The sequence below is a fragment of the Ovis aries genome, chromosome 14 (genome assembly GCF_016772045.2).
Source record: "Ovis aries strain OAR_USU_Benz2616 breed Rambouillet chromosome 14, ARS-UI_Ramb_v3.0, whole genome shotgun sequence".
In the NCBI taxonomy this organism is placed as follows: Eukaryota; Metazoa; Chordata; class Mammalia; order Artiodactyla; family Bovidae; genus Ovis; species Ovis aries.
In genome coordinates, this window is record NC_056067.1 from 48,476,924 (window position 1) to 48,543,703 (window position 66,780).

The window sequence follows — 66,780 nt, forward strand, 5'->3', positions numbered from 1 at the left end:
TCTGGTTTTAACAATCAGTTAACAGCAAAAAATGCTGTTACTGAGTTTTAAACTACATACCACAGGCGTTAGTCACTATTTCAGCTCATTCCCTTTGAGTCCTCAATATCCCTAACAGGCAAGTGAGGATCTGTAATCCCCACTTGAGAGATGAGGAAACTCAGGCAGAGAGGATACTTGCCCAGTCACGTGAGTGGGAAGGCTCAGAGATGGGATTCAACCACACAGCCAAGTCTGAGTCAGCACTCTTGACTGTCTTTGTCAGGTGCTGCTATTGCCACTGGGGGTACAACAGGGAACAACTCCTTGCCCACAAGAGGCTTGAAGCCTGGTACTCCAAAGTCCCTAAGTAATTACTGATCATTAGCTAGATAAAGTGAACAAGGCCTGGCTCAGTAAATGTTAGCTGCTGGCTTCCATTCAGTTATTTATTGAGTGGGTACGATGCCATACACCAGGGCATAGGCTGATTCTGGCTCCTTGGCCTGGACCTGCTCCACTGCAGCCTCCCAAAGGTCAGGACTGAGGCTGGCCCTCCCCGCTTCCGCCCCCAGCTGCACATTCCCAGCTTGAGGAAAGTTCCCAGCCTGGCCCAGGCTCCCAGCGGCGCCGGAATTCTCGGTATTTGAGGAGGCGGCAGCAGGGAGGGCGAAGGGGGCTGTCTACGCCAAGGCCTGGAGCGAGGAAGGAGGCGAGCCCCCTTCGCCACTTCCAGATGTGTCCCAGCTGTGCCTCTGGGAAGGAGCCAGGAGCCTCAAAATAAGGGGGGTCTCTGGGCCCTGTGGGAAAACCCTGGGCACTAGGCCTGCCTTGGCCCCTCCTGGTCCCTGCCCCCAAACCCCATCCCTCCTGCCTGCCCAGCTCCTACCTCTGCCTCACAGCCCCAGCTCCAACGCCTCCTCATGAATACCTTTCTTGCTGGTCTACTACAGCCTGCCTTTTGTAAGCTCTAATTAGGACAGGCTTAAAGAGGGAAAGTAAGGTCGGCTGGCTGCCGCATGCCTTGGGACAGTGCTGCCCTCCTGGGGATGTTTAGGTTAACGCCAGTCAAACCCAGTCAGGCTGTTAGTAACTCCAGCTTCAATGCAAAACTTCGTGAGGTGGTTATTTTGCCACTACACTAACTTTCTCAGCAGCTACGGTGAAGATACCTGCCTGCCACCCACCTCACAGAGATGGTGTGAAGACAATCCAACAATACTTAGCCTGGCACCTAGTGGAGCTCCACCAACCATACCTCTGTGTGTAATATCTATTTTCTACACCTGAGTACCATCCCACAAGGTTGTCCTGTCAGTAAACAACATTCTCATCAGTGCAGCCCAGCTTCACGGCCACATGTGGCTCCTGTTTCATCAGTAGGGCAAACATACAGTAAATCCCAAGTTCCTTTCCCGGTTTTTGAGAGTGCCGAGTCTTCGTTGCTGCACAGGTTTTCTCTAGTTGCAGAGCAGGGCTGCTCTCTAGCTGTAGTGCACGGGCTCCAGAGCACAAGTTCCATAGCTGTGGCACACAATGTGGCTACTCCACCCCGTGTGAGATCTTCAGGGCAGCAAAACCCGTGTCTCCTGCATTGGCAGGTGGATTCTTTACCAGAGCTGCCAGGGAAGCCCTCCCAAGTTCCCTTTATAAAGAAAATTGGTGAAACTACTCCTTGATCAAGTGGGTAATGATGTTCTTAACAGTTTGCTCAGCAGGAAGTAGTGAGGAAGCCCACTTGGGGGCAGATTGCTGGCTGCAAAGGCTGTTATAGGACAGATGCCCTTCCCACCCCAATAATGCTCACTGCTGCTGCTGCTAAATCACTTCAGTCATGTCCGACTCTATGCAACCCCATAGACGGCAGCCCACCAGGCTCCCCCTCCCTGGGATTCTCCAGGCAAGAACACTGGAGTGGGTTGCCATTTCCTTCTCCAATGCATCAAAGTGAAAAGTGAAAGTGAAGTCGCTCAGTCATGTCAGACTCTTAGCGACCCCATGGACTGTAGCCCACCAGTCTCCTCCATCCATGGGATTTTCCAGGTAAGAGTACTGGAGTAGGGTGCCATCGCCTTCTCCAAATGATGCTCACTAGCTTCCTTTAAATATGGGGAAAGAAACTGAGGGCAACTTAATTCACAAACAACAATTTACTTCCCTATACATATACCCGCACCATCCCCCAGAACTTTCTTCCATGACGGAAGTGCTGTAACATCTCTCTGGCCCAGGGGCAGCAACTGAGTTCACCTACATCAGCTCTTATCATCACATGGCAGACACAAGAGATGAACATGTCCTCAGATCTACGTATTCCCAGGCCCATAACGACAGTCACCTTGAGCGTAACTGGGACTTGCTTTAAGCAGGCCATGGGGAGTGGGGATTACCATCGACATCCTGAAGGATGAAACCAGTCAGGGGAAATCACGCACCTACCCACAACGGGGATTACAGACCCCTACCCAACCTCAATCCTATCTACACTACAGGTTGGCATTAAAAAATTTCCTTTCCCAATACATGCATGTATGGCCCTTAGCTGCTGACTTAAAAGACCTCTCCTCACTTTGTATTAAAGATTACTGATCTTACACATTTCCCCTGCTCTTCTCTGATATGCCATTAAAACAGCAGAAGGACTGAAGGAGGTAAAACCCACAAGGACACTCACACAACCAATGACCAGGAACCAAGCCCACCTGAGCTGTGTTCACACACTGGACTCAAAGTTCAGAGAAACTGAGACCAGGCCTGGTCCTACCCGTCTCTCCTACCCACGTCCTAATCAGAGTGGTAGCTTCTAGAAAGGCTTCTGGGGGTGTTTCTTGCATTCCTTTTAGACAAAGTCCCACCACAGAAGACCACAGCATAGTTCCTAAAACCTTAAATCCCACAACATTTATTATAAAGGTGCTATAAAGAGAAACCCTGATCTTCATGATGGGCTTATCGGTAGGATTTCTGGTAGCGGGCACGGGCACCAGGACCTCCAAACTTCTTGGACTCGCAGCGACGGGGATCGGCTACCAGCAGGGTCCGGTCGTACTGGATGAGGATGTCTTTGATCTCCTTCTTGGAAGCCTCATCCACATCTGGGGGTGAAAGGACGTGAGATTTAGACGCCAGCAAGTGTCCTCCCACTCTTTGTAGCCCTTCACACGCCCCCACCCACCTGCTGGGAAGGACCCACCCTCACTCACATTTCTGGTAATAGGCCACCAAGGCTTTGGAGATGGACTGGCGGATGGCTGTGAGGAAGACACAGACAAAAGGTACATCAGCTTTATGAACATCCAGGGATGGGACCCTGCCCTCAGACCCACCTATGTGCCCAGTGTCCGGGACTCACCGTAAATCTGGGCTACGTGACCACCACCCTTCACTCGGACGCGGATGTCCACACCAGCAAATCGCTCCTTGCCCAGGAGCAGAACAGGTTCCAGTAGCTAGGGTAACAGGAGACGTTACAGGATTTTAGATCACAACCTCACGGAACATTCCTCCACAGCTCTCTACAAGTAGCTCTTGCCACTGCTGGCCTCAAAGTATTAGTGGAAGATGGCTGGGCTGTTACTCAAAGCCCCCTATACACAGCCAGTAGAGCAGGGAGGTTTCTAAGAAAGAAGAGTTTGTTGAAGTCAAATTGAATCCTGCCTGAGCAGGTCCTCCTCCTGCGTTGCTCTTTGGACATCAGGTCACCTGTTTTTTAAACCTGATCCTTAGAATGTAGGCACCTTAGCCCAATAGTAAGGAAAACCTTTGCAGCCACTAAGCCTGCCCCAAATGGTGAAAAAAACCATTCCTGGGCTCTGTCAGGTGCTCTCCCCACCTGAGCTCTCTGCCCTCCCTTTGCACCGCACAGATTTCCAGAAAAATAATGATGCTATAACCCTACTTTGATTTACCTATTTTAGGCCTCAGCTCACAAGTCCCCTCCACCCCTGCTCTGACCCTTCCACCCAAGTTTGAGTCAGAAACCTTCTCTGGGAACCTCTACCCCAGTTCTGACTGTCTGGGAGCAGTGTTTGGCATTGGGTCCACTCTGTGTCCCCCACTGGATTCGAAGCTCTAGGAGGGCAGGCCCTGAAACCATCCAGGTCACTGCTTTGTTGCCAGCACTCAATACAGGATGCACACACAAAGCCTTTGAGTAAACTGTCAGTGACAATAAGCCACAATACTCATCTACCTGCTCTACGAAGGTCTAACTAACCCTGCAATGTAAACAGTTCTTCACTTTCTCACACATCACACACACCAACAACCTCACAGGGAGAATCCAATTTACCCTCACAACAGCCTTCAAGGAACAACCTATTTCCATTTTACAGAGAAGGGAAGTTACTGCCCCAAATAACACAGCTAGAAGAGGCAGAAATCAAACTCAGACATCTTTCCAGTCTGAGCCAAAGAAACTGAGGCCTTCCAATAAAACTTTATTCAGAAAAAAAAAAAGAAAGAAACAAACTGAGGCTTAAACGGGGACGGTAGAGGAACTCCTTTCACAACCAAGCACTACAAACCCGACTTCTGTTCCTGTTCTTCTAATGCTTATTGAGTACCTACAATATTCAAAACCTTATTTTAGTCACAATGTTTTGAGGAACAAAACATTGATTCCTGTCCTCAGAGTGCTCAAACTACTGTAAAAGGTCCCCCAGTAACTTACTGCAAGTCATCAGGCCCCATAAACTTTGGGAGCCCCCATGCCACCTCGTCCCAAATGAGTGACTTTCCAAACAACCCAGTTAAGCACCTGCTTAATCTCCAACATCCACGTTTCCACTCTCAATTCAAGCTTTCATAATATCGCCTGAACCCCCAACACCAGCTGCATCGTCAAATATCCCATTTTTCTATTCCCTACTCAGCCTCTAAACGTCCCCTGTTGACACAAGACCTTTCAGTTTCCAAGATCGACGAACTCCAGGAACCCAATTATTTCAACATCTCCGTCTCCAGAGCCCTCCACTCAACCCAAACGCCCGTCTTCAATCCCAGCACCTTGTATTGCAGCGTGCGCGGTTCGATCATCTCCAGGGGTCGTCCGTTCACCTTGATGAGGCCGTTACCTCGTTTGCAGTGCGCCACGGCCGTGGCCGTCTTCTGTGGAAAGCGAGGGGGAGAGAGCGGAGCCACGTGAGCGCTGGGCCTCGGCTCCCAAGTAGACCCCAGATGCCTTCCCACAGGCCTCTCCGACACGGGCCTCCCCTCGTTCCTACCAACGGGCGCCCGTCTCACCTTGCGTCCGAAGACTTGCACCGACTGCAGAGGGCCCTTAGACGGCATGATTGCAGGCGTAGAGACGAGATCTTCACCGCGCGGCGCCGCAACCGGAAAAGGAAAGCGCGGGGCCACCCTGGCCGCTTTTCAGGGTCTGCGCAGGCGCGTTGTGCTCAGCGTTGCGACGGGAGAGAGCTTTACGGCTTGTGGGCGGGACTTTGGATTGGCGGCAGGAAGGTGGGCCCGGGGAGCGGAGGGGGCGGGACCTGGGAGTGGAAGGGACTGGCCTGAGCGGTGTCGGGGGCCGGCCCGAAACGGCGAGTTGTTCAGTCACTCAGTCATGTCCGACTCTTTGGGACCCCGTGGACTGCAGCCCGCCAGGCTTCCAAGTCTTTCACTATCTCCCGGAGTTTGCTTAAACTCATGTTCGTTGAGGCGATGATCCATCCAACCATCTCATCCTCTGTCGCACCCTTCTCCTGCCTTCAGTCTTTCCCAGTATCAGGGTCTTCTCTAATGAGCCCGCTCTTCGCATCAGGTGGCCACAGAATTGGAGCTTCAGCTACAGCATGAGTCTTTCCAATGAATCTTCAGGCTTGATTTCCTTTAGGATTGACTGGTTTGATCTCCTTGCTGTTCCAGGGACTCTCAAGAGTCTTCTCCAGCACCACAATTCCAACGGATCAATTATTCAATGTTCAGCCTTCTTTATGGTTGAACTCTCACATCCCTACATGACCAGTGGAAAAACTAGCTTTGACTATACGGACCTTCGTCGTCAAAGTGATGTCTCTGCTTTTAATACGCTGTCTAGGCTTGTCACAGGTTTTCTTCCAAGGAGAGAGGAGGGTGAAGACAGGCCATAATTCACATCCTCAGTTCTCACTGGCCACTGCCAGCTCACATTTGTGTTTGGACTCTTCATTTATCTCCCTTCACTCCCATCCTCAATAGATTCTCATACATGCACACTCACCCCCTGCCCACCCTGGTCTTTCCCAGGGGGAAAGCAACCGCCAGGAGGTTGCTTCACAGTTGGCAGTCTTCCTATCTTCTAGAATTTCTCCTCAAGAATCCAGGTAGGATTCAGAATACCCCTCCTCCTAGAATCCATCTTCTTAAAGCATCCTCCCCAGAATCCTTTTCCTCTTAGAGCCCCTTCCCCAGAACCTTTCACCAAAACTCCCTTCATTTTAGGAACTTACCTGGTGGTCCAGTGGCCAAGACTCTGAGCTCCCAATACAGGGGCCCAGTTTCTATCCCTGATCAAGGAACTAGATCCCACATGCCCCAGTTAAGACCTGGTGCAGTCAAATAAGTAAATAAAAAAATATTAAAGGACTTTCTTCCTTTTAGAGTCTCCTCCCAAAATTCTCTCAGAGCCCTCATCTTAGACTCCCTCTTTGCCTAAATCTCCCTCCACTCAGGGTCCTCTTACCCCTCTTTTCCCCCAGAATCTTCCTTTCTTCAGAATCCACAATGCCTAGAATCCCCCTCCCTCAGAAGCTTTCTCTCCCCTAATCCACTTTTCCCAGAACTGCTGCCCCCTCCGAACCCGTTTTCACAAAATCTTCATCCCGGGACTTCCCTGGTGGCTAAGACTCCTTGCTCCCCACTCAGGGGGCCCAGGTTCCATCCCTTGTCTTGGAACTAGAACTCACATACTGCAACTCATGCACAAAGAAAATCAAAGATCTCCATGTAACTAAGACCTGGCACAGCCAAATAAATTATTTTAAAACAAAACAAAAACCAAAATCTATATCCTTCTCAGAGCCCTCTCTCAAAATCTACCTTTCCCCAAAATCCCCAGTCCTTCCACCCCCATCTGAGGAACCTCAGGATGGGGTAGCTCCTTGCTCCCCACTGCTCAGGATGCTCCCTTCCCAGCCAGGAGCTTCCTTTCAGGTGCAGGAGACAGTCAGCTGCCTCAGTTTCTCTAGGTCTGGGGTCCAAGGTTCAAAGGGGCGTGGTGGCTCACGGATGCCTGGAGGACGGAAACAGAGTGACGATTGGTGGGCGGGTCTGGGCCAAAGGGAGGAACCGGCAGCTCAGAGTCCAGCTCCAAAAGAGTGACAGAGGGAGAGGGCGAGGGGCCGGGGAGACAGGCAGCAAGGACCCAGAAGCTGACCTGGAGGGACCCACAGACCTACAGACACACAACACCAGAGAGAGAGGTGCACGTGGAGGAGAAGGCAAAGGCTGGACCAACGGAGGAGAGGAAAACGAAGAGAGACATCGGGTCAATCAGAGATGGACCCAGAAGTCACAAGTGACAGAGGCAGAGGCCAACGCTCAGAGAAAGAAGTCAGCAGGTACAGGCAGGCGTGAAAATCCAAGACACTTGTGGCAGAAATAGGAGAAAGGACAGCTGCTGCTGCTAAGTCGCTTCAGTCCTGTCCGACTCTGTGCGACCCCATAGATGGCAGCCCACCAGGCTCCCCTGTCCCTGGGATTCTCCAGGCAAGAACACTGGAGTGGGTTGCCATTTCCTTCTCCAATGCATGAAAGTGAAAAGTGAAAGTGAATTTGCTCAGTCGTGTCCGACTCTTAGCGACCCCATGGACTGCAGCCTACCAGGCTCTTCCACCCATGGGATTTTCCAGGCAAGAGTAGTGGAGTGAGGTGCCATTGCCTTCTCCAGAAAGGACAGCAAAGACTCCCAAATAAGCACCTGCAGGATTAAAGCTAACTGGTGTTTTCCAGTGGGAAGATAAACAGGCCACAGAATGCTCAGGCTGGACACACTCTGGACTGCCTCATGGGGCTGTTTGGGGGACAGGGGACGCTTCTAAACTCTCCGGTCTCTCCAGGATGATCCTAATAACCTTGCTGAGTCTGGTATCTTGATTGGGGGAAAGGAAGGGAAGAGAGTTCTCTGAACCACGACCTCCCTACTCTAGGCTCACCATCTCCCCCAGCCTCTGGGAGTACACTTCCAGGTATCTATGGATTGAGTAGAGATGGAAAGGCAGGGACGGGGCATTTCCTCTCCCCTGTTTTCCAGCTTGCTCCCTCTCTCTGTACCTCTTGTTTCCAGGAAACCAGGCTGGAACCAGAGAAAGTGTGGGGATGGGCAAGGTGTCTATGTGGCTTCTGTGGACCACCCTCCTGCTGGTGCTGCCCTTGGGAGGCCTAGGACCACCCCTCTGCCCGAGGGAGCCTTTCTACTTCCTCGTTGCCATCACGAAGATGCTGGTGAGGAGGGAGGGAAGAGCCAGCAGGCAAGGGCAGGCTAGTTAAGGAGTGGGGTGGGTGGCATGTTTGCGCAAGGGTCAGTCTCTCCCTCTCCAAGATCTGATTTTCCTTCCTACCCCACAATTACAGGAAAGCAAAAATGATGGCAGTCTCTACACCCCAGATAATCTATTGGTGAGTATCATATTCCCTCCTTACTGAGGTTGGACGTTTAGGGAGAATCCACTAGCTCAGGACACACTAGGAGGCCAGGAGGCAGGCAGGCTGGTATTCTGGCTGTCCGATTCTTGATCCACCCCCAGTCCTGACAAATGTATTTTGTTCACAGCTGTCTGTAACACCTAGTACAGTGATTGGCATATAATAGCAACAAAGGATGCTAATGACTAGAGCTATTATTTTAAATATATATATGTATATATATTTATTTGTTTGGCTGCATTGGGTCTTAGTTGTGGCACCTGGAATCTTTCATTGTGGCACACGGGCTCAGTAGTTGCTTCTCCGCATGTGGGATCTTAGTTCTCAGACCAGGGATCAAACCCCCATCCTCTGCATAGGAAGGTGGGTACTTAACCACTGGACCGCCAGTGAAGCCCCAATAACAGCTATTCTTACATAGTTCCTTACTTGGTGCCTGGTGCTGGTCTAAATGCTTTAAGTGTATTGGCCTTTTTTTGGAGGGGTGCAATCTTAGTTCCCTGACCAGCGATCGAACCCTGAGCCCCCAGCAGTGAAAGCGCCAGCGCGGAGTCCTAACCCCTGGACCACCAGGGAAGTCCTAAGCATGTTAGCTTAATTACTCTTCACACTGACCCTACAAGGTAAACAGAGTTGTCACGTATCGATGTGAAGGCTGTACATTGCACAAGGGTCCCACACCTACAAGGGCAGCATTCTCATTCTGGGTGTATTTGTCAGTTTCCAGCAGACGGCAGTAAAGTATCTTGTTCTAACAAAATCAGAACGTGGAAGTATTTAGGAAGGAACATCTTTTTGCACTTCTAGTAAAGGTAGGGATTATTCACAACTCCATTTACCGCTGAGGAAACAGGCTTAGATTGGTGAAGGGGCTTGTTTCAGGCTACAAGTCAGAAACTGTGGGGGTGAGGACTTGGGATCAGCCCTTGCCCAGAGACACCAGATCACTCTCTCTCTACAGGTGTGTCCTGCTGAGACTCTCCGTTGCTTCCGGCTGGAGCTGTCTGTGATTGGGTTTGAGGAGGGCCCATCCGTGGGGATTGTTGTGTTCCGCCTACAGCGCCTACTGGATACCCTGGGGTCCCGGCTGTGGGTGACTGGTCAGGGCCCTTGTCCACCCTGTGAAGGACACCCTCAGAGACCAGTCCCTCTTTTTCTGGCCAAACTCTTGGAGTTATTACAGGGGACTTGTGCTCAGGACCTGCCCTCAGCATAAACTTCAGAGGAAGTCTCCCTGGTGCTCCCAAAGAGGCCAGGTGGGGAGGGAGAGGAGACTTGATTTCCAGCCCTAGTTCTTAAACCCTAAGCCTTCTCCTTCTAGGCCAGAAGACCTTACCTGTAGCCCCAAGAGCCAGGGGAAGAGGTAAGAAGGAGGAAAATAAGGTGAGATGTGAAGCCTGAAATCTCTGACCTACTGGGGCAGGAGGTTGGATAAATGACCCCACCTTACCCCATTGTTCTCCCTCTCTTTCAGATGCTTCCTCTTCTCTCTGCTTCCAGGAAGAGACAATGCACACTTGTCCTCTAACCTCATCCCCATCCCTTGAGGAGAGGAAGTCTTGTGGCTCATATCCCTGGCTACAAATAATCACCACTTTGGAGAACTTGACAACTGGTCTCTGGTGAATCCTGAACATCTGTATTTTAAAAGTCAATTTTGTTGAGGAATAATTTACATACAGTAAAAGGAGAAGGAAAGGCAGAGAGAAGGAAATGGCAGCCCGCTCCAGTACTCTTGCCTGGAAAAATCCCTTGGATGGAGGAGCCTGGTAGGCTACCATCCCTGGGGTCACAAAGAGTCAGACACGACTGAGTGAGTTCACTTTCATTTTCTTTCACTTTCAAAAGATACCCGTTTTTTTAAAAAACTATTTATTTCGTTGTGCCGTGTCTTAGTTGTGGCATGTGGGATCTAGTTCCCTGACTGGGGATCGAACCCTTGCCCCTTGCATTTGGAGCATGGAGTCTCAGCCACTGGACCACCAGGGAAGCCCCAAAGGTACGCATTTTAAGTGTACATTTCAAAGGGTTCTGACAAATATATATGTATATAGCCACATTTCAATGACCCCAAAGCAATTCTTTTATGCCTCTTCCCTATCAGTCTCCATCTCTAGTCCTAGAGACTGACTAATCTGACTTCTGTTTGTACAGATTGGTTTTACCTGCTCTAGAATCTCATATGAATGGAATAATGCTGTACACATCCTAGTATCTGGCTTCTTTCACTCAGCGAATGTTTTTGATATTCATTCATGTGCATTATCAGTGGATTGTTATCATTCCAGGGCATGTATGCGCTGCAACTTGTTTATTCCTTCTCATGATAGACATTAGGTTGTTTCCTGCTTGGGGCTACTATGCATATCTCTTATCTTCTCAACTGTTCTCATGTGCTGCCAGATGGAGAGTTGAGAACCACTGATACATCAAGAAAGAGTTTTCCGCAGGGAGAAAATGATGGTTCCCTCTCTTTCCTGGAGTAAATGTCTTCCTGCAGAAGTGTCAATAGGCATTTTTATGTGGAATCCCATTCTAAAGAACTGCTGTTTAAAGGAACCAAGCTTAGGAACTTCAATGGTGGTCCAGTGGCTAAGACTCAATGCTCCTAGTGCAGGGGGCCTGGGCTCCTCCTTGGTCAGGGAACTAGATCCCACAAGCTTCAGCTAAGAGTTCACAGGCCAGGACTAAATATCCCACATGCTACAACAAAGATTAAGACCCCAAGTGCAGCAAGTAAGAACCCCGTGGCCAAATAAATAAATAAATACATATTTAAAGAAGAAAAAATTTAAAAAGGAAGCAAACTTATAGAAAAAGAAACTTTTTTGTGTGTGCCACTTCAGCCCATCAGTAACTCATTCCCCTGTAACTAACTAGGTATATATTAAATTTCTGTAAACTGAATCCAGATTTCTCATCGCTTACATGGGAATTTTAGCAATATGTTCTAAAAGCTCCCGATTTTTTTTTCCCCCTGCATCAGGTTAATTTTTATCTCTCCCTGATGCCTGTTCTCTTTGCCGTCTCTCTGACAAATAATTCAGTTCAGTTCAGTCACTCAGTCGTATCCAACTCCTTGCAACCCCATGGACTTCAGCACACCAGGCCTCTCTGTCCATCACTAACTCCTGGAGTTTACTCAAACTCATGGTCCATTGAGTCGGTGATGCCATCCAACAATCTCATCCTCTGTCGTCCCCTTCTCCTCCCGCCTTCAATCTTGCCCAGCATCAGGGTCTTTTCAAATGAGTCAGTTCTTCGCATCAGGTGGCCCATCCAGTTACATACATAATTTTTCTGAGCTTAGGTTACCTCATCTGAGACATAGGGGTATCTACCTCCCAGGAATGTTTCAGAGGCTGTGAGATAGAATCTGATTTATTTGCAAATTTGTTACTATTTGCTAATTCCCTGCCTCCTCGCGGCTTAGCACACCGCGTTAGGCATCTGGACTAAATTACTTCTGGCTGATGCTGAGGCTGGAACTCCAATTCTTTGGCCACCTCATGCGAAGAGTTGACTCATTGGAAAAGACTCTGATGCTAGAAGGGATTGGGGGCAGGAGGAGAAGGGGACGACAGAGGATGAGATGGCTGGATGGCATCCCCGACTCGATGCACATGAGTTTGGGTGAATTCCGGGAGTTGGTGATGGACAGAGAGGCCTGGCATGCTGCGATTCATAGGGTCGCAAAAAGTCGGACACGACTGAGCGACTGAACTGAAATGAACTAAGAAAAGGCCGATCAGAAGGGAGTTAACACACGCCCATTTGACCCTCCGAAAATGTCGGCTCCACGCCCTACTTTAAGAACTCTCTGCCACTCTCAATATGGCGTCCTGAAGTACGTCATCGGGGACGAGTCTCGGGAGTCTCGCGTTAGGCGGGCGGGGCGAAGGGGTAGATTCTCGCGAGAGAGCACGTCAATCCCAGTTAGGCGTCGTGTGAACAGCAGCTGGTAGCGAAGGCTAAAGAGTCGCTAGAGCGGTGAGCCAGTGGGTTGGAGGCCGGGGTTTCAGGCCAGGGGGTTGTTGGAGGCCAGGGAGGCGTAGAGACTGTATTAGGAGCTCAGGAGGTATGGCAGGTGGCGTGGGGGAGGGGGTTCTCTTTCGGGTTCACGGTTACCAGACAAGGCTGCCGGAAGTGCGTTTAGGGATTTTTCTTCCTGGAACCCTAGGGGAAACTGAGGCTCGGGGTGGGATTCCGAACTGGGGGTTGCGCTGAGGCCGCTGTCTTTCCCTGCGAGCAGAAGATGTCGGACAGCGAGGACAGCAACTTCTCCGAGGAGGAGGACAGCGAGCGCAGCAGTGACGGCGAGGAGGCCGAGGTCTGTGGCCGGGACGCTGGGGGAGATATGGGGCCTGGGGACAGGACCAAGGCACAACGGTTCCTATGGGAGCCTAGAGAGGATCAGGACGAGCTCTGGTCTCTGGGGACTTAGAGATTGTCGGGAGGTAGAGAGAGAGAAATAGGCAAGCCCAAGTCAAGCAGAAGCACAGGTGCTGGGCTTGGATATTCCAGGTACAATGAGATAGCAAGTGATGTTTTTGAAGGACTTGACTATAGTAAGAAATATTAGTTTTTATTTTTAGGTATGCTCAGTCATTGGAGAAATATACTTTTAGTGTTTACTACATGCTAGACACAATTCTTAACCCTTGGGCTAAACCAGTAAACAAAGCAGGTTTTTAAAAAAATCTTTCTTTGCTCTGGTGAAGGTAAACAAACATAGCTGATCAGTTAGTCATTTATTAAGCTAGAAGACACTGGAGAAACGTAGAGAAGAGAAGGGGACTAGGGAGTCCTGGTTGAACTTTCAGTAGGACCACGGTGCACCTGGGAGGGTGACGTTTGATGGTGATGGAGTGAGTCATGTCATATGCAGGAAGAGTGTTCCCATAAAGGGGAAGAGCAAGTGCAAAGTTGGGAGCATGTCTGCGGTGTTCAGAAATTAACGAGTCCAGTTTGCCTGTATCAGAGCAGAGTAGCTGTAACAGGAGCCAGATCATGTCAGATCTTGAAGGCTGTGGTGAGGAATTTATCCTTAACCGAGTGAGGTGAAGCCATGTGAAGTTTTTGAGCAAAGGAGGCATATGATCTAGTATTTTGAAAAGATCACTGTGCTTTGGGTCTGTTGAATGTCAGTCTTTAGGAACCAAATACAGACATTTCCTGGGACATATCTGATTGTAGATATTCTTTTATTCTATTAGCCTCATTTATTTTTGATTTATTCATTTGTTGAACAAATGAATATTTGAGCACCTTCTGCTGTGTTCCAGAGACTTCCTAGGTGTTAGGGAGAGTGGAGCAAGGGAAATTTTTGCTTTCACAGAGTTTGCATTTAGTAGGCAATGATTACAGACTGACAAAGAGATGATACTGTGATTACAGAAATGCCAGTTTATTGTTAAAGTCAGTTGCAACACTTGTAAAAAGTTTTATGTAAAAATCAGGTGAGGTCCACAGCAGTTCTTTGCTCAAAAAGTGGCACCCCGCCCCCGCACCTTTTTTTTTCACTGTACATGGCTAAGTGAAACTTAGCCATACAACTAAGATGTATAGGATCTTAGTTCCCTGCCCACAGATCAAACCCGTGCCCCCTGCAGTGGAAGCTCGAAGTCTTAACCACGGGACCATAAGGGAAATCCTGACACCCACCTTTAAAACTGGGAATTTCTCTACTTCCCAGAGTATATTAATTGCCATTTGTCATCATGCAAATTTAAGAAAAGGAAAATTTCATAACCTGGGTTCTGGAAAACATCAGATGGATGGAGAGAGCCATAGGCTTCCCTTGAACTGCCACATTTTCTTACGTTTCCTGTTTGCCCACTTGCAGGCATTTGATTGTCAATCCTTGTCATGCTCTTTGAGGAGTCCTTAGCTTGCCAGAATAGGAATGGGGCAAATGGGAAGATGACAAGAAAGGCCGTTCCTTCAAGCTGTCTCACTGGGTCCTTGGTCCTCTGACTCATGGCTTCAAGACACTGAGCTTGTGGTTAACGCCGGGTGGTAATGAGACCAGGATCCCCAGTTCCTTTGCCTGGCTGAGGCAGTGTGGTTTGTACTGTGCAGGTCTCACTTCCCTAACACCACGTCGGGCTTTTTTTTCTCCACATCAGTCTTTTAACTCACCTGCTGGCTCACCTGCTCTCACCAGGAAAGGCAGGAGGCTTTCCTCACCTCCAGAGATAGGTCTGACTGGGCTTTATATTTTTATTTTAGTTGTGCTGGGTTTTCGTTGTGGCACAGGCTTTCTCTAGTTGTGGCTCGCGGGGGCTTCTCGTTGCAGAGCGTGGACTCTCTAGTTGTGGCACATAGGGTCCGGCGCATGCAGGCTCAGGAGTTGCTGCACTTGGGCTCAGTTGCTCCCTGGCATGTGGCATCTCGGTTCCCTGACCAGGATCAAACCTGCATGCCCTGCTTTGTGAGGCTGATTCGTTTTTGTGGTTTTTGTTTTTTTTTTTTTGAGGCTGATTCTTAACCATTGGACCACCAGGGAAGTTCCCTGGCTGGGCTTTATAGACAGCCAAGTGTTGACATGGTCCTTAAAGGACTGGCTCCTGTGAATACACAGGTGTGTGTGTGTGTGCTAAGTCTCTTCAGTCATGTCTGACTCAGCGACCCCATGGACTGTGTGTAGCCCACTAGGCTCCTCTGTCCTTCTCCAGGCAAGAATCCTAGAGAGGGGTTGCCATGCCCTCCTCCAGGGAGTCTTCCTGACCCAGGGATCAAACCCAGGTCTCCTGCATTGCAGGCAGTTTCTATACTATCTGAGCCACCAGGGAAGCCCTAGATAGACAGCTAGAGATGGCAAATAATGAGCCACCGTTGAGGCAGTTATCTGGTTTATTATTCAGCGTAATTCCATCACCAGGGATTAAACCAGTACCCCTTGCAGTGGAAGCACAGAGTCTTAACCAGGGAAGTCCCTGAGTGATCATCTTATTCATCCATTCAGCAAGTGTTCTTTGAGTTCCTGTTATGTTAGGATCAGTCTCCCTCCCGAGCCCTGTGTTGAGGTTGAGATAGTTTATAAGCCGATGGTTACTCTAGGGCATGCTGAGGATGGGCTGTGTCAGAGCACGTTCAAGCCCTGAGGTAACAGAGATGATAGTGAGAACTGTCTCCTCAGAGAATGGGGAGCCAGGGTTAGCAAGAACACTGCTGGAGCTGACCCAGGGCGATGATGCAGAGTTCCTGGAAATCAGGCTGTGGTCCTGATTTGAGTTAAAATAAGGGATATTATGGGCTAGTCAGAATTCTGTTTTGAACAAATACAATTGACCCTTGAACAAATGGGTTTGGATTGCTTGGGTCCAATTATATGTGGTCTTTTTTTTCAATAGTATATTATACCCCAGGTCCAAAATGGGTTAAATCCTGAGATTTATAATGGTGGATACTGAGACACCCTGTAGTTGGAGGGTTGCCAATAAGTTATGTGTATATTTTTGACTGCATAGAGGGTCAGAGTCCCAACCCCCATGTTATCTGAGGGTCAGCTGTATTTTTAAAGCCGTCTTCTGTTCCCAGCCCTGGGCTGGGTGGTGTTGAGGACCTAAGAGTGTCTGAGCTATCTTGGGCCTTTCACTCAGGGAGCTAGCTCACATGGTCAGGGCTGTGATGGTGGAAGCCCAGAGGATTGTGAGCCTAGAGAATGTGCCTGACTCTCCCTGGTGGGGAGAGGGCAAGCATCACTTCCTGAAAGAGTATTTTGATAGAAGTATGAGTGAGAGGCAGAGGAAGATGGCTTTTTATGCTGAGGACGGATGGTGGACAGTGCTAGGAGAGCGTGCTGTAAGAGCCTCCGTGGGTTTGGACCCAGCGTTTAGGAGGCTCCAGGCCGCCTGGGGAGGTGGCACAGAGGGAGGGGCGGTGGGCCCAATGTGCACTTACACACCAGGCAGCTGGGCCTTCGCCTGAGGGCAGTGGGGAGCCCTGGCTGTTTTAAGCAAGGGACTAAATGATCAGATTCATGTTTTAGATCGTAGTTTCCCAAGACTGTAGATGCTTTCCAGGTGGGGAGTAATGAGAAGTGCTTTTAGGTGGAATAAAAATAAGACCTGAAACCACACTGAATCATTTAGTAAGACAGTTAATTTCCTTTTTATTTGCATATCTTATCTTTTAACTGGGTCATGGAGAAAGTTTCACTTTAGTGCTACTGTGTCTTGAACACCTTTCTGAAATTTGCTAGTCTCTGTGTTTGGCAGGGAGAACAGGCTTTAGGCTTAGCCTGCAGGAGGCAACAGGCAAGTTCCAATCATGTTGGAACTTAGTTAACATTGTTTTCCTTTTAATTTTATGGTTACTTTCTATTTATAACAAGTGAAGTGAAAGTTGCTCAGTCCTGTCTACTCTTTACAACCCCATGGATAGTCCATGGAATTCTCTAGGCCAGAATACTGGAGTGGGTAGCCGTTTCCTTTCTCCAGGGGATCTTCCCTACCCAGGGGTCGAACGCAGGTCTCCCACATTGCAGGTGGATTCTTTACCAGCTAAGCCACAAGGGAAGCCCTATTTATAACAAGCTAACATTTAGTTTTAACTTCTGAAATGTTTAAAAGCAAAAGAAGTGTCTCTTCAGTAAAATTTCCAGTGAATTTAAAGAAAAATACCAAATCGGTTGTTCTGATTTGGAGATGGTGAGAAGTCATGAAGTTAATGAGGGAAAGGTTAATGTTTGGGGACACTGTTTGGTATGAATCATGTCCTTTTGTGATTTGTATGAAAAGAGGGGATTGGAGGTCAAGAGACAGGAAAGGAGGCTGGGGCAAAGATTCAACTTTAGAGGGCAGTGTTCTGGCACAGGCTAGGGGGCTCTGGGAAGGGAAAGGGATAGATTGAAGAGATAATGTTCAGAAAGTAGAAAGATCAAGAGTTTGGTGCCTAGTGGGAGCTAGAGGAGGCTAGCATGGGACTAGGGAAAGACCCTGAGGCCAGTTCGTGACATGGTGGATGTGAAGGGCTCAGAGGACATCAGGGGAAGGTATCCAGGAGGCTGTTGGCACATGAGGGTGTCTAGTTCTGGGAGAAGAGTTGGGGACTGGAGACAGATGGGGTTGTCATCTACAGAGACAGGAAGTGAGATCGTGGAAGATAAAAGGGCCAGAGAGAGGAGTACATAGAGGGAGAAGGAAAGTGGGCCTTTGGCTGAACCCTGGTGATTGACACCAGCATGTGAGGGGTGAGCCCAGTAAGGGGAACCTGCAGAGGAGCAGGTGGAGAGGTTAGAGAAAAACCAGCAGTGATGCGGCAGATGCCAAGGGTAGAGCGGTTCCCTAGGGAGAGAGAAGTCGGTGGGGTGAGAAGTCTTACGGGTAAGGACCAGAGTCTGTGCACAGAAACAGCTGTGGAAGGTGATCCGTGACCTTGGCAAGCAGTGCAGACGAAGCAGCTCTGGGCGTCATTGGCACAGTGACACGCCCGCGGGAGTGGACGAGATGGCCTGGGGGCGTCGTCGTGTAGAGAAGGACAGGGACCGCGGGTCAGGCCTAGAGGAGAGAGTGCTCAGAGGCCTGGCAGAGGCTAGCCAGGAGGTCTAGGGGAGGGGGAGCCCAGGTCGGCTCCCAGAGGCTGATTGGGTGGATGGTGGTGCCGTCACTGAGATAGGGTGGCTGCTAGGGAGGCCCGGCCAGGGTGGAAGAGCGTGTTCACAGAGCAGAGGGGGCGGTGATCAGCCAGGCAGAGCTGAGGCCAGATTTAGGGATGGAGAGCATGGTGTCTGAATTTGGGGGGTTCAGAACACTGGTTCCCCAACCCCCCCACCCTGCAGGTAGAGGAGGAGCGGCGGAGTGCAGCGGGCAGTGAGAAGGAGGAGGAGCCCGAGGAGGAAGAGGAGGAGGAAGAGGAGGAAGAGTATGATGAGGAAGAGGAGGAGGAAGATGACGACCGGCCCCCCAAGAAACCGCGCCATGGCGGCTTCATTCTGGATGAGGCTGGTATGTGACAGGGCCGGCGGGTGCTGAGCAGACGCTGGACTTCCACCTTCGGTTCTGTTTCTCCAGGGTATCACACTTGTTAAACTTTTCCCGTCGGTAAATGTCAGACACTCACCGGTAGGACCCTGTGTGCTACCAGTAGTGAACAGCTCAGCGCTGCACGTGCTTTGTGTATTCCTCCTCACTCCCACCCACCACCAGAAGGTGTCGAAGCAGATCTCAAATACATAATTTTACCCCCAAATATTCCTTTGAATAACCTGTAAGATAGATCCTTTTAAAACAGAATTAAAATACCGTTGTCATGTTTTTAAAAACTGGCGATGTGCCGTGCTAGTCCTGAAAAGCTCAGGTGACGCAGAAGTAGGCAGCTGGACAGGGCACCAGGGGCAGACAGATCCTGGCCTGGCTCTGCTCTTTCCTCAGGGGCCCTGGGCAAGTGGCTGCCTGTCTCGCTCAGCCTCTTTACTGTTCTGTGCAAGGCAGCAGGCAGATCTGCCTACTTCAGCAGGAATATTTTCAGGGATTTGGGGGATCAAGCGTGTAAAGCACATCAAGTTGGTGGCAGCCCAAAATGTAATGGCCAGCCTGCAGTAAGCCCTCAGAAAACGGTGGCTATTTATTCACGTTGTGTGGGCCCACATCATATCTGCTGTTCTGTAACTGCTTTTCTGTTCAGCGATTGTGGAGGTATATGTAATGTACATAGCTTAAGTTAAATGGGTTAGGTTAAATGAATTAAGTTAAATGTAAGAAAAGTTTTCTGAACATTTGGCAGGTCCTCAATAAATTTTAACTGTTAGCATCATCATCGTAGAAATATGTCTTTTCTGATGGCTGCTTAGTGTTCCATTCTAAACTGTGCTTTATGGAACCAGTCTCTAAGTGGACGTTGAAATTGTGTGTAATTTTCAGTAGTAAGCAGCATTACCATGAATATCTTCATATATATTTAAACACATATATGCAAGTTATTGTCTGGGCTAGGGGTTCTTAATCTTTTTTTTGTGCTGTGGCCCCTTTTAGAGTCTGCTGAAGCCTATGGAAGTGTGAATCCCCAACCCTTCTCAGAATCATGTTGTGAAATGCATAAAAAAAAGTACATAGAATTCCAAAGGAAACAATTATGGTGAAATACGGTATCTGAATATTAGAAGAACACTGTAACGTGGATTTCTTTGGTGGTCTAATGGCTAAGAGTCTGCACTTGCGCTGCAGGGAGTGTGGGCTCAGTCCCTAATTGGGGAGGTTCTGTATGCCGTGCAGTGCAGCCGAAAAGGAGAACACTGTGATTATGTGCTGCTTTTTTTTTTGGCATATTGAAAAAGCAAGGTTTAATGGAGGATCTGTTAAGAATCTAATTTTGAAGTAGCAATGACTGTGAGTAATATTTTGAGGTATCTGTAGTTATACTATGCTATGAAAGTGCCAGACTTCACTGCTTGACATGCTGTGGTTTGTTGCCATTGTTCACAATTGATGTAAATACTTAGAGATTAGTGAAAATGAAGGTGCAGTTTTTTTCATCTAACATAGACCGTGCAGATTTTCTACATGGTAAATCTCTAAGTCAAACTGCTGGACAAAGGGGATACATATTTTTTTAAAGCTTTTTGATACCTTTGGCCAAACATAAGCTCCCAGAAAGGCCATACTACTTGATAGGCCCACCACCATCTGTGCAAGCGATGCTTGTCCCTGTGCTTGTTGCCTGTGCCCAGGCAAAGGGGAGTGACTTGGAACGCCACCCCTCATTTTCTTGGGACCCTCTTACCAGAGAGGAAACCAGGGAACAGAAGGGCAGGAGATGCCCTGGGTATTCCTGGTTCTCAGAGAGCTTCAGGCCTTTTCTCAAAGGCTGAGGGGGAGGGAGTCCTTGCTTAGAGAAAAGGTCTTAGCAGATGGACTCAGATCAAGAGAGTGGATAACACGCCATCTGACACAGATGGTGGTCACTAGGGACACCCACTTAGTGGTGGTGGGACTGTCACTGGGTACTGCCTGTGGGAAAGCTCTGTGGCAGTGCCCATTAACATTCCCCATGCAGGGACCCTTAGAAGGAGCAATTCCCTCTGAGGAATTCCCCCCCAGGTACATGGAGATACGAGAACAGACGCTTGCTGCGGTCTGGTGTGCAGTTGCAAATGTTCGGTGACTTCAGTGTGCACTCTTGATTAGGGCCTGGTATAATGAACTCCGGGCTTCCCTGGTGGTTCAGCAGTAAAGAATCTGCCTGCAACGCAGGAGCCGCGAGTTCGATCCCTGGGTCAGGAAGATCCGCTGGAGAAGGAAAGGGCAGTCCACTCCAGTATTCTTGCCTGGGAAGTCCCATGGACAGAGGAGCATGGCAGGATACAGTTTATGGGGTTGCAAAAGAATCGGACATGACTTACCAACTAAGCAGCAACAGCATGATGAGCTACAGGGCCGATAATCAGGTAGCGCGTGAGGCGTGTGCCGCTGTGGAAGAGCTCCGAGCCGTCTTATTGCTTAAAGAAAGAGGGTGAGACAGAACAACGGGCTAGAAAATTGTGTGGAGGGAAAGTAGTAGTCGGGGGGGGGGGGGGGCTGTTTATAGGCATTTTTTATGTGTGGCCAGATTATCTCTAGAACAGAAACTGGTCACACGGTTGCATCTGGGAAGGGGACTAAAAGGGCTTAGAAATGGGAGGGAGACTCACCGAACACTTACCTCTTCTGTACACTTTGGAATTTTTTGTCATGTTAAGTTTTTAGTGTAGTGTCTGATACATACAAAAGAATACATGTAACGAAGAGGTTAGGTGCATGGACCCTGGAGCCAGATTGCTTCTCAGGTACCAGTTGAGAGCCTTTGGACAAGTTAGATGATCTCTCTGTGTCTCGGATCTCTCACTGTGAAACTAGAAAGATGGTGATACCTCCCTTAGGGTGGCCAGGAAGATTCAGTGAGTAATCTAGCAAGTACTCAGAGGAGGGGCAGGGCACTTGGTACCCTAACATTAAGTGTTGGCTATTAGAAATGTAAGAGAATAATAAAACCAACAAACCATGAATCCTGTCTTAAAAAAAAAAAAAGCTATGTACCAGTCTTCCCTTAATAGTTAGGAGGGAACTCTTTTGCTTGCTTATTTGGATCTTGTTTTTAAAATGGATCTGTGGGTGGTGGGAGGGAGGGATAACTTCTAGAATCAGGTGGATCCACACATGAGACTGTCCCTGGGGCTTAAAGCACCTCTGAGGCCTTGGGCAGGAACCTTGCCTGTCCGAGCCTCAGTGTCCTGATCTGGAAGCTGGGGGTCCATGATACCCACTGCCTGGAGGAGATATCTTCTGGGAGCTGGTGCGATGAGGTCACCTTTGCCCTGGCTGCACTGCTGACCACTCGGCATTTCCATTTCAGATGTGGATGATGAATACGAGGATGAGGACCAGTGGGAGGATGGAGCAGAGGACATCCTGGAGAAAGGTGAGGGGGGCCCCACCTCCCGGAGACCGCCGGGGGTGTGGCTGAGAGGGTCTTGAGAGCCCACCCACCCCCGCACTGTCCTGCCCCTCACCCTCCTCACCTTGCTTCTTTCTGTCTTTGCCAGAGAGACCAGCTCTGCACCCTTTTCCTTTTAGGCCCATGAGCTGGGGGGTTGGGGGCTGTGGGGAGAGGACTCTGGGATCCCAGGGCCCCAGTGAATCCCTTCTGGGGGTTGGGGGGGCAGGCTGTACCCCAAGCTACCCCCCACTTCTTGGGCCAGTGCCACCCCTCCCCTGTTATTTTCCGTTCTGTGCGCCTCATACATTTCGGCTTCTCCCCCAACCACCCAGTGCCTGGCCTTTACTTTTGATTTTCAACCTTCTTGTGTCCTTCCCTCCCCCTGTCCCCCACCCATTGGTTGATTTCGCTGCTATAATTTGGCTCATACTTTGTCTGCCCTCGCCCACCACCACCACCACCACCACCACCACCACCACCACCACCACCTCTTCCTCCAAGTAGAAGAGATCGAAGGTAAGAGCTTGAAAGTGTGATTCCCCACCCTCCTCCCATGTCCTGACATCTCCTCCTTCCTGCCCGTGGCACCCTCCCTCACCCCTGGCCCCTGTCCAGCCCTGGGGGCTCTGACTCATGCAGGGTCCCCAGGCAGGGGGTTCTGGGGCCAGATTTGGCCTGGGAAACTATGTGTGTGTTTATGTGTGAGTGTTGTGGGGTGCAGGGGTGAGGGGCTGCGTGAGTGGCATGGGGTAGAGTTCAGGGTGTGCTTAGACAGTGGTTGTGAGTGGCTAGGGCCAACTGGGTGTCCCCAGCTCCTGGGCCCCACCCCCAAGGAGGACACTGGGAGCAGGATGCTGAGGGGCTGAGGGTTGGGGGTTTCCTCAGTGAGGTGTCTCCTGCCCCAGGACCCAACTCTGACCCCCAATCCCCCACCGCTTTCTCCTGGTCCCCGCTCTTCATCTCCCCTTACTCACCCTGTCTGCCCATTTCTTTGCAGCCTCCAACATCGACAATGTTGTCCTGGATGAAGACCGGTCTGGGGCTCGCCGCCTGCAAAACCTCTGGAGGTGAGCTGAGATGGGGAAGGGTGAGGCCGGCTTCCATGGGGAGATTTGGGGGCAGGTCAGCCCACCCTCCTCTCCTCAACCTCCCATTCTCGTTCACTTTCTCTCACACACCCCAGGGACCAGCGCGAAGAAGAACTGGGCGAGTATTACATGAAGAAATACGCCAAGTCATCTGTGGGAGAGACGTAAGGGCGTGTGCTGGGCTGGGGTGGGCCTGGGAGCATGTGGTCCCTTAGGAGGGTTGGGGTCTGACAGACGCCCTTCCTGCCTGACTGCCCCTCTCTCTCCAGGGTGTACGGAGGGTCTGATGAGCTCTCGGATGACATCACCCAGCAGCAGCTGCTCCCAGGAGTCAAGTAAGAGGGTGGGACAGGAGGGCTTAGGTGGGAATTTTTATGGGGTGGTGTGCCCACATGGCTCACTCCCTGAAGTGAATCAGGCCACAGAGTTGCACAGACGGAGTGGTGGCTGGTGGGGAAAGAAGGGAATGGCAAGTTGGTGCTTTTCTCTCTCCTTCCTCTGCCTGCTCAGTTGGTGCTTTTCTCTCTCCCTCATCTGCCTGCGGATGAGGCAGGCAGGATGGAGAAGGGAGAGGATGTGGAGGGAGAGGAAGAGGGGTGGGTGCGGTGGTGTGTATGTTTCCCATGAGGAGACAGATTTACTAAAGGGCTTCTTTTTCCTCTCCTGTCAGGGACCCCAATCTGTGGACTGTCAAATGTAAGGTGTGTGCCCTGGCCTCACGGCCTGAGGGAGGCAGAGGAATGGCGAAGCGGCCTTGTCAGGGGAGCTCGCCTTGACCTGTCAGTCTCTTGGTCCTTCTTCCTCTGCCTCTGCCTCCTTCTCTCTCCTTCCCCCGCCCTCTTCACCCCCTCCCCTCTCCCTCACTAAGTGTCTCCTCCCAGGTTTGCTTGCCGTCTGTGCCTCTTGCTCTCTGACCCCTCCTTCTCTCTTGTTCTTCTCTCTCTCCTGTTTTATTTATTTTTTTCTTGTTTTGGCTGCACTGTGTAGTTTGTGCAGTTCAACCAGGGATCAAACCCAGGCCCCCGGCAGTGAGAGCACTGAGTCCTTTCTAACCACTGGACAGCCAGGAAAATTCCTGCTGTCTTACTTTATCTTTTGCCCAATGACACTGTCTGTCTGTATTTTTTTAATTGAGGTGTAATTGACCTACAATATTATGTAAATTTCAGGTGTACAGCATAGTGATTTGCAATTTTTAAAGATAACTGCATTCGTAGTTATTATAAAATATTGGCTTTGTCCCTTGTGCTGTGCAGTGTATCCTTATAGCTTTATTTTATTTTATACATAGTAGTTTGTAGCTCTTAATCCCATACCCCTATCCTGCCCTCCCCGGCTCTGTCTTCCTTGCTGCTCTCTCCTGCCCACTTTCCTATGTCCTATTCCCCATCTTGTCGTCTCTCTCAAGCCTGCCTTTATTCTTCCAGATTGGGGAGGAACGGGCCACAGCCATTTCCTTGATGCGCAAGTTCATTGCCTACCAGTTCACAGACACGGTGAGTCGGATAGGCAGGCAGCCTCGGGGTGAGAGATGGCTAAAGCCCAGAGTGAGAGACAGAACAGGGTCAGGGGTACCAGGCACCCCAGATGAGCTGCACTGCCTGTTAAAGTGAGCTGCTTCAGCTAGAAAGTGATCCCTTTCTGGGTTGAAGGTGCTTTTGTGCCTGTCGAGGTGCTGTTTTCATTTTCTCTGCATTTCTGGCAGGGTTCCCCAGCCCCTGCACCCCTCTGAAAGTCAGCCATCTCTCTTCCTGAGCCTTTTCTGCCTGAGGGTGAGTTCTTCCTGTTCACCAACCCCGGTGGGCAGCTGTCACCCTCTTGCTGTTTGATTGGGGGTCCTAGCCTAGGGCAGTGTGGCCAAGTGCATCACAGAACAGGCCTGTCAGGAGAATTCCTTCCTTCTCTTTCAGTGTTATCAAAGTCCACTGAGCCGCTCCTCTGGGCTGCTCCCCGCGCTCAGCGATGCCGAGGGTGCAGCAGTGGCCGTGCCAGCGCTGGTCCCGGCCCCGTCAGGGCTCGCTTACATGCAGCACGCAAGACATGAAGTAATGCTGACTGCGTGCAGGGCAGCAGATGCTGCAGGAAGGGCACAGATCTATCTTTAGACTGTTGAGTTTTGAATCCTGCCCCTGTGGCTTCCTCACTCTATGACCTTGATCGAGCCACTTCCCCTCTCTGTGCCCCTTGTTCACCTCAGCATCTTTAGAATTAAGTTATCTTTGAACATGTCCAACTCTAAGTCAGGGCTTGTTCTACAGCACGTGTTCAGTTGTTTTCAGAGGCGTAATTGTTAGTTTTGGAACCAAGGCCTGCTGACTGGTAACTTTCTCGCTGAATGTGATTTGCATTAGACCGAGGGCATTGCTTTCACCTGTCGGAGCAGTGGGTGTGTGTCAGTGGGGCCAGTGGACAGTTGCAGGACGTGCAGATCGTGATTCTAAATGTGCTCAGACTTCTGCTTTGTGCCCTAGGCAAGATTCTAGTAACCTCATTTGAGACAGGACTCAAATGGTACATGTATATCATAAAAGCCAAAATCTCTCCATACCCGAGTCCCATTTTCCAGAAGTAATTATTGTTGGTCTGTGTTCCTTGGCTTCATAGGTGGCTCAGTGGTAAAGAATCCGCTTGCCAGTGCAGGAGCCACAGGAGATGCCAGTTTGATCTCTGGGTTGGGAAGATCCCCTGGAGGAGGAAATGCAACCCACTCCAGTATTCTTGAGGAGAAAATCCCATGGACAGAGGAGTCTAGCGGGCCACAGTCCATGGGGTTGCAGAATCGGACGTGACTGAGGAACTGAACGCACAATCTCGTGTCTTTCCAGACCATCTTCCCTGCATACTGGAAAATGTGCTGCTTGTTAAGTCGCTTCAGTTGTGTGACTCTTTGTGACCCCATGGACTGTAGCCCGCCAGGCTCCTCTGTCCCTGGGATTCTCCAGGCAAGAGTACTGGAGTGGGGTGCCATGCCCTCCCCCAGGGGCTCTTCCCGGCCCAGGGATTGGACCCAAGTCTCTTATGTCTCCTGCATTGGCAGGCAGATTCTTTACCACTGGCATCACCTGGGGAGCCCCATGTTGAGTATGTGTATTGTCAAAACCAGGAAAACATGGAATGAAAACTTGAATTTCTATGTTTACATGATTATTAAAATATCTAATACCTAATAGGTATTTAAAAAAATAAAATGGTATTATATATATATCATTCTGCAGAGAGCCTTTTCTCAGCACCATGATTTATCATCTTTCTATGCCCAGGAAATACAAAGTTGTTTCCATTTTTTGCTATTAGGAACAATACTGAAACAATCTACTTGCTTTTTAAAAAATTGAAATGTAATTCACATACGATATGAACATATATTGCTGGATTTGATGGTCTGTTTCATTAAAGGTTTTTGCATCTGTGTTTATAGGGGATTTAGTCTGTAGTTTTCTTATGTTGTCTGTGTTAGGTTTTGGTATCAGGGGAATAATGGATTCATAGGACTGATTGGGAATGTCCCCCTTCTATTTTTTGGAGGCTTTTGTGAAGGAGTGGGGGTAATTTTTAGATGTTGGATAAATTTCACCAGTGAAGCCATCTAATCCTGGGCTTTGGGTGAGTTGGTGGGCGTGCGTGTGTGTTTTTTGATTATTAGTTCAAAATCGTTACCTTGTATAGGTCTATTAAGATTTTCTATTTCTTTTTGAGTCAGTTGTAGTAGTTTATGTTTTTCTACAAAAAAGAAATACTCATTTCATTTAGGTTTTCTAATTTGTTGGCATGCAGTTATTCATAGTATGCTTTAAAATTCTCGAAGTTTGGTTGGTAGTAGTGTCCTTTCTTTCATTCCTGATTTTGGTAATTTGAGTTTTTTCTCTTTTTTTCCTTGGTCAGTCTGGCTAAAGATTGGTCCAATTTATTGATCTTTTCAAGCAACCACCTTCCCTATTGTTTTTCTAACCTCTGTTTCACTTATTTCCAGTCTGATCTTTATTGTTTCTTCCTTCTACTTGCTTTGGGATTAATTTCCTCTTTCTTTTCTATTTTCTTAAGGTGGAAATTTAGGTTATTGATTTGAACAGACTTTTAAGTTGGTGTTTGCAGGTGTAAATTAAACCTCTGAGCAAGCTTTTTTTCTATGATAATAACTGCAGTGCATATCCTTGTGATGGGGTCATTGCACAACATGTTTCTATGGGATAAATCCCTGGGAGAGAGCTTGCTGAGGTGGCAGTCGTTTCTGGTACTAGCAGTCATGTCTCACTGTCTCTGCCCACTGGCTTGGCCCTCCAGCCCCTGCAGATCAAATCAGTAGTGGCACCGGAGCATGTGAAGGGTTACATCTACGTGGAGGCCTACAAGCAGACCCACGTGAAGCAGGCCATCGAGGGTGTGGGCAACCTGCGGCTTGGATACTGGAACCAGCAGATGGTGCCCATCAAGGAGATGACGGATGTGCTTAAAGTGGTGAAGGAGGTGGCCAACCTGAAACCCAAATCCTGGGTCCGCCTGAAGCGGGGCATCTACAAGGATGACATCGCTCAGGTGCCTGGGGCTGGGCTGGGGCAGCTGAGGAGGCCAGGGCGCTCTGTTCTAGCCTCCCTTCTCTATGCTTTATCCTTTCCAGCCCTCTAATTTAGTCAGAGAGCAGAACCCACTCAGGTCAGGTGAAGCAGAGTCTGGACTTTGTTGCGAACACACAGGAAATGGAGGACCATCTTCTGTGGGTGTTCGATGAATGTTAGGTAATGATCTGAAGATGGTGAGGAAGTGAGCCATGTGAGGTTCTCGGGAAAGAGGTGTGGCAGAAAGCAGCATGTGAGCCAGGATGGGCGAAGCAGAGTGAGCGAGGATGAGAGTGGCAGGAGATGAGCTCAGGGAGGCAATGGGGGCCTGTAGCCCATCCAAGAACTTTGCCTTTTACTGGAGTAAGATGGGAGGCTCCAAGGGAAGCTTGGATTTTAATAGGATTACTCTGCTGACTACATGGAGATCAGACCACTGATTCTCAAGCAGGGGTACCCCCAGGGGACCTTTTACATAGAATGGAGACATTTCTGGTGGTTTTAACTGGGAAATGAGTTGATTCTAACATTCAGTGGGTAGAAGTCAGGGATGCTGCCAACATCTGACAAGGCCTGGGACAACCCCGCACAACAAAGGATCACCTGGCTAAGGAAACCCTGCAATAAACAGGATGGGGCCACAGGAGCAGGGAAATCCGTGAGGAGAGTGCTGTCTGGGTTGCAGGTGATGGTGGACAGGACCGAGGTTGCAGTAGTAGAGGGGGGAGAAGAGGTCAGAATTGTTGAAGGCAGAGCTGACAGGTTTGCTTCCAGGTTGGATGTGGGGGTAAAAGAAAGATAGGAGTGAAGAGTGCCTCCCACATTGTGTGCCTGAGCAGAAGGAGGAATGGTGGGGACCTGTGGGGAAAGGAGCAGATTTGGAGGCAATCAGGAGGTTAGCTGCAGTTATGCTGGGTTTGACGGATCTTTTAGACATCCAGGTGGAGCTGTCACGTCGTCAGTGGGTACTTAATTTCAGGCTGGAGGGAAGACAGTCTAGAGAATGAATCTGGAGGAGTTGTCAGCAGTTTCGTTTCCTCTCATCATGCTCTGTCCCTGGCCCTTCCTGGCATCTCCTCACCCTCCCTGTGTCTGGAGCTGGGGAGGGAAGGCTGGGGCCTTGCTGACCTCCCAACCGGACTTTTCAGGTGGATTATGTGGAGCCAAGTCAAAACACCATCTCCCTGAAGATGATCCCACGCATCGACTACGACCGCATCAAGGCCCGCATGAGCTTGGTACTGTGGGGATGTGCTGCTGGGAGCGGGGAGGGCGTGCTTGATCCCTGCTGGTGGCCAAGTCCTCGTCCCGCATGCTTCCCATCCATGCCTCTTTTCCTACACAGAAAGACTGGTTTGCCAAAAGGAAGAAGTTTAAGCGGCCCCCACAGAGGCTGTTTGATGCAGAAAAGATCAGGTGAGTGTCCTTGGGCTGGGCCGGGTGCCCAGATCTGTGGTGTAGGATGTCCCTTTGCAGATTCTCCTGTAGAGCTGGGCTCCCAGAGCCGTCGAAGGTTTAGCTTATGAGTGGTTAACTTGGCAGTATAGCCTTAGCCAAGCTATTTAACATACCTGTGCCTCAGAGTTTCCTCTGCTGCAAAGATCAGTGAGAGTAACCCTCGCTTCCTAGGATTGCACTGAGACTCAAAAGAATTAATATGTGTGTGTGCCCAAAATAGCACTTGGTACCTAGTCAGTGTGAGGAATGGTGTCACTTATTGAAATGAGATTTGTCGACACATCAGGCCTTATAGTCTCTTTCCTGATCTCCTAATGCCTGGACACCTCAGATGGGGTGCAGAGCCCCTTCTGCTCAGGATGTCTCTGTCCCTCTCCCCCTCCCCAGCTGAGTGGACCTCTGGAGCACCCCAGGGTTTCCATCATCCCAGGGCTTCTGGGGGCTCCAGCAGGGAGGGTAGGTGAGGAGGATGAAGCAACAAAAGCAGCCAGTGACACTTGCCCTCTGGTCCTGCTCTGGAACACATCGTAAATGTGAACAGACAGTTTTTTCATTCTGATAAAGGCTGGATTGTAGAATGAGCCTGTTGATCTGCTAGGCTGGGCTAATACCTCTAGGCCAGGCCAGATTAATACTTCACATGCCTGAATTGGACTCATTTACAGCACTGGTCTCCCCCCAACTGGAAATCCCCTTATTGAGAACAAACCAGAGTGACCTTTCCCTGCCCCGCAGCCGTCGGTCTGACGCAGTGCCCAGACCTGCCCAGCTGAGCACACTCGAACCCCTCTCCCTAGATGCACCGTGTGCATGAGAAGATGATGGGCGGGAGGAACCTAACCTGCTCCGCACACTCCCCTTTTTGAGAAGTGGACAGGCTTTCCCTCCCCACTCTAGCAGCATGGGGCAGGATCTGAGGGTCCCCCTGCCCGCATGACCCATGTGGGTCACCGCACACGCAGGCCAGGAGAGTTAGAGCACAGGCTCGGGAGTCCTAACCCCTGCATTTGAACCTTGCCTCTTAGACTCATAGGCTTGGCCACCTTGACCATATCGTGTACCCTCCCTGAGCCTCATTCTCTCACTTCCCTGGAAAATGAGGGTCCTATTACTGATGCCACGGGCTTTGGAGAGGAGTCAGTGAGGTCACGTGTGTGTGATTATTAACTGTTAGCGTGGTCTGATACTTTGTCTAGCTCGTACTCAACGAGTGAGTGCCTGCCGTGTGCCAGGCACTATTGTAGGGTAAATAGTGAATAAAAGATGCTAAGTTCATGCCTTCTGGAACTGCCATTCTAGGGAGATGGATCAAACAGGAGCTCATCAGAGGGTGTTAATGAGCCGTCATTAAAAATAAAGCAGGGAAGGGGGCGGCAGAGTGCAGAGGGGCGGGAGCAGTGTACCCTGCCATTGAGGCAGGGCCTTCGGGCTTTGTGAGAGGTCACTTCCACCCAGAGCGGGTGTTTGGGATGGGATGGCTCAGACATCCCCTGTCCACTTCCCCCTTTGCTAGCAGAGGAGACTGAGGCCCAACAAGCCTCTTAACACCCTCTTCTCTCCCCCACAAAATTCCAGATCCCTGGGGGGTGACGTTGCCTCTGACGGTGACTTCCTCATCTTCGAGGGGAACCGTTACAGCCGGAAGGGCTTTCTGTTCAAGAGTTTTGCCATGTCTGCTGTGGTAAGAGTCCCAGAGGGAGTCGTGCCAAGGGTGGTAGGGAGCGGGAAGGCCCAGCTTTCTCCCTCCTGCAGTTCAGGCCCCAGAGCAGTGGGTTATCTGGGTTTGTCCCAGGTAATCCTCAAAGGAGTATCCCTAGGAGAATAACCTCACCATCTTTCCAGCCCGTTAAGCTGGGCTGTGCCTCTGACCTTCATCTGCTTCCTTCTCTTCCTCTTGTTTTGGGGCTCAGATCACAGAGGGTGTGAAGCCCACACTGTCTGAGCTGGAGAAGTTTGAGGACCAGCCAGAGGGCATCGACCTGGAGGTGGTGACTGAAAGCACAGGTATGAGGTCACGGTCGGTAACCCAGTCCAAGGAGAGGGCGGCCCACGGTGAGCAGCCCCCAGGTTAGCCCTGTGTCTGCCCCGCAGGGAAGGAGCGGGAGCACAACTTCCAGCCCGGGGACAACGTGGAGGTGTGCGAGGGCGAGCTTATCAACCTTCAGGGCAAGATCCTCAGCGTGGACGGCAACAAGATCACCATCATGCCCAAGCACGAGGACCTCAAGGTGGGGGCCGCACCACTCGTGTGTACCTGCTGGGTTGAGAGCATGATGAGACCATGGAGGATTCTTGAGGTCACTGGTTTTAGTTTGCTTGGGGGTGGGTGCGTCTGACACTTGTCCAGGCCCAGTGGTGTGTGTCTAGGGTGAGGCTGTCTCCAGGTGGGTCTGAGGAGGTCTCTGTAGTCTAGTGTCATCTGTCTTGGGGATGGCCCATCTCTATGCAGGGTTAAGGCTTGTCCAGGCTGATATCCTGGGTTTCTGGGGCAGGCTGAGGGTGGTCTCCAGTTGGGGGCGTGAGCCTGGTGTGGGTTGTGGCCTGAACTTTCTGGGAATACGAGTGGAATCTGAAGGCGGGTGGGCACGTGGTCTGTGGTGACTTCCCTAACCTGCTCGCTGTCCTCACCCCCATCCCCAGGACATGCTGGAGTTCCCGGCCCAGGAACTTCGCAAGTACTTCAAGATGGGGGACCACGTGAAGGTGATCGCTGGTCGGTTTGAGGGCGACACAGGTCTCATCGTGCGGGTGGAAGAGAACTTTGTCATCCTCTTCTCTGACCTCACCATGCACGAGGTAGCTGGTGGGGGGCTGGGAGCGGGGTGGATGTACACGGAGCCACATGGACCCTGCTTCACCCACTCCCATCTCCTACAGCTGAAGGTGCTTCCCCGGGACCTGCAGCTCTGTTCGGAGACGGCATCAGGTGTGGATGTCGGGGGCCAGCACGAATGGGGGGAGCTGGTGCAGCTGGACCCCCAGACCGTGGGTGTCATCGTGCGACTGGAGCGGGAGACCTTCCAGGTGTGTGTGCTGCACGCAGGGGTCTCCTCTCCCTCCAGCTCTTCATCCTGGGAGGTGGCGGAGCAAGGTGGCCGAGAACCCAGACTGCTCCGGGTGCAGACCTGGCTCTGTCGTGCGGGGCCCGCTGTGTAACATCGGTCGGGCAAGTGCTTGTCAGTTAGCCCCTCTGTGCCTCAGTATCACACCTTGTGAAAAGGAAGTAGCAGCGGCATATGCTTCACTGGCTGTGACTGAATCCTGAAGTCAGATACGTACCTGGGCACTGGGTGCTGGGCTTCAGGGCTGGGTGCTGCTAGTGTCTTCCTCCCTTTCACTGAGGATGTGGCAGCCAAAGAGTATGAATGCTTCGGACCCCAGACTCTGGGTTCTGATCTCAGCTCTTTTACGTTCTGCTGTGTGACCCTGAGCTAGTAACTTGCCCTCCCTGGGCCTGAGATTTTCCCTCTAAAATGGGAGCTGTGACAGCACCCACCTCAGAGGGAAATTTGAGGCCTCAGTGGAATCTTGTGTGAAGTTTAGCACCCATCTGGCACAGAGTGATGGATAGACATTAACTAATATGTTAACGTTTGTTCCTCTGCTCATCTCAGGTCCCTGATGCTTAGTCAGAATGGAGTCTCCTTCTAGAGGGTGTTTTGGAATGACGGGGACATTTTTGGGTGACCCGGTGCCCAGGGGGTGGTTCCTAACATCGCCTGCCCCAGAGTCAGGGAGTCTAGACATCCTGCAGAGCTTGGGACAGTCTCCCATAGGAAGAACCATCCCACTGCAGGGAAGCCCTGCCCCACATGACGCCTTTCCACTCTCAGCCACTCGGTATCCCCTCCCGTCCCTCCATAGGTGCTGAACATGTATGGGAAGGTGGTGACTGTCAGGCACCAGGCTGTGACCCGGAAGAAAGACAACCGCTTTGCCGTGGCCCTGGACTCAGAACAGAATAATATCCACGTGAAAGACATTGTCAAGGTCATTGACGGCCCCCACTCGGTGAGTATAAGCTTTGTCCCATCTGTTACAGCTGAGAGATTTGGGGTAGAGCGTGGCCACGAGCTGACTGTCCTTCCCCCGTCCAGGGCCGGGAAGGCGAGATTCGCCATCTCTTCCGCAGCTTCGCCTTCCTGCACTGCAAGAAACTGGTGGAGAATGGTGGCATGTTTGTCTGCAAGACCCGCCACCTGGTGCTGGCAGGAGGCTCGAAGGTGAGGCGGGCATGGTGGCACCCTGTCTGCTGGCCACCTGGCTCAGCTGTCTGGTCTTCCCTGGCCTCAGGAGTGACACAAATGGGCTTGATGTCCGTTTGGACAGGAGGGCAGATGTCAGTGTCAGGTCCTTGGCAAATTGTGGAAAAAAAAGGGTTTTGAGATTCTGATCTATTTACCAAATCATTTATTCATTCAGTTTTATGGAGCACCTGTTAGGTGTTTGACGCTGGAGCTGCGGCAGTGAGCAGTACAAAAAACCCATCTCCTAGTGCTGCTCCTCTGGAGATGAGCAGATAAATAAACACATGTGTAGCACAACTTGGGCTGATGGTGAAGTATAAACCAAGATGAGAGAGAGCGAATGGGGGTTGCTGCTTTAGAGAGGACGCTAAGGACAGACTCACCTCCTTGAGGAGGTGGCATTTAAGCCAGAGACTTGAAGGAAGGGTCGGGGCACCCCATGAATGTCTCAGGGGACAGCACAGTTCCTGAGGTGGGATTTGTAGGAAGTTGTGCAGAACTAGGTATCCAAAAGGAAATCAGATGTGGAATCTGGGGAGCTGGGATCAGGAGATGGTCTCCTCAGGGCCCTGCAGATGGAATGCGGAATCCCCATGGCTTGCAGTTTGTATGTCACCGGGGGTTTAAATTCCTGACCACCACATGGTAGTCCCACTCCTTGCCTCTTGATTGATAGGCCCACAGTGGCATAGGGGTGGCAGTTTTCCTAAAGGGAATTGAGCCATTGTGACCAGAAGGAGGGAGGGATGGCTGCTGGGCAGGTTCAAACAACAGACATGGGATGTGTGGGGCCTGGGAACCTGTCACTCAGGCCCTGGCTGCCAGTTCACTTCTTGTCTCTCCCCCTAGCCTCGCGATGTGACCAACTTCACAGTAGGAGGCTTTGCCCCTATGAGCCCCCGGATCAGCAGCCCTATGCACCCCAGTGCTGGAGGTGAGGGGGATCTGGGGTGTGGATATGTCTGGGGGCTGGAGGAGGGATGTTGTTCAGCCTGCACTCACTGTCTGCTCTGGGCCAGCCTGCAGATGGTAAGACTCACAGCCCAGGGGAGACCCGACCCCCAACCCCTTGCCAACAGTGACAGCCCAGGGTGGTCAGGGCTGTGAAGGGAAAGCCCTGGGCTCTGGTGGGGGGCCCCCAGAGGAGGCTCCTAACCCAGAGGTTGGGGGCAGTCAGGCGAAGAGGGGGCTGGAAGGGACCCTGGCTATGGGCACAGCGTGTGGGGGGGTGAACCAGGGACTAGTGACATTCTTCCTTCCCAGGTCAGCGCGGTGGCTTTGGCAGCCCAGGTGGTGGCAGTGGTGGCATGAGCAGGGGCCGAGGGCGGAGAGACAATGAGCTCATCGGCCAGACTGTGCGCATCTCCCAGGGGCCCTACAAAGGTGATCTGCAGGGCTGTGTGGAGGCCCGGGGAGGGCCGTGGGGAGGAGAGCCCGCTTGCTGACCTCCTGCCTCCCCACCAGGCTACATTGGTGTGGTGAAGGACGCCACAGAGTCCACTGCCCGCGTGGAGCTGCACTCCACCTGCCAGACCATCTCAGTGGACCGCCAGCGCCTCACCACCGTGTACGGGCCAGGGCCGGGCTGGGAAGAAGGCTGTTGGGCGGTGGGAGGGCCCTGCTCACCCTACTTGTTCTCTGTGTCTACAGGGGCTCACGGCGCCCAGGCGGCATGGCCTCAACCTACGGGCGGACACCCATGTATGGCTCCCAGACGCCCATGTACGGCTCTGGCTCCCGCACACCCATGTACGGCTCTCAGACGCCCCTCCAGGATGGTGAGCGCTCCCAGCAGACAGGGATGGGGGTGATGTGGAGGGGTCTAGAGACAGGACAGAACTGATGGACACATCTCTCTCCCGTTCCAGGCAGCCGCACCCCACATTATGGCTCTCAGACGCCCTTGCATGACGGCAGCCGCACTCCTGCCCAGAGTGGGGCCTGGGACCCAAACAACCCCAATACACCATCACGGTGAGCTGGGACCGGAGCAGGGTTCCCTGAGTGTGTGTGCCCGTGTGCGTGCCCGTGTGCATGAGTGGTTCCACTGGGTGTCTATGGAATGGTCAGGTCTGTGTGACCTACCCTGAGTCCTCTGCTCCCAGCCCCAGGCTGGTTATGTGAAGGAGGGTAGGCCTTGCTGGGGCTGGAGCCAAAGTCATTTCCCCAGCTCCCATCAGAGTAGTGAGTTGGGATTAAGACGTGGGCCTGGAGACAGAGTGTGTGACCGTCGTTACGTGGCTGGTTGCATGAGCTTGGATGGGCAGCCTCATCTCTGTTTCCCAAGTGTGCCCACCTGTGAAAAGAGGCCTCTGGATGGGCTGTCTGTGAGGATGAGGTTGCCTTGGTTTTGCCTGGTGTTCCGTGCTGTCCTGGAGGCATTCGCTACATCGCTGTGACCACCATAGTCATTCTCAACAGACCTCTCTCCCCAACAGGGCTGAGGAAGAATATGAGTATGCCTTTGATGATGAGCCTACCCCATCCCCACAGGCCTACGGGGGCACCCCCAACCCCCAAACACCTGGCTACCCAGACCCCTCGTCCCCGCAGGTCAACCCACAGTACAACCCACAGACTCCAGGGACACCAGCCATGTGAGTCCATTGGGGCTAGCCCTTATCAGCCGCTGCCATCGCCGCCTCCTCTGCTAGCATTGATTTGGTGCTTGGGTCTGCATTGCATCATGCGGGACCTTTCATTGCAGCATGTGGACTAGTCGCCTGTGGGATCTAGTTCCCTGACCAGGGATTGAACCCAGGCCCCCTGCATTGCAAGGCGGATTCTTAACCACTGGACCACCAGGGAAGTCTCTTCTCTTCCCTTCTAATGCCCCCAACTAGTACCGCTTCGCTCCTTGTCTCTGCAGGTACAACACAGACCAGTTCTCCCCCTATGCCGCCCCCTCTCCGCAAGGCTCCTACCAGCCCAGCCCCAGCCCTCAGAGCTACCACCAGGTGGCGCCAAGTCCAGCAGGCTACCAGAATACCCACTCCCCAGCCAGCTACCACCCCACACCCTCGCCAATGGCATATCAGGTACTGGTCAACTGACACGCCCTTGAGTGTGCTGGGCTAAGATGGGCCTTGGGCCTGTAGGGACACCCAGGCCAAATGACCTGTTCCCAGCAACCGCATCCCCTTTTCCCTACAGGCCAGCCCCAGCCCAAGCCCTGTTGGCTACAGTCCGATGACACCTGGAGCTCCTTCCCCAGGTGGCTACAACCCGCACACGCCGGGCTCAGGCATTGAACAGAACTCCAGCGACTGGGTGACCACTGACATCCAGGTGAAGGTGCGGGACACCTACCTGGATACACAGGTGGTGGGGCAGACGGGTGTCATCCGCAGCGTCACGGTAAGTAAGGCCCCAGCTGGAGGGTGGGCAGGCATCCTCGCCTTTGGGGTCCCCAGTCTCTCTGGTACTGGTTTGTCCTGGTTTTCATTGTTGTTGTTTGTTTGTTTTTCTTACTATCTACCCACATCTTCCAGTAGCTGTTTATAGCTCGAGACATAGATGTGGAAAGGTTTGGCATGCAAAACTTCACAAGGCAGGGAGTTCTGCCTTTTATGCTCATGGCCCCCATCAGCCTGGGAGATCTAGTGACTGGCACCCAGGAGTATGGTTACTTTTTGACAGTTCAGTAACTAGAACTGAGTGCTCCTCTGTGCCAGGCTTTGGCTTAGCACCAGACCCCGTGCCCCATGGGCGCCCCTGCTCCAGTTTTGCCGACCCTTCATTCTCCCTAGTCACTGACTTCTCTTCAGCCTCAGGGCCTTTGCTCGTTACTTTCCTTTGTCTAGGACTCGCTGCCCTCCGTTCTTTGTCTAGTTAACTCCTACTCATCCTTCAGAGCAACACCTGGGCTGTCTTAGGTCTCTTTCTTTCGGGTTCATGTAATTCTTTTTCATGTTATCTACCTGCTGCCTAAAAGCGTAAAGTTTACTCATATGGGATTCTTTGATCACCAGGTCTGTATTTTCTTCCTAAATAGCCCCAGTTTCTTGACGCAGGATTGACACTTTGTTGGCCTTTGAGTACATATTAATTGAATTAATTAAACAAACACTAGAGATGAAGACAGCTCCAGCCTGCCCTCACAGATCTCACATTCCCATTGGGGAGACAGACATGTCCCCAGACAGCCTGATGGCCCGAGCTGGGATATGGGAAGCACAGAAGGAAAGGGGAGCTATGTGAACCCTGGGGAGGCACCTTACCCAACTTTATACGTGTTCAAGGAGGGCTTCTGGGAGAAGGTTAATGTCTGTGTCGAGACCTGAAGAATGAATAGGAGAAAGCCAAGGGAAATGGCCGGGGCGGGGGTGAGGGCGCTGAAGCTAGGGGGCATGTGCAGAAGCCTGCAGGAGAGGAAAAGCCTGGCACACGTGGGGAGTTGAAGTCTATGCACTGTGGCTGGAACTTAAAGAGTCAAGGGGGAAGTGAGTCATGAGGCCAGAGGGGAGGCTGCAGCAGGTTACATGCCAGCCTGGAGAACTTGGATTGTGTCCTGAGGACACTGGTGGGTGGGCATCTCAGCAGGGATGGGATCAGATGTGTCGCTGGGAATTAATTTACTTATTGCTGTGTCATAGATGGATCAGGTGTGGTGAGACGGGATCAGGGGCTGGGAGCCCAGGGGGAGGTCAGGTTGCACTACTGGGCTGTGGGAAGGAGGGAGGTGGGAGAGAGCCTAATTTAGCCTCAGGAGCCTAAATGGACAGGCCGGGGACCTTGGGGCCATCCTTGAGACAGGGGCCCAGGAGAAGGAGCAAGTGTCAGGGAGAAGCTGAGGCCAGTGTGGGACACGAGTGAAGGGCCTGAGCAGCAGTCTCCCTTTTGCCCTAAGTTAGCTTCATGCAGATGCTTCTCTTGCTGGTCTGATCACCCTGCCCCGCCATCCCCTCTACACCACAGACCTCAGGCCTTGGAACCAGGCCCAGCCTTCCCCTTTCCTGCCCCTATGTCACCTTGGGAAAGTGACTTCTTAGAGTGAGTCCTGATCCTGTGTCCCTTGAGGGCAGGGGAGTATCAGTCCTGTGTTGGGAGCTGACCAGGCTGTCCCCACCCCCAGGGAGGCATGTGCTCTGTGTACCTGAAGGACAGCGAGAAGGTTGTCAGCATCTCCAGTGAACACCTGGAGCCAATCACCCCCACCAAGAACAACAAGGTAAGGGAGGGCAAGGGGACGCTGGGGCGTCGGGCTGCTGCCGTGGCTCCTGACCCCGTGTGTTGTCCCCCTGCAGGTGAAGGTGATCCTGGGTGAGGATCGGGAAGCCACAGGTGTCCTGCTGAGTATTGATGGCGAGGATGGCATTGTCCGCATGGACCTTGACGAACAGCTCAAGATCCTCAACCTCCGCTTCCTGGGGAAGCTCCTGGAGGCCTAAGGCAGGCAGAGTGGACTTTGGCAGATAATCTGGCAGATGGAGAGCATCCCTCTTTCCTTCCCTGGTCCTTGGCTCTGCCTTGGGATCCAGGGCCGGGAGTAGGTCTAGCCTGGTGGTTCAGGATTTCTTTTATTTTCCTTTCTGCGTTCCTTTCTCCCTCCCTGATATTCATGGGAATCAGAGTAGAGTCTGGGGGAGGGTCCCCACCTTCTTATTCCCCACCTTCCCCAGCTTGCTTTTGTGTTACGGTCTTTCAATAAAAAACTGTTTCGTCAAAAGTCCTGTCTGTTTGTGTTCTGGTTTGTAAGTGGAGTCACTTGCAGACCCCACTTAATACCTTGCTGTGGGGTCTTCAGCAGATAATGGTCCTACTTAAGCCTCATGTTATTCAATGGAGTTTGAGTAAACTCCGGGAGTTGGTGATGGACAGGGAGGCCTGGCGTGCTGCAGTCCATGGGGTCGCAGAGTGGAACACGACTGAGCGACTGAACTGAACTCAGCTCAACTCAAACCCTCATCTAGAAAGTGATACTCCTGCCCCAGAGACTACTGAATGTATGAGAAGACACTGGCCAGAGATTTTAGAACAGAGACTGCCATGTGATTGACAAAGTTACATCTAACTTGTGCTTGAGCTGTGTTAGGTGAAAATTAGTGTCCCCTCTGCAAGGAGATCAAGCCAGTCAATTGTAAAGGAAATCAACCCTAAATATTGGAAGAACGGATGCGGAAACTGAAGCTCCAATACTTTTGCCACCTGATGCGAAGAGCCGACTCAGTAGAAAAGACCCTGATGCTGGCAAAGATTGAGAGGGGGACGACAGGACAAGATGGTTGGATGCCATCATTGACACAATGGACATGAGTTTGAGCAACCTCCGAGAGATGGTGAAGGACAGGCAAGCCTGGCATGCTGCAGTTCATGGAGTCGCAAACACTTGGGACATGACTGAGTGGTGGAACAACAATCCCTCCACAAATCTAAATAGGACCTATGGTGCAGGCTCCAGCATCTGATGGTCCTTTCCCTCGAGTCCATCTAGCAGTAACCTCAGAATCGCTGTAGCTCATCTAAGGGCTTGGGTGGGGCTGGGGAGCAGTGTAGAGAATGGGGCTTAGTACCTTAACCACCTTCACTTTTCTCATTTGATGTTCACGTCTTCTTACAAATGTAATATAACTTGTATTAAAATAGTTCAAATGTTTTAAAGGATATGTCAGGAGCACCCATGTCCCCACCACCCAATTTAGGAGCTATCTGTGTACCAAATAAGAAGGACCAGTCCATTTCCCTCCAGAAGTAACACAACCCTAAAATTCTGTGTCTTTCACCTGACTTCGTATGTTTACTACCTTAGTTGTTGCTGTTGTTTAGTCGCTCAGTCCTGTCTGACTCTTGTGACCGACGACCCCGTGGACTGTAGTCCAGGTTCCTCTGACCATGGGATATTCCAGGCAAGAATACTGGAGTGGGTTGTCATTTCCTTCTCCAGGGGATCTTCCCCACCCAGGAATGGAACCTGCGTCTCCTGCTTGTCAGGCGGATTCTTTATCACTGAGCCACCTGGGAAGTCCTTATTATCTTAGTATTTATCCCTAAATGCCGTGTGGTGATTTACATGTGGAAGATTAATCATGGCTCCCGTAGCCTCTAATTCTCGGATTTCCTCTCAATACCCTGAGCCCGCAGCGGTTCGTTTGGCTGAGCCTCCATGAAACTGGCTGACTTTCCAGACCCAGTTTAGGAAACTCAAGCAAGAAAGGGCTGGGAGAAGGGGAGGGAAGGCGGATGAGACCTCTCGGTCGCTCGTGAGGAAGGTGTGTGAAGCTGGCTTTTAGTTTTTAGGACAAATCCAGCAACAATTAGGTCCCTTCCTTATGGCCTCCGCTTGACCCCGGGCAGTGGGTGTCCCGCCCCGTCCTGTGGCGCGGGCGCTGGAACGCCCTCCGGCCTGAGCAGGACGTGACGGCGGGAGACTCCCAGCCCGCAGCCTTTTGTCTCTCTCGGGCTCCCGTCCACCCACCCCGCCCCTGTATTACCATTGGCCGCGGCCCCGGCCCGGGGCGGGGGGAGAGAGTGAGGAGGCGGGGCCGCGTGGCGTCAGCGCAAGATGGCGGCCTCGGCGGCGCTGTTCCTGCGGTTGCGGAGCGGGCTCCGGCAAGGCGCGCGGGGGCTGTGTGCGAGGCTCGCGACGCCGCCCCCTCGGGCCCCGGACCAGGTGAGCCGGATGGGGTTGGTCCCCGGGTGCTGGGGCTCCTTCCTGTGGTTCCGGGCGGGCCGGGGCCGCCCGGAGCTTCTGGAACGCAGCACCTCAAGGTGCTGAATGGAACGCCACGCGCGTTTTGAGTCTCTTCCCCGCTTCCCGGGGTTGGCAGCCCTTGCTTCCCCGGGATAGATGCTTGGGGACTCAAGTGTGTCCTCTGAACCTTACCTCCTCTGGATCCCACCTCTTCTGGACCCCAGCTTCTCGACCCCACGTGGGCGCCGGGGAAGGAGGGGTCACCTGCTCTCCTGTCTCGGTGACGGTTCAGGTAATACTCGAGGGGGAGGGGCCCGGGACACTGGAGTCCCAGCCTGGCCTCGCGGTATTTTCCCCGCCGTGGTGCTGGTGGTGTTGCTAGGTCTTCTGATTCGACCTGCCTCCATCTTGACAGAGACCGTGCCCTTCTGACCTCCGGGTCCATTACTTCTGTGCCCTGCTCCCCAAGTCCTAGCAGGCTATTGCTCCTCCCTTCCGTCCCCCTCCATACGCCACTGTGAGCTCCAGACGGCCGGAGGACTTAACTCCCCGTCCTGTCCTCTTGCGTGGCCTTCAGTGGCTTGCTCCAGAAATCTTAGTCAGTGTTCAGTCAGGGTCCCTGATCGTATCTCCCTTCCCTGCTTCTCCACCCGCGCTCCGGTTCTGTAGGATCCTGGGCCCCGGGCTTGTCATCTCTTGAACCCCTGGGATCATAGCGCCAGTTTAGTTCTTGACTTTTCTGAGAGACCCAGTCCCCTACCTGCCCCTTTAGGCACACAACACCTGGAGGCCATATGGGTGTCCTCTTCCTGGCTCTCAACCTTGATTCTTCTTAGACCAGGGTGCTGGAAACACCCCGACCTTGTTTCTCTTCTTTCTTGGCCAAGCTACCCCCTCTCAATTGCAGGTTGCAGAGATTGGGAGCCGAGCAGGCACTAAGGCCCAGACGCAGGGACCACAGCAGCAGAGAAGCTCTGAGGGTCCCAGCTATGCCAAAAAAGTGGCACTCTGGCTCGCTGGGCTGCTTGGGGCTGGTGGGACCGTGAGCGTCATCTATATCTTCGGTGAGGAACATATCCCTGTCCCCCAGTTATGTTCTCTTGGCCCTCTGTTCTGCTGGGGGGACTGCCCCCTCTTTCCCCTAAGGACTTCACCCATCTTCTTTCCCTGGCTCCTCCCTCAGGGCAGCCAACTGGAACTTGGAAATGAGAGAAATCCCCCTACTACCCCTCTGCTCAAGGTTCTACTCCTTCTAGTTGGTTCCTGTACTAAGCTATAGGGAGTCAGTTTAAAGGGGGGAAGAAGAGGTCTGGACCAGCCCCCTAAGCTACGTTTTCCCTCAGCACCCAAAATTCCAGTCCTCCCTCTAGTCTGTTTATTCCTCAGAGACCCAGGAGACCCTGCCCCAGCCCTCCTTGTCTCAGAGACCCAGATATTCTGGCTACCAGCCCCCTCCTCTTTCTCAGGAGACCATACCTCTAGCCCCCTTCCCTCAGACCCAGGAGGCTAGGCCCTCTGCCCTCTTCCTCCCATAAGTCCCAGGAGACCAGGCCTCAAGTTTCTCATTCATCACTATCTCCCTTGCAGGAAACAATGCTGTGGATGAAAATGGTGCCAAGGTGAGTGGGAGAGAGACACAGAGGCCTTACCAGGGGTCGCATCCTGTGGGTCTCCTCCCATCTGGTCTGTTCAGGCTCCTTTCTGGTCTGGAGTGAACCCTCCCTCCCAGGGACCTTTGCCTGCTCCTCCCAGGGCCCCGGAGATTCCTTGCCTGGGTTTTGCCTCTGCCGTCCCAAACCCTTCTTTTTTCTCTCTACCTCCCAGATTCCCGATGAATTCGACAACGGTGAGTATACAATCGTAGATTCTGGGGTCCCCTGACCCTCTCTACTGTGCCCTCCCCATTTGGTTCCCCCCGCCCACTTCCACTGGGAGGTGGGGGAGTCAGCAGCTGTATGGCTTGGGGGAAGAGGGGCATACAGAACTCCAGTCCCCTTCCCTGGCCCCTCAGCCCAGGAGCAGATGGTCAGGGGCAGTGGGGGAGGGGACTCCTGGGTAGGTGGGACTGCCTGGGGGAGAACTGGGCTTTCTCTGCCAGACACATGGCTTCCTGTGCCTTAGATCTGAGCATCTGCAGCCCCTCACCCCCTTGTTTATGACAGCCTCTCTTTCCCACCAGGCCATAGCCCATCCAGCTCATTTCCAAAACAATGCCTCCTTCCTCCCTCCCCGCCTTCTGATTAGCCAGCTTTTAGGGAGTTTCTGACAAATTGGATAGTAGAGGGAAGCTGCCAATTCTATCACACCTGGTCCTTCCCAAGAGAAATATAAAACTGGTAGGTCCAGAAAGCCACTTGTTTGTGCTGGAGATGTTTGCAAGCCGGCATGTTATTACGTTGGTGTTGGCTCAGAGGGTAAAGCATCTGCCTTCAGTGCGGGAGACCCGGATTCAGTCCCTGCGTTGGGAAGATCCCCTGGAGAAGGAAATGGCAACCCACTCCAGTACTCTAGCCTGGAAAATTCCATGGACAGAGGAGCCTGGTAGGGTATAGTCCATGGGGTCACGAAGAGTCGGACACGACTGAACGACTTCACTTTCACTTTAAACTTGGCAGGTAGCTAAGTATGTGTTAACTGGGCAGATGTAGAGTCATACTGTTTTAAACAAGTCAACATACTGATTTAAGGTGAACGGGTAAACCTGTAGGTTTAAAGTGTGTGTGTTCACAACTTAAGTGGTGTTTCAGTGTTTTGGTTTCAAAAAGACAGGTCTAGAGATAGTAGTTTAACTACACTAAAAATACTGTATTGAAATAGGGAATCATATAAGATTTCTGTTTTAAACTGGACTTGGTGTATTGCTTTAAACCAGGATTTGCTAATCTCAGCCACATTGATAGCTTGGGTCATATAGTTCTTTGTCCTAGGGGAGTGTCCTGTGCATTGTAGGATGCTTAGCAGTGTCTGGGGTGTCTGTCCACTAGATGCCAGTGTTGTGACAATCAAAAATGTCTCCAGACATTGTGAAGTTTCCTGGGAAGCGAGGAACAAAATTGCTTTTTAGTTGAGAACCAACTAAGTTGCTTCAGTCATGTCCGACTCTTTGCGACCCCATGGACTATAGCCTGCCAGGCTCCTCTGTCCTGGGATTCTCCAGGCAAGAACGCTGGAGTGGGTTGCCATGTCCTCCTCCAGGGCACCTTCCTGACCCAGGGATTGAACCTGAGTCTCTTATGTCTCCTGCATCGGAGGTGGGCTCTTTACCACTAGCACCACCTGGGAAGCCCATATAGAGGTGTGTGTATTTATCGTGGCTTACCTAGATTCCACATACTCGCTTAAAGCGGGCACACCTGGAGACCTAGAGGTTCAGAGTTGACAAAATATACTGCCATAATGTTAGCAGATTTATTTATACATATGTGGGATTTAAGTGGGCAGATACAGCATTCTATTTTATACCTGGGGTGATGTGCGGATATAAGTATTCAGATTAAAACTTGACGGGTGAATAAAAACATTTGTTCCTACCTGGCAGTAAGTGATGTCATTCCCTTTTGCCTTGGTTCCTGGAAATGAGCTATTTCAAACCAGATGGGTGTTTTAGGCCTGTTTGTATCTGGTAGATAAACCCCTGGTTTGTCCAGGGGGTTGAGCAGCAGCTTATCCTGGAATCCCTTTTTGCCCTGGTGTTCTCCTAGATCCAATTCTGGTACAGCAGTTGCGCCGGACATACAAATATTTCAAAGATTACAGACAGGTGAGCAGGAGCCCACCCCACCCCCACCATCCTCCCGCCCCCCTTGTCTGAGTACCCAGACCTGGTTGCTCTTTTCACAGATGATCATTGAGCCCACCAGCCCCTGCCTTCTCCCAGACCCTCTGCGGGAGCCGTACTACCAACCCCCATACACACTGGTCTTGGAGCTCACTGGCGTCCTCTTGCACCCTGAGTGGTCGGTGTGTCTTGGGGAAAGCAGCGGGTTGGGGATACCGCATAGGCCTGGGTGGCTGGCTTGTGGTGACATGGTCAGGAGCACAGATGCTGGAGCCAGGCTGGGGTTCAGCCCCCATTCTGCTCTGTGGTCTTGGGGAAGAGGGGTCACCCCTCCTTGCCTTGCGTTCCTCGCCTGTGCTGCTTCCCAGCCCGTAGGTTATTGCAGGTGTACCTTGGCACACAGTCAGTGCTAGAGGGGAGTCAGCTGTTATTAGGGGACCCGATCCTGCAGACTCTTAGACCCTCAGTCACAGCCTTGTACCTGTGGATCCCTCCGCGAGCCACAGAGACAGAGAATACTCTGGGTCTCAGCGTGTCACTGTTCTCACTGCATTTCCAGCTAGCCACTGGCTGGAGGTTTAAGAAGCGTCCAGGCATCGAGACCTTATTCCAGCAGCTCGCCCCTTTGTATGAAATCGTCATCTTTACATCGGAGACTGGCATGGTGAGGGCCCGGGGCTGGGCTGGGATGGTTGATGCGGTAAGAGGTGAGGGAGAGCTGCAGGGCCAGGACTCAGCCTGACCTTGTTCTTCCCCACACCCCACCCCCAGACTGCCTTTCCACTCATCGACAGCGTGGACCCCCACGGCTTCATCTCCTACCGCCTGTTCCGGGACGCCACGAGATACATGGATGGGCACCATGTTAAGGTGCCATGTGGGGGCCATGGTGGGCCTCTGGGATTTGGGGGAAAGCTGGCACTTGTTTGCCTTGGGATCTGTTGCTGTGACTGGTGATAGGGGTCCAGGAGTCTGTGGGGCTGTGAATTGGGTCTCTTTATGGGTTGTTTCCAAATACCCATGCGTCTTGATCGTCTGTTGGGTTTCTGACTGTCTTGGTGGGTCTAGGGGTCTATGGAGTTTTTCAAGGTTCAGAGGGAAATGGGTTGTAATGGAGGCTCTTGAAGGGTCTGTCTGGGTGCCTGTCTTTGTGTGACTCCATGTGTGTTGCTGTGGAACAGTCTGCACCTCTACCTGTGAGCGATTCAAAAACTTGCAACCTGTCACAAACACCAGAGGCCTATGGTTAAATGTACAAGTGGCCACCTCCCTCCCCAAGGAACCTCCGAATCAACCTGTCTGTGCGCCCAGGCTCGGGTCTAGGAGTCTGTGTGGCTTGCTCCCCACTCCCTGGAAGGTTGGGTGTCATCATCCCAGCCTGGTCTTCAAGAGGCCTTTTTGTGGTGCTCTCAGTGTGAGATACCAAGTGTGTGTGGTCTATCTATCTGCCTCTCTCCCCGTCTTTGGTTTCCTGCCTGGCAGAGAAGGAACACAGGCCTTGACCTGACCTTTCACCCACTTTTAGGACATTTCGTGTCTGAATCGGGACCCGGCCCGAGTAGTAGTTGTGGACTGCAAGAAGGAAGCCTTCCGCCTACAGCCCTACAACGGCGTTGCCCTGCGGCCCTGGGATGGCAACTCCGATGACCGGGTCTTATTGGACCTGTCTGCCTTCCTCAAGAGTGAGGCTGACCCCTGACCTCCTGGCCTCTGACCCTGAAGCCCTTGACCCCCAAGAGGAATGATTGATGCTTGATCCTGGCTTGTTTTTTATGGAAAACTGGGGATTTAAGATGCAGGAGATCCATAAGCATCTTGCAGTCTTTAGAAGCTTCCTAGAATGTTGGGGATGCTCTTCTGGAGTGGTTAGAGGATGTGCAGGAATGTTCAGGGGGAGCCCTTTTAGGCTACTGAGAAGGGTCCATGTAACTCCAACCACCCCCCGCCCCCCAGTGTGACCTTTACCCTTGTGGGCCCCACCTCCCTCTGGCCTTCATCCTGGCTGACCCCCACCTGCTGTGTCCCCAGCCATTGCTTTGAATGGTGTGGAGGATGTCCGAACCGTGCTGGAGCACTACGCCCTAGAGGAAGACCCACTGGAGGCTTTCAAACAGCGGCAAAGCCGGCTAGAGCAGGTGGGTGCTCAGATCCCCAGTGTGGTTGGGGGATGTCCTATCAGCTTCCCAGGCTCTTGATGGAGGAGCCCTAAGCAACCTGTCTCCACTCTGACTGTGTGACCTCATTTCAAGGGCCTTCTCTTCCACACCACCCATCCCCGAAGGCCCTTGTAATGAGGGGTGAATAGATCCTACAGCCTGCTTTGAGGACAGGAGGCAGGAAACACCAGGCATTTGAGATAGGTCCAGAGACCTTGAAGGTTTCCCTGGTGGCTCAGATGGTAAAGAATCTGCCTGCAATGCAGGAGACCCAGTTTGATTTCTGGGTCAGGAAGATGCCCCTGGAGGAGGGAATGGCAACCCACGCTATTATTTTGGCCTGAAGAATTCCATGGACAGAGGAGCATGGCAGGCTCCAGTCCACAGGGTAACAGAGTTGGGTACGACTGAGCAGCTAACACTTCTGTCTCTCTTTTCAGAGACCTTGATGTTCTGGGGGCCCTGGTATTTTGTAGGGTGGGGGTTTGGATCAGGTCTGGGAAGAGGGATCCATGGACACTTGGCCCGAGGTTTGGGCAAGTTCTGATGACCTTGGTGTGATCCTCATCATTTGTAGATGGGGCTAAGAATATAGATTGAGAAAGAGATTCCCAGGCGTTTAGGCTCAGGTTGACCAGGTTTGGGGTTGTGTTCCTGACTGGTGCTCCTGAGGGCACAGAGGAGGGGTCCCTGGAGATTTGGGCCTGGCATCCCTCAGCATCCAGACAGGGGTCTTAGGGCTCAGGACTGGGCACCAGGGGCTCAGGGAGCAAGATGACATCATCGGGGGAGGGCCTGGGCTAGGTCCCCAGGGTTCAGGGGACGGGGATTATGAGAGTCTGGGCTTCTGTGGCTCACAGCTGGCTTTTTCCAATGTCTGACGGCAGTCTTTGCAGTCTGGTCTCATCCTGTGTCTGGGCTGGTGGGCTGGTGGGTGAAGGAGTCTGGGCTGGGCAGAGGTTTAAGGATGGAGGTGGCCCTCAGACTGACTCTCCTCTCTGTCTGCCCCCAACTCCAGGAAGAACAGCAGCGCCTGGCTGAGCTCTCCAAATCCAGCAAGCAGAACCTCTTCTTCAGCTCTCTCACGAGCCGCTTGTGGCCTCGCTCCAAACAGCCCTGACCTCTGGGCCTCCGCAAACTAAGTGCCTGGGTTCCAGGCCCGAGGCCCAGCGCTCCCAGACCATGGCTTGGGCAACCACATGTCCAATAAAGTTAATCCCAGATGGCACACTCCAGTGTCCAGAGGGTCTCCAGATGGGCATGTCAGGGTGCAGTGTGGGACACTGGGGGACCTCGTCCCACAGCGGCTGATCAGCTGCCGACCACAGAGTGGGTTGGTCTTTGACCCTGGCCTGGGAATCTGAAACCCTGAGCAGGACCCTGCCCTGCCTGTGTCTTCCTGTGTGCCGTGTGGTCTGCGCAAGTGTGTCTTCCTCTTTGGCCCCAGATTCCCTTTGGAAAAAGAAGAGGATGGCGCTGTGGGGTTGGAGCCACCAGGCTGCTGTGTAAATGTATCAAGTGTGGGCTTGTGGGGCACCGTGGACCAGAGACTTCTCATGTCAAGGGGGCAGCTGCTGCTCGGCTCTGCCAGCTGGGGCCCTAAGGTGGGCCTGGAGTTGCTTGATGTTCTGATTTTTCAGTGGAAGCCAGGAACGGGGATGTTTATGTTGAATCTCTCAGTTTTAAATGTTGGCTCCTAACTCAGCAGACTAGCAGAACTCTGCAGTGGAACTTTCCACCATGTTCACCCCATGTACTGGCCAGTGCAGCTGCCAGTGGCCGTGGGGCCATGACGAACTTGAGATGTGGCGAGGGTAACCGAAGGATGAGATTCTTAATTTTGTTTCTTTTTAATTAATTTTAAATAGCCACCTGCGGCCCCTGGCTCCTGCATTGGATGACACATTTGGGTATCATTTAAGTGTGAATTCCACACTTTGTTTTCGGAAGCACAGAGTCTCAACCACTGGACAGTCAGGGAAGTCCCTCCAGACTCCCAAATCCAAGTTCAGATCCAAGCCCTACCACTCCCTGACTTGTGTGGTCACAAGCAAATGAGCAAGTTAACTTCTGTGCTCTGTGCCTCAATTGCCACATCTGTGAAATACTAGTACTCACCTCACAGGCTAGGCTTGAGGGTGGATGGAGACCCTCCACAAAGACACTCAGATGGCAGCTGTGGGAACCTCGGAAGCACCTTTCTGCCTCCCTTTCCTCAGCTCTAAAATGGCGATGATAACACCTGTCTTAGAGTGGTCGGGAGGAGTAAATGGGCTCATGCTGAGGCTGTATGTATATTCAGTGGAGCTTATTGTTGCCAGGCCATATTGGTTCTTCACAGGCTGAACTATCCTGTACTATCTTGGCAGGCCCCCCCACCAGCTGTCTTAGCCTCCTGCTCCAGCCAGTGTTTAGTACTAATACTAGTTAAATACTTCTAGAAAGCGCTTCCCTCGTATTTGTTAAAATAATTAAAATGTATTTGAAACTGTGCAGGCCAGATTGAACTTTTGAACTCTGGTAGATTTTTTTTTTAAAGCTCACAGATGTCTATAAGGAATTTAAAATTGCAACTCCCCACCCCCACCTGGAAGTGTTACCATGAGATAGACCATTTGTAATCCAAGAGGGAGTTTCCCAAAATCCAGGACACCCTAACTTGAGGGCATCTGCAAGACTGAAGGAGGGCCTGTGTTTTTGCACATAGCTTTGAGAGTTGGAAACTCTTAACAAGATGGGTCATGGTGGAGAGGTCTGACAGAATGTGGTCCACTGGAGAAGGGAATGGCAAACCACTTCAGTATTCTTGACTTGAGAACCCCATGAACAGTATGAAAAGGCAAAACGATGGGATACTGAAAGGGGAACTCCCCAGGTCAGTAGGTGCCCAATATGCTACTGGAGATCAGTGGAGAAATAACTCCAGAAAGAAGGAAGGGATGGACCCAAAGCAAAAACAATACCCAGTTGTGGATGTAACTGGTGATAGAAGCAAGGTCCGATGCTATAAAGAGCAATATTGCATAGGAACTGCTGGGAGGGATTAGGGGCAGGAGGAGAAGGGGACGACAGGATGAGACGGCTGGATGGCATCACTGACTCGATGGACGTGAGTCTGAGTGAACTCTGGGAGTTGGTGATGGACGGGGGCCTGGCGTGCTGCGATTCATGGGGTCGCAAAGAGTCAGACACGACTGAGTGACTGAACTGAACTGAATGCAACGTATTTGGGGCTCGTGATCCTGGGGAGAGTGGATTGTGGACGGAGCCATTGCAAGTGAATGTTCACCTACCAGAGGAGGTGACACACGGAGCCTTCTGAACTAAGACTCGGATCTGTCCACCCACGGGGCATGAAAGGAGGAAGTACCTCAGTTCATTGGCCTGTAGCCCCTGGGAATTAGGGCTAGCACTCTGGGCAGTGCTTCAGTCCAGTGGGTTCCCCCAGGCGTTTTCCCCGCTGCTGTGCTGGTTTGGGGATGGTGTAGTCAGGTCCTGGTCAAAGCTGGAGGGGAGGAGAGGGCGTTTGACTGGTGCCAGGTGGTCTCTGAGACACTGCTTATGCAACGTGGCCTTGGGTGTTTATATTAAATGCTCAAGCTGCATCAGGGCATCCTTCAGTTGGCAGGACTGGGCCAACATTAAGGCATAATTCCCAGGTTGCACACCAATCACAAGTCATGTGACCCTGGGCAAGGTCTCAGCTTGCTCATTTATAAGAGGTTAATAATAGGACTTCTCTCAGCAAATACAAATACCAACTGCCAGACCTCATTTTAGGCACGAGGGTGCATCAGTGAACAAACGAGAAAAAGCTCTGCTCTCAAGGTGATGTTTTCATAGAGGAGACAGAAAATGGTCTGATTGCTTGGGGTAAAATAAATGCATAAAGAAAAGTATGATAAGGAGATAGAGTGGTTTGGGGACTGGAGTACTGTTTTAGATTGAATTGAACAGTCAGGGAAGGCCCGGAAGGATGTGTTTGAGCAGAGATCAGAATGAAATGAGGCAAACCACGGAGAGATTAGTGCCAGGCATGGTCACCCCAAGGCCTTTGCACTTGCTATTCCCTTTTCGTAAACTTTTTTTGAGATCCATAGGGCTCCTTCCCCTCCTTTAGGTCTTTGCTCAGATGTCACCTTAGCGTGGCCTTCTGTGGGCTCTAAGATGGGCACATAAGGGAGAGTCCTAAATAGCCAAGAAGATGTTTGGAACGCCCTTAAGGTGCACATGTAGACCTGAGAGAATTCACAGGAAACAGGCCTGGCACAAACCCTCAATAAAGGCTGGCAGTTTTTACAATCTTTAAAATTTCTGAGCTGTATCAGACCTGGAATCTGTTACCTTTTCCAGTTATGATTCAGGGCAGGAATTTGCCTTCCCCAATAGCTAACGGCTATCCAAACTCCACGTGAGTATCTCCTAGGATGGGATGCTCACTGCTCTACCTATCCCAGAAGAGGGCCTAATTTGCCTCCCAGTAACTGTGATCTACAAGGTTCTATGGCTTCGGGGCCACAGAACTTGTTGAGTACGGGGAACGTGTCACTCAGTCATGTCCAACCCTTTGCCGTCCCATGGACTGCCAGGCTCCTGTGGCCATGGGACTCTCCAGGCAAGATACTGGAGTGAGTAGCCATTCCCTGGAACCCAGGTCTTCTGCGTTGCAGGCGGATTCTTTACCATCTGAGCCACCAGGGGCATCTCAGAAGTCCGAAGGCACTGGGGAGCCACGGCAGAGTCTATGTAGGAGAGGGCCATGGTCAGATGTGTGCTTAGAAAGACCTTACTAGCCACAGTGGTCGCGGCTGGTATAGAGGAGACGTGGGGGGAGTGGGGCTGTGGGGACACAAGGGGTGCCTGACCCCCTTGGGGAGTGTTAGGGAAGGCCTCCCACGGGAGGAGAAGTCCGAATGGTAAGAACAGAATTAAAGAAAGGAGGAAGTGGAAAGCATATACAAGTAGAAGGAAAATCTGTGCAAAGAAAGCTGGGATGTTCTGCACAATTGACCACGGCCCGCCCCTGCCCAAATCCTCCTTGACTCCCATCCTCAGGACGACGAACAAACTGTTTAGACTGAGTCCTTTTATTCATTAAAAATGCCAGAGCCCTCACTGTATGCCTGGCTCTACTGAGCTGTGGTGGATTGAGCACCTTCTCCAAAAGAATATGTCTGTACATAACTGAACTTGGATTTTCCTTTTTAATTATTAGCCTCTAAGTAGGATTTTTTTTTTTTTTAATTCTAGCAGGGAAAAAAAAAAGTTTACTACATCTAAAGGGCTTTGCTCAGCACCTGGCACGGAGTAAAATGATTATGGCCAGAGGGCTGGAACATCTGCTCTAACTGGCTGGCCTTGCGGACGTCCTGGAATACTAAGGGGCTTCTGGAGGGCGCGGGGGTGGCCCCCTCTTCCATTCATCCTAGAGTGGAGGGAGCGGGCCCCTGATCCGTGAGGACAGAATTTCCTGCCCATTTGCTGCTCACACCTTCCGGAGGCCAAATGGGCAGCCCAGCTGCGGCCCTAAGGGGGAGGGGCGCGGCCGCCCGGCAGATGGCGGCATTTACATACAGCTGGGAGTCCCCTCTGAGGCGGGGCGTCTGGTGCGTCTGTGATGGGGGGGCGGGGGCAGGGAGTTGGGAGGGTGGCTTTGTTTTGGGGAGGGGAACATACTTGAGCATGCAGGCATACACACGCACACACGGGTCCACAAAGAACACTGGATCTTCATCCTAGCCACACAGGGCTACACCCCTGGACCTTCCACACCCAGACTCCTTCACACACAAATCCTCAGTCATTCACAGCCTGGTGCAGACCTTACCATGTACACAAACCCAGCCACCTAGAGGCAGCTGCACAGACCACAAAGTCACAGGTTCCTACAACTATACAGGAGCTCACAGTCACGCACTCAACTGCACGGAGAGGCATCTACACAGCCACGGCAATCTCAGAAAGTCACACAACCATGAAATCATGTTCGTAGTCATGCAGGTGTGAGCATGCGACCGCCCCTCCCACCACCGCACACCGCACACACAATCTTAGAATTATTTACGACTTCACAAAGAGGTTTAACCATACAGTTTCAGGCACACGTGGAGCTACACAATCTCACCTAGACACACAATCACAGTCACGTGTACCCTCCCCTTCCTGTAGCTCTTATACCACACACATACCTACTGAGTCTTAAAATCATATCCAACCTGACACGCGAGCTTAACCCCCAACCCCACCCTGTCCTCAGTCACACAAGGTTGTGCCCACAACGGCATGTAAGATCACACACTCACTACATCGCCTGTGGCCAGGACAGGATCTCACTGTCGCTCCAGCGCGCTGCTCTCCTTCCCCTGCGACCTCCTCCCCTGGGGTCCCCGAAGCCCGCGGCTGCCCGAAGGGGCGGAGCCGTCCTCTCAGATATAAGGCTCCGAAGCCCGCAGCTGCGGCTCCCAAAGCCCCCCGAAAGGCCATGGTCGCCCCGCAGATGCCCCAGCTCCTCTCCTCGACGGTGATCCTGGCGCTCTTTTTCCTTCCCCAGGTCAGAGCCAACGTGGAAGGGGGGTATGGGAGGGAGGGAGACCCGGGAGTCTTGGGGACAGGGCGCGGGAAGGATGAGACGCCTGCTTCCCCCGCCCCGGTCCCCCTCACGCGGTTCCCCTCTCCGCCCCAGGCACAGCCGGCCGGCGTCTTCGAGCTGCAGATCCACTCTTTTGGGCCGGGACCAGGTCCGGGCGCCCCGCGGTCCCCCTGCAAGCCCGGGGGCTCCTGCCGTCTCTTCTTCAGGGTCTGCCTGAAGCCAGGGCTCTCCGAGGAGACCGCCGAGGCTCCTTGCACCCTGGGCGCGGCGCTGAGTGCCCGCGGGCCGGTCTACACTGCGCAACCTGGAGCGCCAGCGCCGGAACTGCGGCTGCCGGACGGCCTCCTGCGCGTGCCTTTCCGGGACGCCTGGCCGGTGAGACCCAGCCCCGGGGCATTCCCGTGTGGGGGGCCTCACCAGAACCTCAGCTGCCATCTGCCCTCAAACTTCCAACACCCTGCCCTCCTGGGACTCCAAATTCCCAGTACCGCTATCTCGAATTCCACATTCTCACACGCGGAAACCCTACCCATGCGCGCATGCTCAGCAGCTAAGTTGTGTCCGACTCTTGCGACCCAATTTTCTGACTCCAACCTGCCCTCTAGGAATCCCAAATCCACCCTCCCCCAACCCACATCTTGAAACCCGAATTCCCAGAACCCTACGCTTACCTTCTGGAAATTCTCAATTCCCAGAACCCTCCCCGTGTTACTTGGGGATCCCTAAACACTGGGATCCTAATTTTTATCCCCAAATTTCCTTGCACCTGGGGGCCCTTCTACACTCTGTCTTGGGTACCCCCAATATCTTCTCACCTTATCTCACACCTTTCAGTCGGGGCCTGAATCCATGACTTTTTCACCTCCAAAATCTTATTTCCCATCCCACAACCCTCAAAGCATAGGGGTGAACACAGGTTTTTTTAAAAATTCTAGACCCCTGTCCTTTTAGGGAAGTGACTTTCTCTTTTCCAGCCTCAGCTCCCTCATCTGTAAAACAAACGGGGGACCGTCATGGTAGATCACAGCAGTCCCTTTTGAGGGATTCAACTAGGTATCTCGAGTTCCCACATAGTGAGTGCTCAGCTGTCATTGCTCATTCACTCCGTGGTGTCCGCCTCTTCGCGACCCCCGGGACTGCAGCACACCAAACCTCCCTGTCCTTCACCATCTCCCAGAGTTTGCTCAAATTCATGTCTATTGAGTTGATGCCATCCAACCATCTCATCCTCGGTCATCCCCTTCTCCTCCTGCCTTCAATCTTTCCCAGCATCAGGGTGTTTTCCAATGAGTCAGCTCTTCACATCAGGCGGCCAAAGTATTGGAACTTCAGCATCAGTCCTTCAGTGCTCAATAAAGACAGCTGAAAAAGTCATTCCTTCCCTGGGCCAGTCCCTGTGGGAATCGTCCTGTCCATGTCTGGCATTCAGCACGGTCATCATTCTTTTCCCCTAAAGTCTGGCCTTGACCAGTACCTGTCCTGACCACTGTCTTCATTCTTTTCTCCCACGTTCCTCCACCCAACCAGGGCACCTTCTCTCTCATCATCGAAACCTGGAGAGAGGAGTTAGGTGGACAGATTGGAGGTGAGTGTCTTCAGTTCCGGGTCTTTGCTGCGGAGTGTGGGGGCTCCAGGGAGTTGGGGCATGATGTGAGGTCAAGGAGAGTAACACTGGGCTGTCCATAGGGTGGGGTGTTCACAGAATTGCTGCCCCCAACTGTGTCGTCACAGTTCTAGAGTGTGGTGCGGGCTGTTGACAGCCCCAGGATTCTTGGCGTGTCGATACAGAAATGTCCTGACATCAGACAAAGCGGGTTGGGGGCCGGGAGAAGCTCTCTTACTCTCTTGGAATTGAGTCAGTGGACCAGGATATAGTATTTAACAGTCCTGCTCTGTCACCATCTGATTTTGAGAACCCAGGGTCCAATATGAGTTACTTTCTTGTTCTTGTATGCCAAGCTCTGTCACCTTGTCTACATAGAGGGCCCCAGGAGCCCTTTGGGACGTTGCAGTTTCACCAGAGAGGTTTCAGGGAGGGACAATCGATTATCTTAACCTTAATTGGAGGGGAACTTTGGTGCTATATAAGACCCACTGTGGGGGGTCTGTCACCATTTTCATATAAGAAGATCCTGAGGCACAATTTGGAGGTGTTTTGACCTCACTTCAAAGACTGTCATTGTCCCTTGGCCATAAAGGGGTGTCTATCATACATCCCAGGGTGGTTAAGAGGTCTCTTCACTACTTTAATATGCAAAGCTCCTAGGGCAAAATACAGGGGCATTTCAGCTTCGGGAGCACCGTTATCATCATGACGGTCATCAGGATCGCGTCATCAAAGATCCCCAGGGCTCACTGGCGGTGTTTGCAGCCTTGCTAAGTAACTGTCATCCTCAGAACTCAAAAGGCGTGTTTTGACCTCCTTGAGATGGGCAGGGAGAGTGCGAGCCTGCGCCCTCCGTCTCCAACCCGAGACTGAGTCGGGCCGCATCCCAGCACATCTCCGTTCTCCCCGCAGGTGCCGCCTGGAGCCTGCTGGCGCGCGTGGCCGGCCGGCGTCTTCTGGCAGCTGGGGGCCCGTGGACCCGGGACGTGCAACGCGCAGGCGCCTGGGAGCTGCGCTTCTCCTACCGTGCGCGCTGCGAGCCGCCGGCCGTCGGGGCTGCGTGCGCGCGCCTCTGCCGCTCGCGTGGCGCTCCCTTGCGATGTGACCCGGAAATGCGTCCCTGCGCGCCCGTTGAGGACGAGTGTGAGGCACCGCGTGAGTCCTGCATTCAACCCCACCCCATCCCGTCACAGCCCCCAAGCCCCTTTCACAACCTGGTACCCGCTTCAAGGAACTGGGGACCCGAGAACCTCTCCCCAGTTCCACTCAGGGTCTTCAGCCCGCTCCCAGGATCCAGCTACCACCTTCAGGGAAAGCCCTGCCTGGACGCTCCAGCCCCGTTCCCTTTTCCCAGCACTCTTGTCTCCCCCAGTTGGAATCTCACACCCATTTCCCATCTTGTACCCCCAGTTCATCCCGTAATCCATACTCACACCCCTTTCCCGATGCTCAGACCCCAAAGCTTTTCTAATTCTGGGGCTTTCCTACTCCTACTCAGGAACTTGGGTATCTCCTCCCATTCCCCACCGCCCTGCCCCACCAATCCCCGCTCCCTGCGATTGCACTCCAGACCCCACTGTGTTCTAAAGCTTGGGATCCCCACCTACCTGGATACCCCAGTGTCTGAGCCCCTAGAACTCCCAGGCTTACCATATCCTCCCAGACCCGCCCTAATCCAAGGCCCTCCCATTTCCCCTGAAAGGCTGGGGGGTCCCTCCTCAATCTTCTTTCTTCCTTTCCCTCTCTCCAGGCTCAGACCTGGGAGCCCCCACTCCATTCTCCTTCCAAGAGCACAGACTCTGGAACTCATCGGTCTGGGTTTTAAATCCTCCCTCTACTGCTTCCTTGCTGGGTGAATCACCCCGCCTCTTGGGGCCCCATTTCCCTGTCTGTAAACGGGGGTCTCAATACCAGGTAGCATAATGGGTTGTCAGTCACAAAGATCAAACAAGGGTTGCAGGGAAAGTGCTCAGAATGGTCTCTGATTTCCTATCCTCCTGACTCTGCCCTTCATCAATATTCCTCTTCCTTCTGCCTCTCCTTCCCCCCACAGCGGTGTGTCGAGCAGGCTGCAGCCCAGAGCACGGCTTCTGTGAGCAGCCCGATGAGTGTCGATGCCTGGAGGGCTGGACTGGGCCCCTCTGCACAATCCCTGTCTCCAGCAGCAGCTGCCTCAGCTCCAGGGGCCCATCATCTGCCACCACTGGATGCCTTGTGCCTGGGCCTGGGCCCTGTGATGGGAACCCATGTGCCAATGGGGGCAGCTGTAGTGTCAGTATCAACCCTCCCACCTCATCCTGGACCATGCTTTACTCGAGGAGTCCCCTGTCTGGGGCTCCATGACACAGCGGCCTCAGGGAGGCTAGCTATCAGGGAGGGCTTCCTGGAGGTCTCCAGCTTGCATCTGGGGCTCTGAAGTAGGATGAGGTGATGGGCGTTGGAGAGAGCAGACCCAGTGGGTGGCACCTAAAGGTGTGGATGTGGGAATGCTGAGGGATCCTGTGGGGTAGGGAACAAGTCAGGGCTCAGGTAAGGGTGGTGGGACCAAGTGAGTTGAGGATTCGGGATGGGCGAGCATCAGAGAAGACTTCCTGGAGATGGGCCGGGGCTGGGCTTCTGAAGTCCAGTTTGGTGGATGGGGGGTGACTGGAGAAGCTAGACCAGATGAGTGGCCTAGGGGAAGCAAAGGTGGTGGTGGGGGTAAGCCTGCGATGAAGCAGAGCTCAGTGAGGGGGCCAGTGACAAACACTCAGCGTTCAAGTTAGACGGAGGGTATGAGAAGGGGAGACCCAGGGAAGGCTTCACGGAGGAGGCGGGCTTAGAGCTAGGATCTGGAATTAGGCCAGGGCCATGCAGGCAGCACCAGGGAGGGCAGACAGGGCGGGCAGCATTTGATCGGCAAAGGTATAGAGGTGGGAATAGAATCTCTCTGGGCCTCCAGAGCCTCCCCTCTGTGGGGCTGGGTGGGCAGACCCAGAAACACAGAACAGAGGGGTTGTCTTGGCCCAGGGACTTCCCCAGGAGGCCTCTGTGACCTGGGAGGTGGGACCGGAGTGAGGAGCGGGATGGGGTTTCACTCCAAGGGAATGCTGATCCCAAGTCTTCTTGCCTGTGCCCAGGAAACCCTGGGGTCCTTCGAATGCACCTGTCCCCGAGGGTTCTACGGGTTGCGGTGTGAGGTGAGCGGGGTGACATGTGCGGATGGACCTTGTTTCAACGGTGGCTTGTGTGTGGGGGGCGCAGACCCTGACTCTGCCTACATCTGCCACTGCCCGCTGGGTTTCCAAGGCTCCAATTGTGAGAAGCGGGTGGACCGGTGCAGCCTGCAGCCATGCCGGAATGGTGAGGTGGGGAGAACAGAGTGGTGAGGGATGAAGGTGGGGGACCCTGCATGGTCAGTGGGCAAGAAAAGGGCTTGGCTCACACAGTTGCGGGGCAGGGTAGGCGGATCCTGATTCTGCCCTGAGGCGTGAGGAAGTGATTCTCCCCCTGGCTGCCCAGCCTCAGTTTGTTCTGTGAACTGGGTGAGATGCTATTCCTATCTCAGAAATCTTTGTTGACCATCCACTGTGTGCCAGGCCCTGTTTTGGGAATGCAGTAGGAAATGAGATGGAAACTTCTACCATCATAGAGGAACTTCCCAGGTGGCGCTAGTGGTAAAGAACCCACCTGTCAATGCAGGTAGACATAACGCAGGTTTGATCCCTGGGGTTCAAACCAGGTTTGAATCTCCTGGAGGAGGGCACGGCAACCCACTCCAGTATTCTTGCCTGGAGAATCCCATGGACAAAGGAGCCTGGCAGGCTGCAGTCCATAGGGTCGCACATGACTGAAACAACTTTGCATGCACACAGACACACAAAGGTTAGATGGTGATAAAAACCTAAGAAGAAAAATAAAGCCAGGGGCGGGGGGTGGGGAGTAGTGTGTATGGTTGGCAGATTGACACGTCAGCTAGAATGGGTAGGGAAGGCCATGCTGAAGGTCGGGAGGGAGTCATGTGGGAGTCTGAGGGAAGAGTATGTTTCAGGAGGAGGGATGAGCACGTGCAAAGACCCTGAGGCAGGAATGTGCTGAGGACGGTGGGGAAGTGGATGTGGTTGGAGCAGAGTGAGTGAGGGTTGATTCAGAGATGAGGTTAGGGAGGTCAGCCTGTAGGGCTTCATGGGTTACGGAGAGGATTTTGGTGTTACCCTGAGGGAGATGGAGCCACAGGAGGGTACTGATTTGATATAGGTATTACAACATTAAAGGAGATCAGGAATGTGAAGGGCTCAGTGAGCTCTTCTTCTTATAATACTTGTTTAGTCGCTAAATCGTGTGGGACTTTCGGTGACCCCATGGTCTGTAGCCCACTAGGCTCCTCTGTCCGTGGGATTCCCCAGGCAAGAATACTGGAGTGGGTTGCCACTTCCTTCTCCAGAGGATCTTCCCAAACGGAGCCACGGGGGAAGCCTTTTAGAAGCCCACTGCTCTCCAAAACACTCATTGAGTGTGTTTACTCTGGGCTGAGTGGTACGGGGGACACAGTAGTGACCAGGACAGCTCTGCGCTCTGTCCTCAGAGGGGTATCAGTCCAGAGGGGAAGACAGAGTCGTCGTCAGACAGAGCCAACAGTGGCTAAGGGAGCGCAGGGCTGGGATGGAGGAAGAATCAGGGATGGCTTCCGGGAGGAGGGGGCGCCTGAGTACATCTGAGAAGAGAGCAGGGGAAAAGAATGGGAGAAAAGGAGGATGAGAAAGGGGAGGAGGCATGGGCAAAGGCAAGGTGGTTCAGACCCGTCGTTCTGGAACTGTTAACTATTTCAGTACGGTAAAGCCGAGACAAAAAGAGACAAACAGAGGTGTGAGGCTCAGTCAATCCAAGACCACTCGGGGGGAAAGGAGGCGGGCTGGCTTTCCAGGCGAACTCCCAGAGCCCTTGAATTAAACGAGATAGAGGGGGCCCAGAGAAGAGGTGAGGGCGGGGACTTCCGAGCTGAGAAAAAGAAGCGCGGGTGGGTCGGGGGAGCCGCTTCCCTGACGCTCCCTTCCCCGCAGGCGGACTCTGCTTGGATCTGGGCCACGCCCTCCGCTGCCGCTGTCGCGCCGGCTTCGCGGGGCCGCGCTGCGAGCACGACCTGGAAGACTGCACCGGCCACACCTGCGCCAACGGCGGCACTTGCCTGGAGGGAGGCGGCGCGCGCCGCTGCTCCTGCGCGCTAGGCTTCGGCGGCCGCGACTGTCGGGAGCGCGCCGACCCGTGTGCCGCGCGCCCCTGCGCCCACGGCGGCCGCTGCTACGCGCACTTCTCCGGCCTCGTCTGCGCCTGCGCGCCGGGCTACATGGGCGCGCGGTGCGAGTTCCCGGTTCACCCCGACGGCGCGGGCGCATTGCCGGCGGCCCAGCCCGGCCTGAGACAGGGGGACCCACAGCGCTTCCTTTTGCCGCCAGCTTTGGGACTGCTGGTGGCCGCGGGCTTGGCCAGCGCTGCGCTCTTGCTGGTCCACGTGCGACGCCGTGGCCCTAGCCGGGATACTGGGCCTCGCTTGTTGGCGGGGACCCCGGAGCCATCGGTCCACGCGCTTCCTGATGCACTCAACAACATGAGGACGCAGGAAGGTCCCGGGGACGGCCCGAGGTGAGGGGCTCGATCGCAGACGTAAGCCTTGATCTCCTTGGCTGCTTTCATTAATCTCTGTGGTGCAATTGACCTGAGTCCTTGATGGACCTTCCTGATTGGTCCGTTTCTCTCCAGCCTTTTTCTGGTTGGGTCGTTTCACAAGTCCCTTGGCTTTGGGTTCCTCTATGTGGCGGGTGGGAAAACAGGCTATGAGAATTTAAAGGGTCTAGATCTTACTTTTCTCCCCCGTAGCCCATCCTCAGACTGGAGTCACCCTGAAGATGGAGACGCTCGTTCGATTTACGTCATATCTGCTCCTTCCATCTATGCTCGGGAGGTAGTTAACCCACCTCTCCCGCCTCTGCGCACTTTGGGCACAATGGACAGAGGCAGCCCCTGCTTTAGCTGTAGATCCCCTTTCTCCGTAAAATGGGTGTGGGGTGGGGGTGGGTAGAGTCTCTGGAAGATTCTAAAGGCCACTTCTCAGTTTTCACTTGATTTAGTTCTGTTTCTTGTCTGGAGAATCCCAGGGATGGCAGAGCCTGGTGGGGTGCCGTCTATGGGGTCGCACAGAGTCGGACACGACTGAAGCGACTTAGCAGCAGCAGCAGCAGCAGCAGCAGCATCCCTATTAAGTGTCCTTTTGAGCTCCTTGGCATCTTCTCTTTAGATGACCTTTGGGCCTCAAGAGGTGGGGAGCTTCAGGCTTGAGCTTCTCCACTGATTTCCAGTCACTGGAGAGAGGGAGGAAAGGCAGAGGGCAGCCCCCCTTCCCCTTATTTTCGCCCTACCCATTGGCTTGGGGGATCTTAGTTCCGGTTCAGGCATGGAACCCAGGTCTCTGGCATTGAAAGCCTGGATTCTTAACCACTGGACCGCCGGGGAAGTCCCAGAGGCAACCCTTTCTAATACTTCCTACTTACTCTGTTTCTAGGCTTGACCTGGCCCTTCTCCATGAGCACGTGGAAACAGAACCTGAATGTTTTTGAGTTTTCTGCTTCAGACACTTAGGAATTCAAGCTGGAAAGGGTGACGGGGAGAATTTTGCCATTGAAAGTTGTACATAGTGGTTATTTATATCCTGTCTCTCTTTCTCTCCCTATCCCTCCAGAGACAGCTATAAAAGCTCTTAGTTTGATCAGCTTTGACTCATCAAGTTGAGTGCTTTGTATGTGGTGTTGGGGCTGAGGGAATAGATTTTTGTCTCCTGAGAATAATAGACAAGACTCTGTTGCAGAGGGTCGGAAATAACTCAAAGTTGTTTAAATAAACAAGAGAATGTATTAGTTCATAAAATTGAAAATCCCGTGGCAGGTGTCGCTTCAGCAGGGCTGAGTTCAGAGGCTCAATGTTTTTCTCCAGTTATCTCTGGGAGGACTTCATATGTAGGATGGATGGGCTTTCACTGCCCCTGGCTTGTCACATGGCCTTACTTGAACTAGTGGCCAGACAAGTATGACTTATTTTGATTGGCCAGGCTTGGCCATTTGCCTGGTGTGTGGGGGGGATTAAGGTTAGCCTGTTCAAATCACATGGAATACGTGAGCAAAAGAGTGTCCCTTTCTCGACCAAAAGTCAGGGTTTGTTATTAATACTAGATGTAAGTACTGTACGTGGCAGGCAAAAAAACAGAACCAGGTGGTGAGAACAGAAAGAACCTATTCTACAGAGGAATGGGAGGCTCAGAGAGTGGGGTAATTGTTGCTGCTCCTTCCTAATAAGATGGAGCAAATCTAAGATCTAGTAGAGACGGGGATATCTTCCTAAATTTGAGGACTGTCCTAAAACAGCGCATGATACATCTAATACTACTTCGACCACTGAAGCTAAAGAGTCTGCATCAGGACTTCTCTGGCTCTCCAGTAGTTAAGACTCCACACTTTTCTGAGTGGTATGGTGCAGCCAAATAAATAAATAAATGAATTTTTTTAAAAGCCCACATCAGCCAATTTCTGCCAGTCCTCCTTCCCCGTATTTTCTAATGGCTGAGACAGTGCCCAAACACCTTTGGAAATGAGCAAAATCATAGGGGTGAAAGATGAGAGAACGGTGAGAAAAGTAATAACAAATGAAGGAGTCCTTCTATGAAGGCCATCAGCCAAGGGATCCACATATTCTTTTAAAAAAATTTTTTTATTGAAGTTAGTTGATTTACATATATTCTTTTAATTTAGTTGGCAGATATCATGTTGAATACATACCTATATGTACAAACTCCTCTTTCACGTTTCACCATATTGAATTTCTGTGTTATGAGGATAATCTGTACCATTAAGGAATATGGACATTGAGGGACTTCCTGGTGATCCAGTGGTTAAGATTCCATGCAGCCAATGCATGAGGCTCAGGTTTGATTCCTGGCGGGGAGCTAGGATCCCACATTCCACACGAAACAGCCAAAAAGTAAAAATTAAAGAAAAAAAAAGGCGGGGCGGGGGGGAATATGGACATGGAAGCAAAAGCCTATCATCAAATAATATTTAAATTGAGATTAAAGACAGACATCAACACCAGCCCCATTATTCCTTCAAAGACAAATTGCTTTTCAGAGCCCAAGTCTTTGCTGCCTTGAACAAATTATGCCATCTGCCCAGAGTGCAGAACTCAGTTTAAAAGCAAAGATGGAAAGTTGTTACCCTCATCATGTGTTTTTGATCAACGACTGCGTAAAATCTGAAAGCGGGCAGCTGAATCCCATGGGCTCTCTCTTTGATGTAGTTCCTTGTGTTAAGGATGCCTTACCTGTCTCAGAATCTTGGCACCATTGCTGTACACATCTCTGAGTCATCACAGGAACAGTGATGGATTATCAGAGAGCGATGGCCAGAGTTCTGATTCACCACCATAAGGGAAGAGTTCCACACCCAAGTCAGCAGGCCCTTTAAAACAGGATTTGTTCCATGGCTTTTCCTCACAGGCTGCTGTAGGCTTAGCCTAAGCTAGCAGCTTCTGGGGCAGGGAAGACCATCTTGGATGATCAGTGCTTGCAAGGAAGATAAAGTTATTCTGGTACAAATCCTTCACTTTAAAGGTGAAAGGAGGGAGAGCCCAGAGGACTCAGGTGTAAGGTATTCCACACCAAGGAGAAACTGGTCCTTTTTTTCTCTTTTGGCAGAGCTTTAAATCTTTCAGGTGTACACTTACTGCATTTAGCACAATGGTAATAGGAAATAAAGTAACCTAAATGACCACTCCAAAAAAAAAAATGCAAAAACAAAGACAATTCCCCACCACCTCACCTAGCCAGAGACTTCCCTGGTGGTCCAGTGGTTAAGAATCTGCCTTGGAATACAGGAGTTCAATCCCTAGTGGGAACTAAGATCCAATAAAGCCTGTGCACCGCAAGCTTACTGAGCCTGTGTGCCACAACTAGAGTTCATGGGCCACAAGGAAAGATCCAGCATGCCGCAACTAAGAGCCGATGCAGCCCAAACAAACAAAACCCAAAGCTTGCAAACACACAGAAATCTGACTGCTTTGGTTCAGATCTTGGTTCTGCCACTTATTCAAACAAGTCACTTTACCTCTCTCCCCTGTAAAATGAGACTAGTAATAGAATCTGCTTCAGAAGTTAGTGAGTAGTGAGTTAATAACTACAAGCATTTTATAACAGAGGCTGGCATATGATAGCTGCTCAGTAAATGTTAGTTCTCAATATTATGCTATAAGAGGAAAGCCTACTTCAAGTTCATTTCACAGAGGAGCAAACTAAAGCCCAAAGATGTGGAAGAGGCTTACCCAGCATCACACAGAAAGTTCAGTCTTTCTTGATCCTCCTGGTTTTGGGAACCCAGGCCCAAAAATTAGCACAGGAAGGACTCTCAGAGGTTGAGAAGCACTGTAGGCTTCTGCTTGAAACCCTTGCATGAATCTGAATAAGGTCTGCACCTGACCTAATAGTATTGGACTAGTTGGTTTTGATCACGTACTATGGTTACTTAAGATGTTGTTATGGAGGAAAGCTGAGTGACAGTTACACTGGGATTCTCTGTACTATTTTCCCAACTTCTGGGAAGTGTTACAACTGTTGCAGGGGCTTCCCTGGTGGCTCAGTGGTAAAGAATCCACCACTTGCCAGTGCAGGAGACACGGGTTCGATCCGTGGTCTGGGAAGATCCTACGTGCTATGGAGCAACTAAACCCGTGTGCCACAACTGAGCCCATACTCTAGAGCCAGGGAACCGCAATTACTGAAGCCTCTGCACATCCTAGAGCCCAGTGCTCCTTAACAAGAGAAGTCACTGCAGTGAGAAGCCTGAGCACCACAATTAGAGAATAGTCCCTGTTCACTGCTACTAGAGAAAAGCCTGAGCAACAACAAAGACCCAACACAGTCAAAAATGAATGAATGAATGAATGAAGTCGCTCAGTCGTGTCTGACTTTGCGACCCCATGGACTGTAGCCTACCAGGCTCCTCTGTCCATGGAATTTTCCAGGCAATAGTATTGGAGTGGATTGCCATTTCCTTCTCCAGCGGATCTTCCCAACTCAGGGATCGAACCTGGGTTTCCTGCATTGTAGACAGATGGTTTACCATCTGAGCCACCAGGGAAGTAAATAAAATTATATTTAAAAAGCTGTTTCAAAATAAAAAGACATTTATTGAGTGCCTACTGTGTGCCAGGCCTTATTGTATGAGCTGGGGATTCAGCAGGGAGCCAGACGAGTTCCCACCATGGAGGAGCTCACAGTGTGATAGAGTCCTGTATCCAGGATTCTGTGTCTGGACCCTGGAGTCTGATAGCTGTGGTTTGAATCCTGGTTCTGCCGCGTTCCAGCTATGGGCATGTGTATAGCATTTAGTGCTATGTGAATGTAAGATCTGTTGTTATTCTTCTCCAGGTCACCCTCATTCTGACCTCACTGGAATGTCATTGTTTGGGTATATCTCCCCTGGGCTTTGCGGGTGGCTCAGTGGTAAAGAATCCACCTGCCAGTGCAAGAGACACAGGCTCCATTCCTGGGTCAGGAAGAACCCCTGGAAGAGGAAATGGCAACTCACTCCAGTATTCTTGCCTGGAGACTCCCATGGACAGAGCAGCCTGGCGGGCTACAGTCCCTGGGGTCGCAGAGTCGGACTCACGCATATCTCCCTTACTGTACAGGGAGCCTGATCTCCGGACACGGTCTCCTGACTGCTGTGTCTGAAGAGTCACCCAGCTCAGGAGGGTGCACACTGCAGGCACTCGATAAACATATAGTGAATGCCTGAACATTAAGGACATTGGCAACTGGAGGTAGGGATTCGTGGGATGGGAGTTATCAGGTGAGATCCAGAGGTCCCCGCCCCATCCCCGGCTCGGGGCGGTAGAATCCGCGCGCCCAATGGAACCCCGCGCAACAGCGCCCCATTGTGGTCGCTAGAATCCAGTGCGGATGAGACTCTTCCCGCCCCAAGGCAGGAGGGTAGGGAGGGATCGCCACCCCGGCTACCTGGGGTGCGCCGCGGGACCCCATGAACAACCAGCCGCGGACCCCAGCCCCTACCCCGGCTCAGGCCTCGACTCCGGTCCGGGGTTCGACCCAGCGCAGGACCTCCATTCAAGTTCGGACTCCGACTGCGGGCCCGAACTCGGGCCCGACCCGGATCACGACTCTGGTCCGGACGCCGGCTCTCATCCAGACCCTGACCCCCATCCGGACCCCAACTCCGGTCCGGACCCCAACTCCGGTCCGGACCCGAACTTCGGTCCGAACCCCAACTCCGGTCCCGCCCTCAACTCCGGTCCGGACCCCAACTCCGGTCCCGCCCTCAACTCCGGTCCGGACCCCAACTCCGGTCCCGCCCTTAACTCCGGTCCGGACCCCAACTCCGATCCCGCCCTCAACTCCGTTCCGGACCCCAACTCCGGTCCCGCCCTCAACTCCGGTCCGGACCCCAACTCCGGTCCCGCCCTCAACTCCGGTCCGCACCCCAACTCCGGTCCCGCTCTCGACTCCGGTCCGCACCCCAACTCCGGTCCCGCTCTCGACTCCGGTCCGGCCCCCGACTCCCGTCCGCCCCCCGACTCCCGTCCGGCCTCCGACTCCTGTCCGGATCCCGACACCGATCG

The 66,780-nt window shown here is 52.3% G+C and overlaps 6 protein-coding genes and 1 long non-coding RNA gene across 13 annotated transcripts in view; 6 read left to right on the plus strand and 1 right to left on the minus strand.

Moving 5' to 3' along the window:
• Positions 1-2,854: 2,854 nt before the first annotated feature.
• Positions 2,855-5,324, minus strand: RPS16 (ribosomal protein S16). The gene is made up of 5 exons (XM_027978277.3): positions 5,224-5,324; positions 4,987-5,088; positions 3,332-3,428; positions 3,183-3,230; positions 2,855-3,074 (listed from the first exon to the last, which is right to left on the minus strand). Exons 1-5 carry the CDS (start codon positions 5,269-5,271, stop codon positions 2,929-2,931), a joined length of 441 nt encoding a protein of 146 aa, XP_027834078.1. The 5' UTR covers positions 5,272-5,324; the 3' UTR covers positions 2,855-2,928.
• A 1,898-nt stretch (positions 5,325-7,222) lies between these two features.
• Positions 7,223-11,511, plus strand: IL-15L (interleukin 15-like). Of its 2 annotated transcripts, none has more exons than XM_042232025.2 (4): positions 7,223-7,520; positions 8,246-8,403; positions 8,533-8,577; positions 9,566-11,511. In XM_042232025.2, the coding sequence occupies exons 2-4, from the start codon at positions 8,278-8,280 to the stop codon at positions 9,818-9,820; spliced, it is 426 nt and encodes a 141-aa protein (XP_042087959.1). In that variant the 5' UTR covers positions 7,223-7,520; positions 8,246-8,277; the 3' UTR covers positions 9,821-11,511. The 2 variants fall into 2 exon arrangements, with proteins under 2 accessions (XP_042087959.1, XP_027833375.1); XM_027977574.3 differs by having other exon boundaries at positions 7,403-8,147.
• A 1,018-nt stretch (positions 11,512-12,529) lies between these two features.
• Positions 12,530-39,034, plus strand: SUPT5H (SPT5 homolog, DSIF elongation factor subunit). Of its 4 annotated transcripts, none has more exons than XM_060398070.1 (30): positions 12,530-12,682; positions 12,857-12,934; positions 18,389-18,554; positions 21,937-22,002; positions 22,522-22,536; positions 23,018-23,087; positions 23,204-23,272; positions 23,378-23,443; positions 23,779-23,809; positions 24,536-24,604; positions 27,390-27,641; positions 28,810-28,899; positions 29,007-29,077; positions 30,695-30,800; positions 31,030-31,123; positions 31,211-31,347; positions 31,760-31,915; positions 31,997-32,143; positions 32,984-33,130; positions 33,217-33,342; positions 34,216-34,300; positions 34,630-34,749; positions 34,831-34,933; positions 35,017-35,144; positions 35,235-35,340; positions 35,805-35,963; positions 36,236-36,404; positions 36,520-36,723; positions 38,441-38,536; positions 38,613-39,034. In XM_060398070.1, exons 2-30 carry the CDS (start codon positions 12,860-12,862, stop codon positions 38,754-38,756), a joined length of 3,267 nt encoding a protein of 1,088 aa, XP_060254053.1. In that variant the 5' UTR covers positions 12,530-12,682; positions 12,857-12,859; the 3' UTR covers positions 38,757-39,034. The 4 variants fall into 4 exon arrangements, with proteins under 4 accessions (XP_060254053.1, XP_060254052.1, XP_012045787.2 ...); XM_060398069.1 differs by having other exon boundaries at positions 12,530-12,594; XM_012190397.4 differs by having other exon boundaries at positions 12,530-12,594; positions 22,525-22,536.
• On the plus strand, positions 24,611-27,389 carry LOC132657689 (uncharacterized). The gene is made up of 2 exons (XR_009596200.1): positions 24,611-24,880; positions 25,713-27,389. It is a non-coding gene; the product is annotated as an uncharacterized LOC132657689 (long non-coding RNA).
• A 1,822-nt stretch (positions 39,035-40,856) lies between the features above and the next one.
• On the plus strand, positions 40,857-48,158 carry TIMM50 (translocase of inner mitochondrial membrane 50). Its single transcript, XM_027978279.2, has 11 exons — positions 40,857-40,975; positions 41,904-42,060; positions 42,584-42,615; positions 42,821-42,842; positions 44,698-44,756; positions 44,837-44,956; positions 45,334-45,438; positions 45,546-45,644; positions 46,300-46,456; positions 46,803-46,909; positions 47,949-48,158. Exons 1-11 carry the CDS (start codon positions 40,868-40,870, stop codon positions 48,048-48,050), a joined length of 1,068 nt encoding a protein of 355 aa, XP_027834080.1. The 5' UTR covers positions 40,857-40,867; the 3' UTR covers positions 48,051-48,158.
• Positions 48,159-52,661: 4,503 nt separating this feature from the next.
• On the plus strand, positions 52,662-61,867 carry DLL3 (delta like canonical Notch ligand 3). Its single transcript, XM_015100578.4, has 9 exons — positions 52,662-53,480; positions 53,613-53,894; positions 55,047-55,104; positions 56,038-56,280; positions 57,179-57,396; positions 58,245-58,467; positions 60,165-60,744; positions 60,979-61,063; positions 61,661-61,867. The coding sequence occupies exons 1-9, from the start codon at positions 53,412-53,414 to the stop codon at positions 61,664-61,666; spliced, it is 1,764 nt and encodes a 587-aa protein (XP_014956064.2). The 5' UTR covers positions 52,662-53,411; the 3' UTR covers positions 61,667-61,867.
• Positions 61,868-61,988: 121 nt separating this feature from the next.
• Positions 61,989-66,780, plus strand: part of SELENOV (selenoprotein V) — a 7,249-nt gene continuing 2,457 nt past the window's right edge. For all 3 annotated transcript variants that reach the window (XM_042232028.2, XM_042232030.2, XM_042232031.2), the window contains exon 1: positions 61,989-66,780. This exon is cut by the window's right edge. In XM_042232028.2, coding sequence (XP_042087962.1) covers positions 66,183-66,780 — 598 coding nt within the window. In that variant the 5' untranslated portion in view covers positions 61,989-66,182.

Coding starts and splice junctions, on each gene's coding strand:
- IL-15L (XM_042232025.2), top strand. CDS start 8,278: ATGGGCAAGGTGTCTATGTGGCTTCTGTGGACCACCCTCCTGCTGGTG. Junction 8,404..8,532: donor TTGCCATCACGAAGATGCTG/GTGAGGAGGGAG, acceptor CCACAATTACAG/GAAAGCAAAAATGATGGCAG. Junction 8,578..9,565: donor ACACCCCAGATAATCTATTG/GTGAGTATCATA, acceptor CTCTCTCTACAG/GTGTGTCCTGCTGAGACTCT.
- RPS16 (XM_027978277.3), bottom strand. CDS start 5,271: ATGCCGTCTAAGGGCCCTCTGCAGTCGGTGCAAGTCTTCGGACGCAAG. Junction 3,429..4,986: donor CGCGCACGCTGCAATACAAG/GTGCTGGGATTG, acceptor CTGTTACCCTAG/CTACTGGAACCTGTTCTGCT. Junction 3,231..3,331: donor TCACGTAGCCCAGATTTACG/GTGAGTCCCGGA, acceptor TCTTCCTCACAG/CCATCCGCCAGTCCATCTCC.
- TIMM50 (XM_027978279.2), top strand. CDS start 40,868: ATGGCGGCCTCGGCGGCGCTGTTCCTGCGGTTGCGGAGCGGGCTCCGG. Junction 42,843..44,697: donor TCCCGATGAATTCGACAACG/GTGAGTATACAA, acceptor GTGTTCTCCTAG/ATCCAATTCTGGTACAGCAG. Junction 44,757..44,836: donor ATTTCAAAGATTACAGACAG/GTGAGCAGGAGC, acceptor CTCTTTTCACAG/ATGATCATTGAGCCCACCAG.
- DLL3 (XM_015100578.4), top strand. CDS start 53,412: ATGGTCGCCCCGCAGATGCCCCAGCTCCTCTCCTCGACGGTGATCCTG. Junction 53,895..55,046: donor CTTTCCGGGACGCCTGGCCG/GTGAGACCCAGC, acceptor CCACCCAACCAG/GGCACCTTCTCTCTCATCAT. Junction 58,468..60,164: donor CCTGCAGCCATGCCGGAATG/GTGAGGTGGGGA, acceptor CCTTCCCCGCAG/GCGGACTCTGCTTGGATCTG.
- SUPT5H (XM_060398070.1), top strand. CDS start 12,860: ATGTCGGACAGCGAGGACAGCAACTTCTCCGAGGAGGAGGACAGCGAG. Junction 35,964..36,235: donor ACTCCAGGGACACCAGCCAT/GTGAGTCCATTG, acceptor TTGTCTCTGCAG/GTACAACACAGACCAGTTCT. Junction 38,537..38,612: donor CCCCCACCAAGAACAACAAG/GTAAGGGAGGGC, acceptor GTCCCCCTGCAG/GTGAAGGTGATCCTGGGTGA.